Raw genomic sequence first — 72089 nt, 5'->3', positions numbered from 1 at the left:
TTTAAAGTGCTGAAAGAAAAATGAAACCATCAAGCTAGATTTTTTTTTTATCTAATGAAAGTATCTTTCAATAATGAAGGCAAAATAAAGACTTTCAGACATACACAAGCTGAACGCCTTCATCACCAGCAGACCTGCAGTGTAAGAAATTTGAAAGTCTTTATGATAACAGACGTAAACCTAAATCAACAGAAAAGAATAAAGAAACATAGAAATGGTCACCACACAGGTAAATAGAAAAACTTCCTTCCTGTTATTTAAATCTCTTTAACAGACACTTTTGGAATCAAAAACAATGACAATGTATTGTGACTATTATTTTTGCATTATATAATAACAATGTATTGGACTTATAACATGTACAGATATAAAATGCATGACAACCATAGAACAAAGACCTGAAGGAGAGAAATGGAAGTATAATGTTGCAAGTTTCTTATTATATGTTAAGTAGTATCATTATATGTAAAGTAGTATCTATCTTATGAAGATAGACTGTGATATATTAAAAATGTATACTGAAAGCCCTAAAGTAAGGAATAACACAATAAAGAATATATTTAATAAGCCACCAGAGGAAATAAAATGAAATGACGAAAAAATTCAATCCAAAAGAATTTAGAAAAAGAGAAATGAGGGAACAAAGAATAGATGTGACAAAGGTAAAACAAATGGCAAGGTAGAAGATTTGAACTCAACCATATCCATAATCACATTAATTGCAAATTACCCAAATTGAAAGGTAGAGATCTAGACTGGATTAAAAAGTAAGACCCAACTATATGCTGCCTAAGAAAATCCACTTCCAATAAAGATACAAAAAGGTTAAAAGTGAAAGGATAACACTGATCAGTAGAAAGCTGGACTGGCCATATCAAAGTGGCGAAGAATATTAGCTGGAATAAAGAGGATCAGTGATAAAGGCTGTCAGTTTACCAAGAGGGCATAACAATTCTAAACATTAATGCCTCAAATAACTGACCTTCATAATTCATGCAGCTAATCTATTCTACATAAGGAGAATCTGGGCAAGAAATTTAGGAGCTAGATGAGTCCTGAGCAAGTGGATGGCCAGATTTTCATGCTAAATGAACGAGTTCTTGAATCCCATATTAACAGTGAATGATTCTAGTACCACAATAGTATCTTATACACAGCTTTTTGATAACATTTATTTTTGTACTCCAGTCATTTAGAGTTATTTATGGATTTGTTGGTGACCTCCTTAAGGGCAAGGATCATGTCTTAGTTAACTTTGAGTTCTTGAATATAGCAGGATACTAGACATATGAAGCTAAATACTGTTTGTGATATTAGTGCTATATTAACATTTATTTATTCAAGTAAGTCTTTTCAACTATAATACCTCAATTTAGAGCTCATACCAATCCTCTAAAATAGGTATGGTATGTCATTTTAGAAAACTTAAATTTGTAAAAACTAGTACCAACTGTTACGTAGGAAAAGAAAGAGAACTCACACTGATTGGGTAATGTATAAAGGAGTTTTCTGCCATATTTGCTTGCTCCTATATGGTTCTTGGATTGGCTGACCATTGCCTATGGAGCTCAGTGGGAAGAAAAACTTCTCATATTGTCTATTCCCCTGATCTCTCATAGACAATGACCCTGGAAAGACAGTCATTGGTAGGTGTCTGCTCTGTGCACAAATAAGCCAGGTGACCCAGTTGAAGTTTGTGGAGAAGCCTCCAGGCAATGTCTGTATTTAAGTTAGCATAAAAAAGAAGTCTAATTCAATTTTTTTCCATTAGGCTGAAACTCTGATCATCAAAAATCAGATGACTTAAAACAGTAGAGTAGGAGTGGGATTATTTTACAGCATGATTTAAATTATGAATAAGCCAATTCCTACACAACAGAAGTCTGCAGAGCATCACCACATCCATTTGTTTGTGCTCTGGTCAATTAAAATGCCAACAATGGTCTCAAAAAGAAAAAAAAAAAACACACCAGATGTTGTAAATCAGAAGGAATAACATTTAGTCACCATGATTGACAGTCTGTATAGTGAAATGAAAATAGACCCAAGAGTCAGAGGATTTGGCTTCAAATTCTGGCTCCATTTACTACTTGCTTCCTATCTGTGGACCTTGGCTAAACCACTTAACCTCTCCAAGCCTCAGTTATTCATCTGCAAAAGGAAATAATAATTGTGGCTACCTCACTGGATTTTTGTGAAGAATTCATATACATCATTTACTTCAATTTTTTAAATAAAACTCTTTTGTTATAATGTCAGAATGAATAATAGACACTATTATCTTTATCATGTTTGAGGTTTCCTGTATTTCTTTAAGATGTCTGCTTTTGATCATCTGGCCTGAATAATTATGTTCAATTTAATCTTATTGTAAACAGGAGGAAAGTGAACAACTCATATGATTATTCAGGATGTCTTTAGTTTAATGAGCCCCTAGATGATTTGGGAGATTGCTGGAACTAACTAGTTATTTCTTGTCAGTCATGTTCTGCATTCATTTCCAAAGCATACACTATCCAAACTTGGGAAGAAGTAAGAGTCAATAGGATTTCTTTGTAAAGAGAATTTTAAGATTTTAAGAGGGACAGTGGCTACAAAGCAACAGAAAACCTACATGAACATCACAGCTGATAAAGACGATGGAGATGAGATCATGGTCCTCTCATCTTCTATTCATCCTGTTTTCACAAGTCAACATCTCAGTATGTTCTAAGCCTCAGATTGAGTTGGATAAGTTATAATTTTAACAGGGGTTAAATGTACATATTTATAAATACATAATATATACATTTTTTCCTTTTGCCTTACACATGCCATGCACTCTGCCTGGGGTCTCTGCCACCATTCATAGTTAGCTCCTACTTATCCTCTAGTTCTCAGAAACTCATCAGGGTGACTCTGACTCCTCTCAAGGCTGAATCAGTTGCCTGCTCCCTACTGTATGCTGTGATGAACCTTTTCTTCATAGCACTGAGCTCAGTAGTAATTTTAGCCTTATTTATGTAACTATTTGATTAACTCTAATATTGTGTTCTAGACTGTAAGATTTATGAGGCTAAGAACTATGAACTATGCCATTTTCTTTTGCTTTGTTTTATTTTTTTCTTTTTCTTTTTTCTTTTTTTTGCAGGGGGTCTTCACTATTTGCATCGTGCACCACACTGTCTTATTCACATTTTATCCTCAGTGCCTGACACATAATAGCTGCTTAATAGATTCTTGTTCAATGACTGCATGAGCAAACCAACTCTACCAATAGTAGTGAAAACCACAACACATGCTTTAAAGCTTTCAAAGCCTTACCCCATATCTTATTTCACTTAATAAGCAAGCAACGGAGGGAGCTAGGTGCCTTTCTCAGAGTGCCACATGAACTGCCTCAAATAGAATCCACTAACAGGAGGGCAATACTTAAGCATTTTGGAGCCAGTTTACAGTTTGGATTTGATGAATGGACCTTGTGAGATGCTTCCTGTGAGGCTTGCCTGTGGGAATGGGTTTTATGTATATAATACACATACATTTTCATGAACTCTGCACAAAATAGGAGTTAAGAAGGAAAGTGACTGGAAAAGTGCCAATGCGGACATATGTGGAAAGCCCGTAAAAAGGCAATAGTCAGGAAAGAACAAGTAGCTAAAATAAACTTGTGGGTGGGTAGTGAGGAAATAATATTCAGCCACCAAATAGTTACTATAATGGATAGAGAGAAAACGGGAAGGGTAATACGGAAGAAAAATTGTGAAGAAAAAGTGCAAACTCCAGAAGGTCAGAGAGTCATTTAAAGAAGGAGGTTAAGCGATTGAGGATTACAACACCTTCCACATTGCCATCCTTCTGGGTAGAATTTGATTTGTGGCTCTCCTTAGGTGCCTAGTTGAAAGACAAAAGTGCAGGACTCAGAAACACTCCCTTGCCTTATTTCGTTTTGACATCTATCACTATCATTAAGAAGGCACAGACATGAAAAAGCACTTAGGAAAAGTAAAGACAGATTTTAGGGGAAAGGAATTAGGCCATAGAACCCCTGAACCTTTCTTTCTCCCTTCTCTGGGTAAAACTGTTCTTTGGCAATATTAACCCTTTCCTCACCCCTGCTCAGCCCTGTGCATTTGATTCCACAGCCTGTTATATCTCCGGAGCATGTTGAGAGGGAGGGGGAGTGAAGGAGGCTGGGGAGGGGGAGAAGGAAGCCTGAACAGTAGACCCCATTCCATTCTCTTTCCTTGCCTCTGCCATTCATTTCAATTCTGTCCTCACTCTTCTTAACTCCATATGCCTCATTCCCTCCTCATCCTCTCTTCTCCTTCGCTCTTTAACCCTCTCATTTCACCAAAATTGTTCATCACTCCAAAATACTTGGTTTTAGTATTTTATTGTATATAGCACTTTCTGCATGTATTATCATTGTTCGTGTATATACTTTGCCTCAATCCATAGACAATATGTGTCTGAAGGCAAGGATCTATGGGCATTTATTACATTCATTTCTGAGTCTCTAAGGCACTGCTCAGTGCCTTTTACATGGTAGGATGTTAATAAGTATTTTTTTTATCTGACTTGATAAAATGGCATTACCTTAAACTATTTAGGAACATATGCCTCCTGTTTTTCCTTCCTTCTTAAATTTGTCACAGGAAGGAAAGGATTGCTTTATCTGTTATAACCTTCCAAGGCCTTTATAGAAATTCTAAACACATACTGTATCCAATTCATGAACTCATCAGCTTAGCGTGCATCCAAGTATTTGGAGAAAACTGGAAAAAGTGAAACAAGTTATATAGTTACACTTTTTTTTCTGTTTGATTTTTTTTTCTTGTTTGATTTTCATAGGAATATTTCTAGATGAAAAGGGATTGTTTTAAACTAGGTATACCTTGTAGGAAGACCTTAGGCCAGTGACAACTTTTGAAAGCCATATGTGTTTATTTAAGACTAAGACCTAGTTCCTGCTGTCTATACTGGAGGTGGAGAAGATAGCCTTCTTCTGCTTTGGGATTATGATGCCACAGCTTTGGGTCTGGCTGTCCACCCTTGTCGGATGTCCAACAGTTCCTGTTAGTTGACTAGAGATGTGCATATTGGCAAGGTGCATCTGCACACATGTGCAATATAAAACCCTACCTGGGATCCTTGTATCCTCATTACTGGGGCCCAGAAAGGCACATTTGAGATCTAGCCCCAGATTGGATCAGTTAGAACTTTAGCTCTTGGCTGCCTATCCTCAGGGAAAAAGGGAGACAGAGGAGGCTACACTGGCCACTGCCAAGGGTCAGCCTGCAAGGGGCTTTCACTCATCTGTCAGTCAATCAATAAGCCAACAAATATTTATTGAGCACCTACTATACGTAAGGCACTGTTCTAGGCAGTGGATATATAGGGTGAGCCAAACAGCCCAGGTTTCCTCGGATAGCCCTAGGCTCAACCCTGGCCTAGAACAGGGGACCCCCTGCCCTTCGTTCCCTCCCACCTCACCGGGTAGCAGAGAGCTCCCCCCGATTTCACTCCTGTCTTCCCTCCTGCTCACCCCAGGCTGATGGTAAGTCCTTGGGCCTGGAGTCCAGCTTCATTTTAAAGCTAAAGTAACAATGACTCTAGGGTTATCAAATTCACAACAAAACTCCCTCCTGTGACCTAAGAGCTTGCCAGAATGTGGGTGTTTCTTAGATTTTGGAGTGAAGAAAGGAGAAAGGAAAGAGGGTGAGGTAACTCCAGTTGTTTTGACAAACAGAGAATTAAAAGAAGGCTCGTTGTGTTTTTCCATTTCCTTTATTGGCAGTGTGTAAAGGTTTGGTGGGATGAAAAGAACACCCAGATTGGGCTGTGCTCCCTCACTCATTTCTTCAGTGTATGTTTGTGTGTGAGGCATTCAGCCAAACCTTAGAAATGCAGCAGTCAATAAGACACAAAAGTCTGCCAGGACACTCAGGTTTGACCTAGTTCTTGACAAACGCATCCCGTGGTCCTCAGAAGACACTTCCTCTTTCTTGGGCTTGGTGCCGTCCTCTGTATAAAGGGGCAGAGGGTGGAGGGCAGCTAACATTCTCTGACTTTCTTCCTGCTCTATTCCCTGGGACATCTAAGATCAGGGATACCCCATGAGGGGCTGGGAGGCCACCATGGGGACCAGTCGCCTCCAGATACAATACCTGGGGACCAAAGGGAGACGTACTGATCTTCATTGTCCGGGGCCAGAAAATGCAAGTTGGGCGTTCCACACTTGGCTCCTTCCTCTGGGTGGCCTTCCGGTGGAGCCCCTGCTCCCTCGCTGCTCCACAGTGGGCATATTGTGACAACTCTCACATGGGCTGTCAGCACTCTCGCTGCATTCCTCTGCCTTCTGCATGCTTCGGGGTTGGCAGCCAATTAAAAGGGCAGTTTTGACACTGGTGAAAAAGGGGAGGTGGTGCTTGATTCAAAGCACAGCATAGGAACTCCCTGGGGCTGAGGAGCCCAGGCTTGCCATGGACTGTTCTTCTCCTTCCCATGGACTGTTGCTCACAGATGAGGATGGTCAAACCAACCAAGCTCAGCATGTCTGTACAGCAGACCGCTGGCCCCAGCCTCTGGAGGATCCTGCCATCTTGGTGTGTGCAGAGCTTATCATGGCTGTGGGAAGTTATTTTGGTTCCCCAGAGCATCAGCAGAGAGAAACTATGTCTTGCAAATCAGGAGTTCATAACCACTTTGTGCCTTTGTGCATTCTGTTGAAGCCAAAGGACCCCTTCTCAGAATAATGTTTTTAAATGCAAAAACTAAAGTACCTGCTTAAGCTCATAAAGAACACCAATTATATTGAAATTCAACTATCAAAATATTTTTAATTGTGACAAAGGCATACATGCCCTTCTTTATTAATATGTGGAAAACAAGATCTAGCATAATTTCACTGTAGTGATGGCATAAAAGATATATTGACTCTATCTGCAACAACTATTATAAGATATAAACATGCCTGGGATCTCTATTGGTGACAAAATCACAGGTACTGCTAATGTGGCTGTGTTTGCTCTCTGCTGTTTTAGTTATCTATTGCTGCATCAAAAAGACTTAGCAGCTTGAAAATAGCAAACATCATCACACTCAGTTGCTGAGGATCAGGAATCTGGGAGGAGCTTAACCTGGTTTTTCTGGCTCAGAGCTTCCCAGGAGATTGCAGTCAAACTGGGGCTGCAGTCTCTTGAAGCTGGAGGATCCACTCCCAAGCTCATTCCCATGGTTGTTGACTGGCCTTGGTGCCTCACTGATGCCTTAGCTCCTTGTCATATGTCATCAAGACATGGCAGCTGGCTTTCCTCAGAGTGAGTGAGTGAAAGAGAGCAAGAGCACCCAGCAGAAACCACCATCACTTCTCCTGCATTCTATTGGTGCAGCCCACACCTGGTACAATGTGGGAGGGACTGCACAAGGCTGTGAACACCAAGAGGTGGCTTCATCAGGGCCATCTTGAGTGCTAGCTGCCACATCCACATTCATTATGGAAGGCCATGTTAAATTTCAGTTAAAACTCAGTAAAAATAAAAATGTAAATTTTTCCCATCCTAGTTTATGGACCCTGAATTTTTATCCACAAACTCCAGGTTAACAACCTTTGATAATTGAAAGCATCTTTGTTCCTAGATGATTTCTCAGACCATAGGCATAATAAAAATTGCAGGTCACACTTAAAAACAAAGCTTTGGGGTCAATGTAGAGGCCTATAAGCTTTCCTTTGACTAGTTGAGCTCAAGGTTGCTGACACTCTTGGCCTTGTACAGAGCCTAATGGATGGGAGACAGTATAGTTCACTGGATGAAGAGATCTTATTGATTAGTGAATTTGGGATCCACATATGTTAAAGTCAAGTAGAACTTTGGGGTCTATCTAAGTCAGTGATTTTTAAAAGGAAGAATATACTTTGCTCCATGTTCTGTTCCCTTGCCTGGAAAGCTCTTCCCTCAGATATGGATCCCTCCCTCCCTTCCTACATGTCTTTACTCAAATGGCGCCTTCTCAGTGAGGCCTCCATTGGCCACCCTGTCTGGCCACCCAGCATCTTCTAAGAAGGCCCCCAGTGATCCTCATGCCCTGGCCTTCAAGTCCTTGTGTAATGCTCTCCCCTTGTGTGTGAGCTGAACTTAGTGACTCATTTCTAATGAATAGAATGCAACAGGATGGATGAGACATCCCTTATGAAATTAGGTGACAAGGAGACTGGCTTCCATCTTGCTGACACTTTCTTGCTCTCCCACTGCTCACTCTGATGGAACCCAGCTGCCATGTTGTGAGTTATCCTGCAGAGAGGCTGATGTATCAAGAAACAGGGGGAGGGCCTGGCCAACAGTGAATGAGAAACAGGCCTTCAGTCCAACAACCAGCAGGAAATGGAATCTTTGCCATCAATCACAAGAGTGATCTTGGAAGTGGATCCTCTCCCCATCAAGCCCTGAGATGTTTGCAGCCCCAGCCAACCTCTTTTTTTAAATGCAATGTTATTGAGATATATTCATACACCATGTAATCCCCTCTAAAGTATATAATCAATGGCTTACAGGATCATCATATAGTTGTGCATTCATCACCACAATCAATTCTAGAACATTGTCATTACTCCAAAATAAAGAAAAAAATAAAAAGAAAAAAGAACGCCCAAAACACCCCATAACCCTTGGCTCCCCACTATGTATATTGCCTTTATTTTATTACTCATCTTCCCATACACTGGATAAAGGGAGTGTCAGTCACAAGGTTTTCACAATCGCACTGTTCTGGTTTGCTAATGCTGCCATTTTGCAAAACATCAGAAATGGATTGGCTTTTATAAAAGGGGGTTATTTGGTTACAAATTTATAGTTCTACAGCCATAAAAGTGTTCAAACCAAGGCATAAACATAAGTATACCTTCACTGGAGAACACTGATGGCATCTGGAAAACCTCTTCTTGCTCCCAGGTTGCGTTTCAAAATGACATTCTCCAAAATGTCAGCATCAGCTCTCAGCAGCCATCTTCAAAATGTTTCTCTAAGCTGCAGCACCGAGCTCCTTCTGTCTGAGCTTTTATAGGGCTCCAGTGATTTAATTAAGACCCATGCTGAATGGGCAGGGCCATACCTCCATGGAAATAATCTAATCAAAGGTATTACCCACAGTTGGGTGGGTCACATCTCCATGGAAACAATCTAGTCCAAAGATTCCAACCTAATCAACACTAATACATCTGCCCCCACAAGATTTCATTAAAGAACATGGCATTTTGGGGGACATAATACATCCAAAACAGCACTCACAGTCACACGATAAAAGCTATACATTTACACAATCATCATCAAGAATCAAGGCTACTGAATTATAGTTCAACAGATTCAGGTGTTTCCTTCTATCTATTCTAATGCATTAGAAACTAAAAAGGAATATCTTTATAGTGCATAAGAGTAACCTCCAGAATGACCTCTCAACTCTATTTGAGATCTCTCAGCCACTGAAACTTTATTTTGTTTCATTTCCTTTCTCCCTTTTGGTTAAGAAGTCTTTCTCAATCCTATGATGCCAGGGCCAGTCTCATCCTTGGGGGTCATGTCCCAAGTGGCCAGGGAGATTTACACCCCTGGAAGTCATGTCCCACGTGGAGAGGGGTGGGTAGTGAGTTTATTTGCAGAATTGGCCCAGTCAACATCTTGAGTGTCATTTTTAAGACCCTGAGCCAAGAGGATGCAGTTAAGCTGTACTTGGATTTCTGAACCACAGAAACTATAAGATAATAAATGATTGTTGTTTTAAGCCACTAAGGTTTGGAACAATTTGTTATTCAGCAACAGGTAAGTAATACATCATCTGAAGTTGTGTCATCCCACTTCCACCCTGACACTGCCTATCCTTTCTCCCCATTCCACTTTATTCTTTCTCCTTGTATTTGTGGTGGTTTGAAGCTATATGTACCCCAGAAAAACATGTTCTTAAATCTAATCCATTCCTGTGGGTATGGGCCCATTATAAGTAGGACCTTTTGATGAGGCTACTTCAGTTAAGGTGTGACCCACCTCAATCAGAATGTGTCTTAATCCTCTTACTAGAGCCCTTTTAAGAGAATGAAATTCAGAGAAAGAAAGCAAGCCATGGAAGCAAGAAGCATAAATCAGTGAAATTTGGAAGAGAAGGGAGTCACTAGGAAACACTACTATGTGCCTTGCCATGTGACAGAAGAGCCAAGGATCACCAGCAGCCCATCTTCGGGAAGAAAGCATCACCTTGATGATGCCTTGATGTGGACATTTTCACAGCCTCAAACCATAAGCTAATAAATTCCCATTGCTTAGGCCAACCCATTTCATCATATTTGCTTGGAGAAGCCTAGGAAACTAAAGCAGTACTTTTCACTACAAAGCATATATTTTACATATATATTAATTTGCAAAATACATATAGTATTTGTCTCCTGCAATAGAATATGAGTTCTATGAGGGCATGTGTTTTTGTCTACAACTGTGCCTAGAATCATGCTCAGTGCATATATGATATTAAATAAATACTTGTTGAATAAATGAATGGGAAGAGAAAGAGGTAATGGGATGGCTCTTGCCTGGAGCTGGGGTGGCATTTGAGAAGGCAACCCATGGATATGCTAACTGTGTTCATACTACTGACCCTTCCTCACCAGTGCACCATTACTCACCATTGCATCTTACTCCTAATGTCCCATCCCCATCCCAATACTGGCCTTGACTTGGGCAAGTAAGGCCCCTGTCCCAGCCCCCACAAACACACACACCTTAGGTGATCCTCACCTCAGAGTGCCTTCCTCAAATTTGCCTAAGTTCCCTTCCAGTATCTGAGACAGGCCTGGGCCATTAGAACCATCTGGATGGGTTGCCCCAAACCCAGACCAGGCCCCATTTCTCTTCTTCAGATGCCTTCCCACTCTTTATCCTGTCTCCCTGCACACTCCAGGGATGGCCCTGACCACCCACACTTAGAATCATTATTAGAATGAGGCACTGTTAGTGACAATGGTGTGTAAGTGTGGATGAGGATGACAGCAGCAGCGATGACACAGGTTATTGCTTTAAGAAGACCCAACAACCAAATGCAATACATGGACTTTGGTTGAACCCTGGTTTGAAAAAAACAGCTATAAGGGTTTTTGAGGAATGATGGGGGAAATCTGAATATAAACTGGATATTAGATAATACCAGGGAATTGTTAATTTCCTTACATGTGATAATAAGACTATGGTTGTGCTAAAGAACATCCTCATTCTCAGGAGATGAATGTTCAAATATATAGGAGTGAAGTGTCATGCTGTTTGTAACTTAATTTTAAATGGTTCAGAAAAAAATTTTTTTAAATTAACTATACAAACAAACACACATATGTGCATATACTTATATAGAAATAAGCAAATATGGGAAACTGTTAACATCTGTTATATATAGTCATAAGTGTATGAGTTTATCATCTTACTCTTTCCATTTTTATGTGTGTTTAAAAATGTTCATAAGAAAACAATTTCATGTGCTTAAATACATATTCATTTACAAATATCAAACTGGGTTCTGGAGAAGTGGAAGGGAACTACTTGCTCAGCTACTTAGTGACAGGTTGAGAAACTAGATGTCTGGACTTCCAGTTCATCTTTCCATCACGTCTGGAATGCTCTTCCTTATGTTTTCCCTTGCTCTGAAACAAAGGCTTCATCAATGTGATGATTCGGGTAAACTACAAAGGATTTATCTCTCTGTCCCCAATTCGTTGTCCCCAATCAGGAGATTTTATCAATTTCAAACACACCCACAGTTGATCAGTTTTCCTGGATCCTATACACTTGTCATCGTGAGTGGACCCTTTCTGATTAAAGCTACTTACCAACAACAAAAGGGGAAGTTTCTTCCATTCTCTTATCTAAACCTTTAACAGAAATGCAGTGCACACACTAAAGGCTTCTGCCAAAAGGTGGTAATTTCTCTGACACTTTTTAACATCTTTTATTTCTAAAAGAAAAATTTTGTCCTCCTCCCAGACTTCCAAGCCCTGCTGTAGCAAAGGTTCTAGCTCTAGATAGCCTGGGTTCAAACCCAGCTGTGACACTTACTAGTTGTGTGACCGTGAACAAAAGGCTTAACCTCTCTGTCTCAGTTTTATCATTTGCAAAACAGACATAAGTGTGGTAGGCAGAATAATGGCTCCATGCCCTAATCCCCAGAATCCATGATATGCTAATTTACCTGGCAAATGGAAGTTTGAGTAATCTTCCCAGATTATCTGAGTGAGCCCAGTCTAATCACATGAATCCTTAAAAGCAGAGAACCATTCCCAGGGGTGGGAAAAGAAAAAGACCCTATAACAGAAAAACAGCCAGAGAAAAGCCACGTGAAATGGACAGAACCTAGGGTTGTTGGCATTGAAGATACAGAAAAAGACCATGAACTGAGGAATGCAGTGAACTCTAGAAGCTGGGAAAGACTTCAGCTATCAGCCAGCAAAGAAAACGGCAAAGAATTGAATTCTGCCAACAACCCAAATGAACAGGAACTGGGTTCTCCCTAGAGCCTCCAGAAAAGAATGCTGCCCTGCTGACACCTTGGTTTAGTCCAATGAGACCTGCACTGGACTTCTGACCTACAGAATTATGAGATAATAAATTTGAATTGTTTTAAGCTACTAAGTTTGTGGTAATTTGTTATAGCAGCAATAAAAAATTAATATAAATAGTATCTACCTCATAGCATTGTTGGGAGGATTAAATGAATTAAAATATACAAATATTTTATATATTAACATATATAAAGTGCCTAAAAGAGTACGTGATACATAGTCCTGGTAAGTATTGTTATTATTGTAATAGGTTTGTGATTTCCCAATAAATTTTAGCTGTTATTATTGAATATTTCTGTCTAGTTTTAATTGCCACTAAGAGATGAATGATGCATCTAGCTAGCAGAATATTTTACACATTAAAAGTAACCTATAATTAAGGGATTAAAGGGTAAGAAAATTTTTAGCCATTGTGAGCAGACATGGCACTAAATTAGGAGGTAACTTGCCAAATCTTATACTAGGAAAATCAAAAAAACCTAAATTTCTGGAGTAAACAGTCTTATTCTTCTGCTCTCTTATACAATCAAAACCCAGAGCCAGATGGCAGGATTCTGTGGAGTGCCCTGATGTGGACCAGCCTCTGTCGGGAGGGAAACTGCTGATTGAAAATGGTTCATAATTAATCATTGAGAATAATCTCAGGTCCCAACCAGACAAACCTTGAGCTGGAATGGCTGGCTTTGAGGACTAACCTCCTTTACTGACTGGCTGGGTATTGTAGAGAAGGACTAAATATCCCTGAAAATTGGCTTCCTCTGACTAAAACAGATATCTGAATAGGTATCACCAAAAAGTGCCTCAAGGGTGCATTATAAACTTCAGAATTCTCTAGCAGCCACATTAAAAAACATAAAAGATAAAATTAATTCTAAAAATATACTTTATTTAGCTCAATGTATCCAAAATATCATTTTAACATATAATCAATACAAAAAATACAATACTGATGTGAGATTGTTCACATTTATTTTTATTTTGTATATCTTTAAAATTGGTGAGTTACACTCACAGCTCACTTCAATTTGGATTAGCCACGTTTCAAGTGCTCAGTATCCACCTGTGGCTAATGACTGCAGTGTTGAATAGCGAAGATCATAGAGCATAAAACAAAGGGCCTATGAACTGCAGGATAGCAAGCATAATTGAGGTCAAGGTTCAAACTATCCTGAAAACAGGGGTTAAGTAAAAGCTTTCATACTGAATGTTGAGACCTGTTTCCCTACCGCCCAACCTTCCCTTGCCCTGCCTTCCCCTCCCCCAACCCTCATGGCTTTCAAAACTTAGGCAGATGAGCTTACATCCTTAAGGCAGTTCTTAAGTATGAGGAGATAGTCAACTAATTATAGATGCAAATTCATCTACAAAATACCCTCACAGTAACAATCAGGGAAGTGCTTGCTAGACCAAACAACTGGAAACCATAACTAGCCAAGTTGACACATGAAATTAACCATCACACCAAGGATTACCAGTCATCTGAAGAAAGTATTGAAAGATAGAGAAGAAATAAATGTGGGAGGTAATTCTCCATGGAGCTCTCACCTTTCTGCATATCTTGCCAGCAGAGGCACTGACTGATTTTTTTCCAGATTATCTTTTCAAGGATGTTTGTTGTGATGTTTTAAGCTGTATGTAACCCAGAAAAGATCATGTTCTTAGAGCTAATCCATTCCTGTAGATGTGGACCCATTGTAAGTAGGATCTTTTGGTGAGTAGGGTATTAACTTAAGTTGAGATTTGACCCACCACATTCAGGATGGGTCTTAATCCTCTTACTGGAGTCTTTTATAAGAGAATAAAAGAGAGAAGACAGAAAAAAGCCAGAGAAGTTGAGAGAGGACACACAGAAAACAGAGAGAAACCATGGAAACAGAGAGGAAGCCACTGAAGCCAGAAACTGGAAGCAACAAAACCCAGGAGAGATAGACCAGCAGATGTGGCCAGTGTCTGGCTATGTGACAAAGGAACTCAGGATCACCAGTAGCTGGTCTTTGGTGAGAAAGCTTTGCCTACTGATGCCTTGATTTGGACATTTTCATGACCTAAGAGCTGTAGGCTTGTAAGTTAATAAATCGCCATTGTAAAAGCCAGCCATTTCTGATATATTGCATTTTGGCAACTTTAGCAAACTAGAACATTTGTATAACAAACATTCTTGAAAGATAGATAGGGTCTACTTCCAGAGCATAGGACAGTTTTGTTGATTGTCCAATATACTGAAGATAATGTCTTTACCAAGAAAGGCTTACTTTCCCTTAAAAAATATTAGGGTTCTCTAAGTTCAGGGATCCTCTTCTATAACACATCTTATTGCGTGTTCAAGTATCATCTGTGCTTCTTTGTGTCACCTGTGGGAAGTGATGCTTGGGAACTGATGTAATTGCTGATAATCTGGCTGCTGCTATTGCTGTGAGTAACAAAATCCATTGTCTCTGATCTAGGTGTCTCATGTCTTTTGCCAGCTTCCATGTAACTGTGGCAAACTAATAGCTAACCTGCTAGCTTGTAAGTGGAGTAAACTGTCAGACTCTTCACAGCTCTTGACAACAAACAAATGAGAAAAACAAAAACAGCTTGGAGGAAGCTGAAACTGAAAGTGTAAAGGGATATGTACATTTTTAAAAATTAACTTTAATATCTTCAGAAGCATAAAAGAAGTTATTACATCCATGAAATAAGAACAGGATGCCATAAAAATAGGATGGTCAAGAATAAGAAACATTTCGTAGGGATTAAAATTGAGATGGCAGAAATGTAAAACTCATTAGAAGTGTTGGAAAATAAGCTTATGAAAACAGGAAAGAAAGGTCAGAAAATTAGAGAATACATCCAGGAGATCCAACATCTAAATAATGGGAGCTACAGAAAGAGAGCAAAGAAAACTGAGGAAATGAAATCAACAATGAAAATAATTTAAGTAAATTTGGAACACAAGTTTCTGAATTGAAAGGACTCACTGAATGCAAAGCCTGGTAGATAAAAGCAGAGCCACACCAAGGTACATAATGATCAAATTTCAAAACACTGGGAACAAAGAAAAAAAAAATTCCAGTGTCAGGAGAGACAAAACAGTTCCCATATAAGGATCAACTACTAGAATGGCTTTAGATTTCTCAAAATACTCCTTGGTAGTTAAAGGACAATAGAGAATTGCCTTCAAAATTACTCAATAAAAATACCTTCAAACATGCAAAGTCTTAAAAAAGAGAAGTGGAATTCCTGGGATTATAATGATAGAAGGATTCCCAAGATGACAGCTGTGACTAGAGGTAGAGAACAGCCAATCCAGAATGGAACACATTATAATGCTCCATCTGGGAATGATGTTCTTGAGAAGTTGAAATTGATAAATACCTGATGTATTTGAAAATATTGAGGACATTTATTTAAACAATTGGGAGAGTACTTGAAACTGAATTGAGGATAAGTATATAGAAAACTAAACAAATGATAAAACAGGCAATCACTAATTTCTAGGAAAACAATAAAAGAGTGAAAGACACAGAAAAGGCAAGAGTGTGCTACATGGTTCAGTGGTGAATAGTGTTAACATAGTTGCAGTAATGTAAACATCGAATATTGACTTATTCACATTATGCTATAACAATACTGAGAGAATAAGGGGATGGGAAGTGGGCTTCCAGGAAGGGGAGACATTGTGGAAAAAAAGCTAAAATTTGATTTTTTTCAATTTGAGCAACTAACGAGAGTATTGATGCAGCAATATAAACATGAGATACCTTAGAGATATGGAGGTAAAGAAAGGAGTTTAAAAAGTTAAAATTGTTACATGTGGTTGCCTCTGGGGAGCTAGAATGGGCTGGTCATGGAGAACTACCCTTGGTTTTAGTAGTAAGTCTCGTGTACTATTTAACCAGTATTTTGTGCATGTACAACATCCATAAAATATATACTAAATTTAACTAAAAAGCAAAAGAAAACAAAAGAAGACACAACGTGATATTGCAGTGCATTTCAACCCTTGTCTGCTTCCGTGGCAGGTGGGCAGAGGGCTTGAAGGGGGTGGTCACCGGCAGGTAGTCTGGTGGGCCCTAGAAAAGCTTCACTGGCCACCTCAGGGCAGCAGCAGCAGCCCAGCATATCCCTTGTTCCCCTGAGAAGCCTCCTTAGTGGGGCACGGAGGCCATGAATAAAGCATTCAGGGCATTCACCTTCCAGGAGGGTCTTACAGGAAGAATGAGGGAAAAACACAAAGAAGGGCTTTGTCTTAGTGAAGGGAACAGTTCATTGGCAAAAATTGACCTGAGATTGACTCCAGATTGCCTTGGGTCCCAAGATTCTAGGAAGGAAAAAGCGTGCCCCCTTTTTTTTCTTAACTGTTAAAAGCCAGGGTGTTTATATTCAGGAGTAGAAGCAAAGTTATATGGGTATAACAATTTGTGCCTTGGAACCATGGCTTTCTTCTCCAGCACTTGAGCTGGTCATCACAATTCCACCAACCATGAGATTAGGAGAAATTCTACCAGATACTCAGCAAACAAAATGCCTTGCTTTTGACCCAGACATGGCTCTTGCCCACTGCTCAGTAAGTAGGAGAGGGAAGATGGATGGAGACAAATCATCAGAAAGCAGGTTAGTTTATGTAAGTGCTCTTACTAACACAAAGACCTCATTCCTGGCTGCATTAGAGAAGACTTCATGGCTAAGGTGGAGTGAATGCAGGGCAGAAATGATGGGAAAGAGAATTCCTGCCAGAGAGAACAGCTTAAACAAAGCTTAAATAAAGATACGGGAATTTGCAAAGAAAATTCCACTGAAGTGTCAAGTCTGTGCCGTTGTCAATATTGGCCTCATAAGGTACCAAGGACCAAGATCCCCCTTTTTGTAAATGTGCCCAGAGTTACATAATAGTTTACATACGCAGGGCTAAGATTCAAACCCAGGTCTGTAGGACACAAAATCCGTGCTTTCCCAATCATACTATGCTGCCTTTTACGCAGAGAGAAGAAAGTGCTAGGCTGTGTGGGGAATACCTTTAGTTCCCCCTGACCCTCAAACTCAACTGCGAAATAAGATTCAAGTGCAAGTAGGTTATTTTGAAGTTGATCCCAGGATATATTGGTAGGGGAGTGGGGAAAAGAGACAAGGCAGAGACGTCAACCAATAAAGAGTTCATCATTAAGCAAGTTGCCATTGTAAGTAACAAGTTAAATACTGTTGGGAAATTCTGGAAGTTGGTCAGAAGTGCACTGCAGTGCTAAGGGCAAGAAGAGATGGGGAGGGAACGAACTGCTACTATAGCAACACCAGTTATGAGAAAGCTCCATGAAAGCAGGGGCAGTGTTTTACTTAGCACAGAATATCCACTGCCAGGTACATAAAAGATGCTCAATAAATATTTGTGGAAGTCTTTAATTATTATTCTTGTTATTTTTGTGTGTGTGGTAACGAAGGGGTTGGGGATTGATTTTGGTGATGAATGCACAGGTATGTAATGGTGCTGTGAACAATCGAATGTACGCTTTGTTTTGTATGACTGCATGGTATGTGAATATATCTCAATAAAATGAATTTAAAAAAAATATTTGTGGAAGGAAGGGAGGGAGAGAGAGACAGAAGAGAAATAGATGCAGGGCCACAACATTGCACATCACCAGGAGACTAGAAAGGGGGCCAGAAAGAAGATCAAAAAACATCTTGAATATGGGCTACTTTATTCAGTATGCAACGGAGGACTTCTGAAAGTTTTAGAGCAGGGAAATGACATGATCAAAGCAGAATTTTAGGATGATGAATCTGGCACTCCAAAGTTCAGAAAATGCTCATCAATCTCTCTGAGGCAAGAAGTTTTTCATGTTTAGGAAGGATGGGGCAAAAGGTCAAAAATTTACTGCCTGCAGGACAGTGTTATCTGATTGCTCACAGAGAAGAATAACTGCTGAATACCACCACCTTTCTCCCTACTTCTTACTCCTGCTCTGAAGGTGCAAAGAATAGCACTTACTTGCCAGGTGGGCAATGTGAAAAGAAAGAGAAGCGGTGGCCCTAGCAGCCAGCCAGAGACCCAGGAGAATGCAATGAGTAGCAGGCCTGGCTGATCTGAGGGTTTTCTCTGACATAAGAGCTTTGCGCTTCACAACCAGGCCATTTCCCTCAAGCAGCAAAACTAGAAAAGGAGAAAACAGGAGATGATAGTTCTGTAAATATTGGGGGTAGACTAATAAGTGGGTGCCAATGGATAGCAGAAGCTACATGGAGGTTTTAGACTTATATCACCCCCCCCATAGACAATAAACTCAGGCCCCCCTGATAAAATACAAGTCCCAAATCTCTTTCTCACAATTCAAAAATGCCCAAACTCTAAAAGCTAATTTATTTCCATGTATTTGTGACAAATTCCTTTGGCATCAAAACCTGACTTGGATGTGAGTTCATTCGTAGCTGAGGTGGTTTGGAGCTATGCACCCCAGGAAAACATATTCTTAAACTTAATCCATTCCTGCTGGCGTGAATCCTTGAAAAGAGGACCTTTGCTTGGGTTACTTCAGATAAGTGTGACCCAGGTTGTTCTTAATCCTATTACTGAAGGTCTTATGGGAAAGGTCACAGAAATAGAAAAAGCCACAGAGGGAGCAGCCAGAAGCTGTAAGTCAACGGAACCCGGAAGAGAAAGGAGAAGCCAGGAGAGGCCCCCATGTGCATTATTGCCATGTACCAGAAAAGCTGAGGACCAAGGATCACCCACAACCAGCCCTAGAGTGCCACAGCCTTCTGGGAGAAAGCATCATTTTATTGCTGTCTTGGTTTTGGACTGCTCCTAGCCTCAAAACCATGAGCCAGTAAATTCCCACCATTCAAGCCAACACAGTGCATGGTACTTGCTTGAGCAGGCAAGGAAACTAAAACAATAAACTTTTCTCTTTTATCCCATTCTAGGGTTAATGTTCATTCCTTTTCCTCTAGAAAATTGGCTAATCTGAATTCCAAAACACATTTGATAAGGGATTACGAACCCATAATTTAAAAAGACTACTTCCTTCTTCTTAATTGAACTATTCACCATATCTCTGTCAGCTTCACCTGCTGGGTGTGCCCTTGATGACTCAGAGATTACCCAGCAGAAAATGTTCACTAGGAGATGGAGAAAGGATCATGATCTGGAATTGGGAATTCATTTGGATGTAGTATCTCATTATGACAAATAGGGAAATCTGGAGCTTTTATTTCTGTTAGGAAAACAAGATCACATCCTTTTCAGGAAAAAAAAAGGTTACATCTTCTCTAATGTTTGAATGTTTGAGAATACTATGTATCTAAAATGTAGAACAATTGCAAAAGTTGATCAACTGAGCAGTAGGGAATTTCTGGGATATGTTTATTACCTTGATTGTGGTGATAGTTTCACAAATGTATACATATGTCAAAATCATTGAATTGTACATTTTAAATATGTTCCATTAATTATATGACAACTACATCCTAATAAAGCTAAAAAACAGGAAAAAGTAAAGAAAAATAAGATGCATTAGAGAATTTAAAACCAAGTTGATCAGTTATGAAGAAAGTCATTACTAAAACAGGATTTGACATGCAGCAGAATAAAAAGGGAGCCTATTTTAATGAAAGTACATTTCTAGCACTTGTTTCCACTCCAGAGGGGCAAGGGCTGTGTCTGAGACTGTTTTACCCCCAATACCTAGCCCAGTGCTGGCATCTAGCAGGCACTCAAGTAAATTGAGTGAATAATGCATTTGCAGCATGCAAAATGGGAAAATGGTACATGAGTTTACATAGTAGTTACTGAAGTGTTCTATTTGCTAAAACAGCAAATTCCAGTGGAGTGGATATCAGTATCATCTAGACTAGAAAGCTTTTACAAAATATACATGGGAGGAAGGGGAGGTGTTGGGCTATGCTAAAAGAAGCCAAAGAAAGGACATGAACAGAGAGAACTGAAAATAGAAGTATAAGGTGTCTAGGGAAAGGATTTGAAGGTATGTGGGGAAGGGGCCATGTTTGCCTGCAATGCTCTGCCACCAACAGTATTTAGATAACTGCAGTTTCCTCAGAAAGGGCTAGCTCGGTTGCTCTTCAGTGTTCAGGTACTGCTCAGAGCTCTCCGGACTTCCGGAAATTCCATCAAGGATTCTAGAAATTCTGCTGATGATTTTAAGTCATCACAGGTGGCTGCTAACGGCAAAGTTGTGACTGGGTCAGCAACCTATGGATAGTGTTTTTTGAGCCATATGACCATATGGCCATATGACCTTCTCTTATGAAAAGTCAGTGGAAAGTTTCCTCCACTCCCACCGCCCAGTCTTAAGAGGCAGGCTGGCAGAGAGGCCCCCCGTGGGTATGGAGTGAGTATCTCACAGACTTCACTAATCCAACTGGCCTATGGTGACTACACACTCCACCACACATACTCCTTTCCTTATTCTACCCATTCCAATGGCCACGCACATGAAAGGATAAGCAGTGTTATGCAATGCTGAGTGCCAGTTGAGTGGCATGGAGAGTAAGTGCAACCAGCGTTCCAGGAGAAGGTAGATCACCCTTGGCCAGGAGAGGTGGGGAAACTGTCAGGGTGGCATAATTGCGGTCACAGCTAATAAAACGCCATTAGAAACCACAGCCTGCAAGGGAGACAGAATAATTTATTTGAGAGAATGAAGTCTTTTTTAGTTTACATTGACCACATGAAAATAAATCTGACTCTTTAAGAGATTCAGATTTCATTTATATCATGAGCGGTGCATTTGTGGATGAGTAGTTCCTGAAATAGGGACCTTGTCTCTCTGGGTTGGGGTAATTTTGAATAGGAGAAATGAAAGTTCGTTATTCTTTTGAAAGGTATTCCACATGAATTGTGTTTGGCACTTCTTACGTAAGGACAATTACCCAAAACTGGATGGTTTAGATTGCATTGTTATCTTTGAGAGGTTTTTCTCATGTAATTACTATGTGCTGGCTCCATAATTATAAGGAGTACCTGCATTTTCTCCCTACCACTGAAAATGATTGCCTCTCCTGTCTTAAAAAAAAAAAAAATACTTAGCTTCTCCTTTTTTATTTTCTCATCCTCAAAGAAGGTACAAAAAGCTAATTCCCTCCCACAAGGTAAATTATGAAACTTAAAAATTAAAATGTCATTGACAATGCAGGTATTTCTGTAGCTTTATTTTTCAAGTTTAGATATCATACACTGTTAGTATTAGAGAAATTATGGTAATTTGATTCAAATCTTGTCTTTATGTGATTATATTCTAGATGGAAAATTAGACCCGCACTTAGTAAGGGTTTTAAATTTTGTTTAAGTTCTTTGAGCCATGCAGAGCTAATACATAACTCTACTTGGTCTCAGTTTTAATCAACAAAATAAGCATGCAAATTTGAGACACTGAATAAATAGGCCTCTGACCACCCTTTAATTCTCATAGAGAGTATCCCAGGGTCTGAGCATAGAAAAGAAGCACTAGAGCTTTCTTCCCTTCCACTGGGGACAACTAAAAAAAGTACGTACTTTCTTTAAAGAATGTTCCCCCCCTCGAAATATCTAAGCACCAACAAGATAGTGAGGATTAATCTGCAAAAATCTAGAAGGCAAAAACTCAGGGAGATAAGAGGAAACCTGAAGCTACTTTGGCCCCAGTGGCATTTGCCAAACATGAAGGAACGTGCAAAACTAAGGAGCCACTTTCGAGGTCACAAAAGCAAGGAGGAAGAGGGCCTAGGGCCCACCCAAAGTGTGGAGGCCTGTTTCCCCCACACTAGATCCCAAAGGCCTGTACCCTCAGGGAAGTAGTACACCAAAAGTAAATCAGCCCTTGCATGGACTTGCATCACCTGGATGGACCAAGGAATCTCAAGCTTGGAACTTGGTCTAGGCAGGTCCCTTACTGGTAATGCTCCTGGAACAAAAAAAAAAAAAAAAAAGGATTCTCCAGAGAAAGTTTCCATCATCTCAGACATCAATCATTCCTAGATTATTTTTCAAATACAATGACCAGCACATGGTCAAATATAATTGGTCACACAAAGAAGACATGAGTGAGAACCAGCAGAAATAACAGACAACAGAACCATACTCCAAGGGCTTCAAATATTAGAATTATAAGCTAAAGACTATAAAATATCTATGTTTATGATGTTTAAAGAAATAACATAAATCTCCAAGGAATGAGAAACTATAAAAAATGCCAATAGTATCATCCAATTTTTGTAAAAACAAACAAATGCCTTCAAACACTTCCAAACATATTCTAGCAGAGCTGTACCACCTTTGGGAATTCTGCATAAATTGTTGCAATTATGAGACTGGATAGTGCAGGTAAGAAGTGGCCTGTGCTACCTTTAAAGGACGAGTTCCTCCTTCCCCTGCTTTAGGCCCTAAGGCTGTCTTCTAGGAGAGGGTCTTCTATCCCTTTATTTCTAGGAGTGTGGATTTGGGTAGGAGTAGCTCTAGCTTTTCCCATCACAGTTCAGGTAAACCAAGAATATTCACTAGCAGTGCTAAATAAGCAGTAATATGTTCATTGTGAAGAAATATCTGTCCAATGTGAAGGGAAAAAAAAATCTTATCTGTCTCTGAGTGCATTCCTCTTCCTCTCTTTACTTTAGAAGTGAGAAACAAAATATCCTATCAGCTTTCACAGCAGCCCTTTTACCATAACTCCTTCACTTCCAAGTCACTTAATGTGGTAGAGGCTATGATACACAGCTCAGATCTCCTTACAGAAATGAAAGATCTATTCCTACAGGGAGTGCTGCAGGCAAAGCACTTCAGCTGTCAGCCCCGAAAGGGATTGCATCAGCTGAAGGAAGCTGCTCGGCCAAGGTCACACCCTCTTCCTGTGGTGACTGATCCGGGCCAGGCCACGGCCACCTCATCCCAAATTACAACACCTCTGAAAGTTAACCCATCTTCAGAATTCCCTGTGAGGTCATCTGACACTTCTACTGAGACAGCATCACCACACGACAGCTCCACTTCTGTTTCCTTCCCATTCTTTCTGTGTCAGTCCAAGAACTCGTCTCCAAAGCCTCCTGCATGTTACCCTCCATCTCAGAGACTGCTTCAAAGTGAACCCAAGCTGCAAGTCAGTACCAGGAGTGATCAGAGAAAGCAAAGGCTGGGACTGGATTTGGGAGCTGGATCACCACCTGGCAACGAGGACTCCATCACTAGCGGTAGAAGGAGAACTGAGAGCCCTTGGCTCAAGGTTGCAGAGCAAGTATTAAAATTTTCACTGGTGATAAACTGGGATGGTGTACAGTGGAAGGGAACACATTAGCTGTGTGTGTAAGGTATTATATATTTGAGAAATACAAGGGAAATAGGAACTATAAGAACAATGGAATCATGTGGCTATTGCTATGCTTGATTGATGCTCTCAAACATTATTCAAATAATAAAAAGCTGATTGCAATTAGTTAACCATTAAAAATGAAGTATGAAAGCAGATGGCCTCCTTGGTAGTATCTAAAGAGGCTCTCACCTCTTGCAGCAAGAGAGCAGAGAAAGTTGAGGACAGACCAGACTTAATCATCTGAGGGGCCAAGCTCCAAAGAAGGTGAAAACTCTTAACAAAGACTGCTATATCACTCTTACGAGATTTCCCAGCCTGCCAGCTTCCTATGAATCTCAGATCTATGGATTTTTGCCAGTCCCCACAATCATATGATCCAATTCCTTAAAATAAATATCTTCATATATCCACATATATCCTGTTGGTTCTCTCTGGAGAACCCTGACTAATTTATACCACTGATGCGGTAAATTTGCTCTTTTCCATCTCTATCGGAAAAAAAGGTCAGAAATAGTTTGTATTCACATGGAACAGATAACAGTATACATTTACAGTTTTGCCCCAGAGTTTTGTTGACTCTCCCACCCTCTGTCGTAATATAATCTGAAGAGACATGGACCATCTGAATATCCCATAAAAACTCACACTGGTCCACTATATAAACAGTATCAGGCGAATCAGGGACTATGAACAAGTAGTAGCTAGCACTTTGGAGGCCTTGGTAAAGCACAGTGCTCCAAAGTGTGGAATAAACACTATAAAGATTCAGGGGCTCACTACATCAGTAGTATTTTTAGGGTCCAATGGTCTGGAGCATCCTGGGATAGCTCCTCCAAAGGAAGAGACAAATTATTGCATCTTGCACCTTCCATCATGAAGAAGGAAGCAGAGGTCTGATAGGCATCTCCAAGTGCCAGAGCAGCGTGTTTGCTTCTAGGGATACTGCCCAGGGGATGTGAAAGGCTGCTAGTTGTGAGTGGGGCCTGAGCAGGAAAGAGCTCTGCAGCAGGTCAGCATTGTGGTGCAAGAATCTCTGCCACTTGGACCACACAATCAGACAGACACTATGGGGTTAGAAATATTGATGGTGGGAAAAGATGTTGTCTTAGTTTCCTATGGCTTCCATAACAAAAGTACCACAATGAGTGGCTTAAAACAACAGGAATTTACTCTCTCACAGTTCTGGGGGCTGGAAGTCCAAAATTAAGGTGTCAGCAGGGCCCTGCTCCTTCTGAAGTCTCTAGAGATTGGTCCTTCCATGCCTCTTCCTAGCTTCCCGTGGTTGCCAGCAACCATTGGCATTCCTTGGATTGTAGCTGCATAATTCCAAACTCTGCCTCTGTCTTCTACCTCTGTGGCTATGTTTCTGTGTGTCTCCAAATCTCCCTCTCCTAATTAGGACACCAGTCTTTTAAGAGCCCACCCTAATCCAGTATGACCTCGTGTTAACTCGATTACATCTGCAAAGACCCTATCTCCAAATAAGTTTGTTGTCTTAGTTTGCTGGGGCTTCTGTGACAAATACCACATACTGGTTGGCTTAACAACAGGAATTTATTTTATTTTCTCCTGGTTTCAGAGGCTAGAAGTTCAAAATCAAGGCACAGGCAAGACTATTCTTTCTCCCCAGTATCTGTATGGTTCTGGTGCTGCACTCTTTGGGGTTCCTTGGCTTGCATCTCTGCCTCACATCACATGGTGACCTCTCTCTCCTTGTGCCAGTTCTTCAAGTGTCTGCTGAATTCCAGGTCCTTGCACTTCTGGCTGCATCTGAATTTTCCCCTTAATAAAGCCTCCAGTCATATGGATTAAGGCCTGCCCTCATTCAGTTTGGTCACACCTAAAGAGGATCTTAGAATTTACAAATGAGTCCACACTTTATCTGATAATACATCTTCAGATTTACAAATGAGACCACACCCGCAGGAACATGAACTAAGATAAAGAACATGTCACTGTTGGGGTCTATAAACCAATCCATCTCAGTCACATTCACAGGTATCAGGGATTAGGACTTGCAACATATCCTTTGCAGGACACAATTCAACCCACAGCAGATGGCATGGGGCATTTATAGTAAGCACCAGTGGGATAATTCCATTACAGATCCCTAGGGTTCTGCAGCAAAGCCATGCCATCTGTAGTTGAGATTTAGGCACCTTTTTAAAAACGGCTCCTGGCATGCTACTGAGCTCTGGTAAAGATGTAGTATCTGACCTTGGGACATCAAGTGACCATACCCCCATGAACCAGATTCCAACAGACTCACCAAGTTATCTGGTTGGCAGGACCTAACAACCATCCATCATTAAGCTGAAAGTGGAAAACTGGAAAGGGGTACAGACGAGACTGGAAGGCATAAACCAGCTGCACAAGCAGGTAGGTCAGATCCCTGTGCTATTCCCACTGTTGCACCAGTGCCTCTCCCTTAATTCACTCCTGTGTTACTCATGTGGGTTCCTATGACAAGCTGATGGAAGTGGAAAATGTCAGAGTTTGATTTGCAGATGGTATGAATGAAGTTGAAAATGGATGCTGGCTGCTCTACAGCTCCTCTCACGAGTGGTCTTGAGAAAGAATGATTAGGAAGAACCCTTTCAATGGGAAGACTTTTGAGTAGCATACCTGATCTTCCACCGTGAAAAGAGAAATGCCCAAGGTGAGAGGATATATAGAGTCATGGGCGGCAGTAAATGATTTGGCTGACTATTCAGGGTCGAGGGTAAGAAATATTCCAAGAGGTATTTGCAAAGCCCAGTGTGGTGCTTTCTGTCTACCCCAAAAAAACACGTTCTTAAATTCAATCCATTCCTGTGGGTGTGAACCCATTGTAAGTAGGACCCTTTGATAAGGTTCTTCAGTTAAGGTGTGGCCCACTTCAATCAGGATGGTTTTAACCTCATTACTATGGTCCTTTATAAGTGGAATGAAATTCAGACAGTCAGAAAGAAAGCCATGAGAAGCAAGAGGCTGGACATCAACAGAACCCAGAAGAGAAGAGAGAGACCAGGAGATCCCGCCACGTACGTTGCCATGTGACAGAGGAGCCCAGGACCAAGGATTGCAAGCAGCCAGCCCCAGAACACCAGTCTTCAGGAAGAAAACATCGCCTCAATGATGCCGTGACGTGGACTTTCTTTAAGCCTCAAAACTGTGAGTGAGTAAATTTCTATTGTCTAACTGGACCCATATCGTGGTATTTGCTTGAGCAGCCCAGGAAACTAAAACAGTCAGTGTTTCATTTTGACAGCAATAGACACATTTTCCAGATATGAGTTTGTATTTACTGCTTTCAGGGCTTCAGTCAGCATCAATATCAAGGGATTATAGAATGTTTGATTCTCTGTCATAAGATCCCACATAACATTGCAGCAGACCAAGGGATCTATTTTACAAGAAAGTATAGGAATGGGTAAACGAACATGGATCTATTCTTATCACCTATCACACCACTGAGAACCTGCCAGTTTAACAGAGTGATAGAGTGGGCTGTTGAAGGCAGAGCTGAAGTGCCAGCTCAGAGGCCGTACTTCATGAGGATGGGGTACTGTTCTCCAGAATGCCATGGAGCTGTCTGCCTCCCCTCTCCCCTGTAGTGTTTGCCTCAGCTGAAGAGAGTTACTAGCCCAAAGTTTCATATCCTTCTCCCCCATGTGGGGCACCTCTGAAGGATTATTTTATCTTCAGAACTACCTGCAGGGTTGACTGAATCGTCCATTGAGATATCCAGCCTCACAGTTCAACTCCTCCGTATGGCCAGTGCTGCTTTCTTCTCTTCTCTTCCACAGGTGTCCATCCCAAGAGCACTCCCTAATAAACCTCCTGCACACTAATCTGGCTCTCAGGTCTGCACTGATTCGAACCTCTGTACCTTCTGTGGTCCAGACATTTCTTTGTTTGAGCTGCTCTAATTGAAAGAACATTAAGTGACAGGAAGTCTTTGTTCTTTCTGCCAATCTGAATAACTTTTCAGGAAATTTTTTGGAAATCACTCTGCAAGGAGCATCAAGACAGTATATATTCTCCTGAACTCATATCCCTTTCTTCTTATATTTGACAATGATTTCAGGGAAACAGCAATGTCCAGGGTCTTAGAAGGGAGAAGCTGGTGTGCATCCTTAATCACAGCTAAAAACATTCAATTGATTTAGAGTCTCTGCATTTTTTTTTTTCTTAAGAATTCAGGGCATTTCTCTTAATGAGAGTGGGCTACTCTAATACCAGTAGTATAACTGGGTAGAAGTTGTAGAAATAGCTCTATGAAGACCTGGAAAACAAAGCTATAGGTTGTTTCATGGATACTTCGTCTCTGGTGACCCCTGGGGAAGGCCACTGTATGATCAGGTTGCTTTAATTAAAATCACTAAGTAACTAAGGGTCTTACTATAGGGGTTGATAGAGACAAATTTCCATTCCTTCCCCACCCCTCTTGCTAATCTCCCAGCCTCTAAACCATGGAAAAACAGTATCTGGTTGCATTATTCTATATTCAAAGACAAATATACATCCATATCATTTTGAGGTTAATATAATCATATGGAAACCTCAGTTGTAGCAGACATTTTAGTACCTAATCCATTTGCACTTGTCTCCTCCAGATCAATCTAAATGCAATTTCTTGGCATTAGGTTCTTTGTCGGTTTTACAAATTAAGTTCTATTTTTGTGACACATGCTGGATCCAGGAATTTCTATTTTTAACAATGAAAAAAGACACACAAAAACAAACGGAGCTGGTTTATTTGGGGAGTTTGGGGTTAGAGGCAGTAGAGCATTTGGGAATTTAACTGACTATGGTCTGTTTTACCAGTTTCAATAAAATGTAGGTGTTTAGGTTATGAGTTATATTGATGGGTTTATTCAACTTTAGTTGCTTTTATTGGTTTGGAGAGGGATGGGGTTAAAGAGATAAGAGGAGACTAGGAAATTAGAGCCTTTTGGTGAAGACAACCACACAGTGAAATTCAGGTAGTGCCCACATTAAAATTAATAGAATTCTGAACATTCCTTTGCAAATTGGTTATTTGGAGCCCTGGGCCTTGGGGAAAGAGCCTTGCTCTAGGCTGCCAATCAAAGAGTGAAGTAACCCCCAGGAACATAAACCACTTTCCTGCAATTAATATGAGGGAAAATGTCAATTAAGCTTTTAAATTATAAAAGTGCTTAATACACTCTTATGACTAACCCAAAGCAACACTATTTCCTCAAATTCAGGCCACAGAGACTGCAAAGCAGTTGTCCGTGAGTCCTGAAGTAAGTGGGATTCTTCCCTTTCCTGAGCTGTTCCCACAGGGCCCCCACAATGGGGTCCTGTCGTGCCCACTGCATGGCCAAGCACGGTCCCTTTTGTCCTGTGGCCTTCTCAGATCATAGGTTTGTATCTCTGCCTGTGGGGGCAGGAAAAGAAGGGCAGCTTGAGGGACAGAGTGCCCCACAGAGCTTGGGGATGGCATCACTTTGCACAGATGCTTATTTCATCTGGTGGTTGGGTTTCTCTTTCATCAGAGGGCAGGAAGAATGAGATGAGGAGCGATAGGAAATGAGAAGGAACATCTGCAGCCCTTGCAGCGTGTGCCTGAAGGGGCATTCGGATTTGGGTGTTTATGACTCAGGCAGCACTTTCACTGATAATCATGTAGTGCATAATAAAAGCAAGCTAATGAGCCAAAAATCAAGCTCTATTTTGACTTTGACTCAGAATATCAAGACATTCACTTTCTCTTGATATCAGATAGGCTTAAGACTTTCTATCAGGCAATGTTTATAAACTGCTTGGGAGCTTTATATAATGAGATGGAAAAAAAATGTATTTTCTTGATAGCTGTTGTTTGGAAATGTTCTTGGAACCCCAAAGTCTCGGTATTTGCTGGCCATCTAGCTTCAAAGAATGACATGTCACTGGCTGGCATTGGACAAGGGGAGAGATTTGCTTTTTGCTTTGGAGATAAAGGGGGAAGATAAGAAAACAGGAAGAAATGCAAGGAGAAGGGAGAGAGGACATAGAGCAAAATGGAGACAGCTGAGGCCATGTGTGGTCACCAGCCAGAGAAATGACCCAGCCACGGAGTAGCAAAGGCCATTTATGAAAAACGTGGAGGGCTCCCTTTCCGTATGAAATTGCCTGCTTTACTGTGTCATAAGACTCCGTATCTGTTCCAAAATCATCAATAACTCTTCTCTGTTCATATTTTCTTCTTTGTGGATCTCCAAAAGGGGCTGTTGTTTCCTGGTCTGGTGCAGCACAGAGATAAGAAACAGAGGAGCAGGGAGGACCTCATGAGATGAGATCTTCCAGGAATTTCCAGGATGCTTAGGGAGGGCTCCAGGCTTCTGCCTGCTATGGATTTGGGTGAGTGGGCTCAAGTTAATTTGACCTGGATCTGCAAGGGTAGGGGAGCCATCTGGGTGGTACTTGGATGAGAGAAAATCAAATACCATTTGGTAAAATCGAAATGATTTCAGTGCCCAGTAGGATCTAGAATACAAAGAATGCTCTCTTGCTCTTTCAGTGCATTGATTTGGCAGTACCGTCGGTGGTGGGCTCCGGGTGGCACAAAAGTGAAAAGATCCCAAACCTGCTCTCAAATGCGAGTGAGGGTGGGGGTGGGAGAGGGGAGGGGGCATGTAAATAAATGAATACCACACAAGAAGATAATGACTACAATACAGCTCTGAAAAAAAGGCAGTTTTAGTGGCGATAGAAGAAGGAACTCTGGGAAATGCAAGTTTTGCCTCTATCACATGTGAAGTAATCACAGCAGGGTCTTCTGCTCAGAGATCCCTGGAGGGGTTTTGCTTTAAGAGGTGAGCTCTTAGCACAGATTTTATCAACAGCCTGTGTTCGGAAGTACCCTTTCTAGGGGCTTCTGAGTGTGTTCCTCCAGGAGCCTATGCTTTTTAAAAATATCTTCCCTAAATCTGTTGAAGGGATTTCTTGAGGAAAAAAAATAGTAGAAAAAAAGATGTTGTGTGACTGTGACTTGCCACAGTAAGGCAAAAATAAAGAAAATGTTGCTTAGAAAGTGATTGCCAAGGTGGTGGTGCCTTTCTTCAAATGACACTGTTGCTACAGGTGAGCGGCTTCTGGGAGATCAGAGGAGGATTTGTTCCTGGTTAGACAGGTCCACAGGGCACCCCAGGCCTTCCAGATGGGACCTGCAGCATCTCACCACGAAAGGAAAGTCTGCGATGGGGAACGTGGACATTTACAGATGTACTTTGTTCTTTCTGCTCTTCTGACATCTACTTGCTTTTTATTCCCTGAATAACTTTTTTTAGAAGACATGCAACAACTTCATTTAGTGGCTTCTTGTGTGGTATGAAGAAAAGACAAGATTTAGAGTTAAAAGTCCCAGATTTGAATCCTGGCTTTTCCATAAACTACTTTTGCAAATTCATGCAAACCACCACTTTGAGAAGTCGCAATATCTTCATCTTTCAAAACTAGGTGCTGATAATATCTGACATTTACAAAGGCCTTTCTTAGGCTCAACCCAAAGTGTCAAGCAATTGGCACTCTTTAAATGGAGCCTCTCACAACCTTGGGAGAGCAGTTTGTTAGCTTGTTATTTACACAATTCTCTCTGATTCCAACCTCTTCAAATCCTTACTAAGTTCCATGCATTTTACCAAATGTTCTTATCAATTGTCTCATTCATTTTCACCACCATGCTATGAATTTGGCACAGTCTTCACCCTATTTTACAATCAAGGACACTCAGGCTTGAGAGGTCAAGCAGCTGCCTGAGATTACCCAGCCAGGACCCCAAACAGCCTGATCCTTGCAGGCGGCTCTGAAAAGTGGTCACATGTTTCCATCCTGAGGTTCCTTCTGAATCTCTTCTCACCCCTCTTCCTCCTGGCAAGAACCTGGCACCCCTCCTGCCTGCAAAAAGTGACAGAAGTTGCTCAGGGCCTTCCTCCCACTTGCATTTGCTGTATCACCAGCAGAAATCTCAGGGTGGTGTCACCACAGCCCGTTGGGTGAACAGCTTTGCTGCAGAGCCTGTGAGCTTCCTCCAGTGTTTTGAAATCTCTGCATGATGAATGGTTCTGTTGGTCGTTCATGTTTGGTGCTGGAGCCCCTTATGTTTGGTGCTGGATCCCCTTGTGACAACAGATGATGAGCTGTTTGGCTGCTTCCCAGCTGGCAGTCACTAGCAGCCAATCCTCACTGCTAATTGGAGCCTATAGCAACACTGCCCAGGCTCTCCAAGACCACACAGAGCCACTCACTGCCAAATGATGAAAAACCCTCTGACCTGCCTCCTGATTGTTTTCAAATTAAAAGGTACTTTGGGGACAACTGAAATTCCCCCAAGTGCTTGCCTGAGTGATTTTGGTGGCTTCTCCCAAAGTGCTCTGGCTCCCAGCACAGCCACCCAGCCTCAGACTTTCCACCCATGGCAGGGCCCAGGCTCTTCCCATTCTCTGATCTCATGCTCCAAGCGCTGTGCCAGCTTCTTGCCTGCTAGGAGCTCCTTTCTGCATAAACACAGCTGGCACTTTTGCCCCAGGTCGATTTGTGGAAAGAGAAGCAAGCTGAAGGGCCCTGGAGTCTTTAGGGAGAGCACACCCCAGAGACCCCAGGCGGGCAGCACACCTATGGGCTCTTGGAACAAGACAGCATGGGGGCTCTGCTGAGGCCTGTCTGCCAGGGGGGTCCCTCACTGGCTGAATGATGCTGCTTTCACTGAGTCCTTGGGGGTTTCCTCCCTCCCTCTAAGGATCAGAGCCACCGATGATCTGAGCCGAAGCGAGCACTAGGGAGCAGGTAGTCTAAGCCCCATGTGAGGTGTGTAGAGGATGGGTGACTTTCCCAGGGTTAGCACTGAATGTGTGGCAGCACAGGGGCTGGAGTCCAGGCTTCCTGTCCCCCAGGCTGTATCTCTTTCTTTACTGCCTTGTCTTCTATGTCTTACTCTGCAGCAGAACTGCTGAATGGCTGTTCTATTTTCCTACCTCTTCCCCCTAGAAAGTTTGATGAGTTATAATCTGAGGATGGAGAAGGTAATGGGACTCCCCAGAATCTCATGGGGCCACCATGAAGATATAATTGGAAAAGAATACTATAAGAATCAATTTCTGTTTTAAATGACAATAATTATTTGGTATAATACAGGCCTCATTTCCTCAAAGCTGTTTCACAGTGGGATGGCCTGAGTCCATCTTTTCTGTTTTTCTTTAGCTGTCGGTTTTGTTATTTCATCATCGCGTTCTTTCTTTTCTTTCTTTCTTTGCTTTCAGTGGGGCTTTTCAGGGTGAATTTGATCACCTCCCAAAGCCATAACTTTGGCTCAGCCTCCTTGCCCCCCCACCTTTCCTCCTTACACTCTTCTATCAGTATTAATGGTTTGGCATTTTACACCATTGACCACAGTTACACTATTTTCTCCTTGAAATTCTCTCCCCATCCCCTACGTGACACCACATTCTCCCCGTTTTCCCCCCATCACTTGGCCACTTGTTCTCAGTCTCTTTTGTGGGCACCTTTTGTTCTGTGAGTGCTTCCTGAAATTTCAGTACTTCAGTTGGGTCCATCCTTGGCTGTCTTTTCTCCTCATTCTGTATCTTCTTCCAGGGTAAGCACTTCTGTGGTTTTGACTATTTTATCTGCATGCCTGGTTGTGGCAGACTGTTTAGTTGGGTTTTGTGGTAGCAAGGGTAGTTCTCCATTTCCCTGCTCACAGGGGTTGGCTTATATTATCACTCCTAGATCAAACATGTCTATCCTGGCTGTTCTCCATTTCTATCCACACGCCCACTGAGGATCAATGCCCCACCTTCTCTTCTTGCTCTGAGCCCTGAGAGGCTGATCTTTACTGCATCAACCAAGCTTGCTTGCCCTCTAGCTCCAGGTGGGTTTGGTGACTGCAAAGCATCAGCAAGAAATCAGAATATGAAGGGAGCAAGAGCAGCCAGAGTTTATGGATTTAGAACAGGCAATCAAACGTGGAATGCCAAAGAGGATGGCGTTGATACGACTATCAAACTAGAAAAGAAAGAAGAATGGTGGCCTGGAGGGATTCCCGAGTCATGCTGGGTGAGTGGGTGGGTGGGTACTTGGGCATATGCATGATCCTGTTCAAGGGGCTGAAACATAATCAACATTCTTTTTAAGGCTAGGCCTACGTTTCTACCAGACAACTACCAGATACTTACCAGGCACTTACCAGGCATCTACCAGATACCTTATGACACATAGACACTTGAAAATCAGCCTCTCCAAACTCAACTTGCCACCTTCCTCTAACCCCAGCATATCTTCCTCCTGTATTCCCAGCAACATCAGCCACCTCATATTTCCAACTGGAAACCTCGTAGGTTGTCTTTGGCTCTACTTTTTCTCCTACATCTAACAAATCTTCAAGTTCTACTAACTCCACCTTTGAAATGTCCCTCCTCTCCTTCCCCATCCCCTTGCCATAATCAGGACCCTCATATCATTCACTCATTCTGCTGCTACGGCTTCTAAACTGGGCTAACTGGTCTCCTTGTCCCAAGACTTACTGTTTTTTTAAAAAATTAATTAATTTTTCTTTATTAGATAAGTTGTGGGTTTACAGAACAATCATGCATAAAATAGAGGACTCCCATACACCACCCCACCATTTGTTAAAATTGAAAATAGCACATTTTTATAATTATATTATTAACTGAAGTCCATGGCTTAACTTAGGGTTCACCGTTTGTGTAGTATAGCCCCATGGATTTTTTTTTTTTAATTTGCATTCTCTCCCCATATATGCAATCTAACATTTCCCTTTTAATCATATTCAGATATATATTTCAGTGCTGTTAATCGCATTCACAATGTTGCGCTACCATCACCACTCTCCTTTAGCAAAAAATTTCAAATAGGAAACTTGTACATTTTTAGCTCCAACTTCCCATTCCCTATCCCTTCCCCATCCCTGGTAAACTGTATTCTAGATTCCGACCCTATGAGTTTGCTCATTCTAATTGTTTCAAATCAGTGAGATCATACAATATTGGTCCTTTTGTGTCTGGCTTATTTCACTCAACATGATGTCTTCAAGGTTCATCCATGTTGTCACATCTATCAGAACTTCATCCCTTTTTATGGTAAATAGTACTCCATTGTATGTATATACCACATTTTATTTACCCATTCATTGGTTGATGGATGCTTGGGTTGCTTCCATCTTTTGGCTATTGTGAATAATGCTGCTATGAATGTCAGTGTGAAAATACCTAGTCCAGCCCCTGCTTTCAATTCTTTTGTGTATATATCTAATAGTGGGATTGCCAGTCATACAGTAGTTCTATACTTGGCTTTCTGAAGAACCACCAAACTGTCTGCACTATTTTACATTCCCATCAGCAACGAATGAATGTTTCTATTTCTCTGCAACCTCTCCAACACTTGTAATTTTCCATTAAAAAAAAAAAAATAGCAACCACTCTAATGGTCATAAAGTGGTATCTTATTGAAAATGGCTTTGATTTGCATTTTCCTGATGGCTAATGATGCTGAGCATCTTTTCATGTGCTTTCTGGCCATTTGTATATCTTCTTTGGAGATATGTCTATTCAAGCCTTTTGCCCATTTTTAAATTGAGTTATTTTTCATTTCACTGTTAAGTTGAAGGGTTTTTTAAAATGTATATACCAGATATTAATCCTTTATCAGGTATGTGGCTTCCAAATATTTTCTCCCATTGTGTGGGTTGTCTTTTTACTTTCATGATAAAGTCTTTTGAGGAACAAAAGTTTTTTGTTTTCATGCAGTCCCATTTATCTATTTTTTCTTTTCTAGTTTGTGCTTTGGGTATAAAGTCCAAGAAACCATTGCCTAACAGAAGGTCCTGAAGTTGCTTGCCTATGGTTTCTTCTACAAGCTTGATAGTTCTAGCTCTTACATTTAGATCAGTGATCCATTTTGAGTTGATACGGTATGAAGTAGGGGTCCTCCTTTTTTTTTGAAAAAGGAGATCCAGTTTTCCCGGCATCTTTCATCAAAAAGACTATTCTTCCCCAATTGAGTGGTCTTTACCCCCTTGTCAAAAATCAGTTGGCCATAAATGTAACGGTTGATTTCTGAGCTCTCAATTTGATTCCATTGGTCAATATATATCTATCTTTGTGCCAGTACCAAGCACTTTCAACTACTGTACCTTTGTAATACGCTTTAAAGCCAGAAAGTGTGGGTCCTCCAACTTTGTTCTTTTTCAAGATGTTTTTGGCTACTTGGGTTCCCTTATCATTCCAAATAAATTTGATAATTGGCTTTTCCATTTCTGCAAAGATAGCTGTTGGAATTTTGATTATGGTTGTGTTGAATCTGTAATCAGTTGAATAGAATTAACATCTCAGTGATATTTAATCTTCTGATCCATGAACATGGAATGTTCTTCCATTTATTTAGGTCTCTTTTTATTTCTTTTAGCAATGTTTTGTAGTTTTCTGTGTGTAAGTCCTTTACATCCTCATTTAGATTCATTCCTAGATATCTGATTCTTTTAGTTGCTATTGTGAATGGAATTTTTTTTCTTGATTTCTTGTTCCAATTGCTCATTACTTGTGTACATAAACACAACTGATTTTGGAGTATTGCTGTACCCCATCACTTTGCTGAATTCATTTGCTAGCTCTAGGAGCTTTGTTGTGAATTTTTCAGGATTATCTTTATATAGGACCATATCATCTGCCAAAAGGGAAAGTTTTAATTCTTCCTTTCCAATTTGGATGCCCTTTATTTCTTTTTCTTGCTTAATTGCTGTGGCAAGAACTTACAGTACAGTGTTGACTAATGGTGGTGACAGTGGGCATCCTTGTTTTGTTCCTGTTCTTAAAGGGAAAAATTTCAGTCTTTCGCCATCAAGTAGGATATTAGCTGTGGGCTTTTCGTATATACCCTTTACCATGTTCAGGAAGTTTCCTTCTATTCCTTATATTCTACGTGTTTTGTCAAGAATGTGTGCTGGATTTTGTTAAATACTTTTTCTGCATCAATTGAGATGATTGTATTGCTTTTTCCCTTCATTCTGTTAATTGGTGTATTACATTAATTGATTTTCTTGTGTTGAACAAACATTGCTTGCTAGGGATAAATCTCACTAGACAATGGTGTGTAATTCTTTTAATATGCTGTTGGAATCAATTTGCTTGTATTTTGTTGAGGATTTTTGCATTTATATTCATAAGAGATATTGGTCTGTAGTATTCTTTTCTTGTGGTATCTTTATCTGGCTTTGGTGGGAGGGTGATGTTGGCCTTGTAGAATGAATTAAGGAGTGTTCCTTCCTTTTCAATCATTTGGAAGACAGAGTGGAATTAGAGTTAAGTATTCTTGGAATGTTTGGTGGAATTCCCCCATGAAGCTGTCTGGTTCTGGGCATTTCTTTGTTGAGAGATTTTTGATTACTGATTCAGTCTCTTTACTAGTAATTGGTCTGTTGAGGTCTTCTATTTCTTCTTGAGTCAATGTGGGTAGTCTGTGTATTTCTAAGAATTTATTCATTTCATCTAGGTTATCCAATTTAAAGAAGTACAGTTGCTCATAATGTTCTCTTATAGTCCTTTTTATTTCAATAGGATTGGTAGCAATGTTCCCCTTTTCATTTCTGATCTTCATTATTTGTATCCTCTCTCATTTTTCCTTTGTCAGTCTACCTAAAGATTTGTCTATTTTATCGATGTTTTCAAAGAACCAAATTTTGGTTTTGTTGATTCTCTCTATTGTTTTTGTTGTTGCTGTTGTTTGTTTTCTATTTCATTTGTCTCTGCTCTAATCTTTGCTATTTCCTTCTTTCTGCTTACTTTGGGTTTAGGTTTTGTGTGTGTGTGTGTGTGTGTTTTGTTTTGTTTTTGTTTTTGTTTTTTTTTTAAGAAGAATGCCTGTTCATTAAATGTATTTATGTAAGTAAAGAAGTCTTGGAAAGGCTGAACAGTTTCAACCAAAGCTGAATAACTGTTCTTGATCTTTCATTATTCCTTTTTAAATAGTGTCAATATAGTATTGTTCTGGTTTGCTAAAGCTGCCAGAATGCAAAATACCAGAAATGGATTGACTTTTACAGTGGGAGTTTATTAGTTCCCAAATTTATAGTTCTAAGGCCATGAAAATGCCCCAATTAAGGCATCACAAGACCTTTTCTGAAGAAAGGCTGATGGCATCTGGGGTTCCTCTGTCATATGGGAGGGCACATGGCAATGTGTGCTGGTCTTTCTCCTGGGTTCTGGTTCCAAAATGGCTTTCTGCAAAATGTCTCTGGGCTTCTGTCTCTCTTAGCTTCTCTCAGCTTTCTGCTTGTTTCTTCCAGGGCATTTCTGTCTAAGCATCTTAGTTTTCTTGGCTCCTGTGGGTCCTGCTTGCTTCTCCTGAGGGCAAACTCTGGATTACATAGTTTAGCTTCTCCTGGGGGCAAACTCTGGATCATATAGCTTAGTCTAGCATCTCCAAATGTCTTTCTGTCTGCATCACCAAGCGTCTGGGTCTGTGTTGGCTCTGAGCACTCTCTCTCTCTCTCTGAGCTCTGTTAAGGACTTTAGTAAACTAATTAAGATCCACCTTGAATGGGTGGGGACACATCTCCATAGAAATAATCTAATCAAAGGGTCCCACCCACAATAGGTCTGCCCCCACAAGAGTGGATTAAAAGAGCATGGCCTTTTATGGAGTACATAAAAAGATTTATACCAGCACAAGTATACACACAGGTTGACATTCTGAGTCATTCAAAATAGTCATATCCTTTTGCTTAGTTTTGGAAGTTCCAGAGACTAAAATTTAATACCATTCATAACACAGTATTTTCAATAAAAGGAACTATACAGCAATGAAAAATCAGAAGCAAGGTGGCTTAGAGGGCCTTGTACCCTCTAAATATACACACATTTGTAACCTGTATTTATTTTCTAAAGAAACAAATTTCAAGTAATGCTAATTAAACCAATGGAGAAAAAATGTCTATCAAAATATACAATTTCCATTACAGACTAGAAGGCTAATATTGAAAAAAAATAGTTTTAAGTCAAAAAGTTTGCTTATATACATGACAGGCCTCATCCTTTTGAAGCACAAAGCATTGAATAAGGTCTTATAAAAAATCATCTGTAACCGTCTTCATTTGTGAGTTCTTGATAAATTCATAATGATTGAGTCTCAGTCTTTAGATAAAGGTATATCCATGCTTCTTAATCCAAATGTCCAGAAAAGGGGGAAACCAGATAATTCAGAATCTCAAAGGATTTATGCTCTACCGTGTGTCTGTCTAATGTTTCTCAGAACCATAAAAAAACTCATCTATCCAAATGACATTTGTGATAGCTGAGTTCTAATACTGTTATATCCCATTTCTGAACATTTGCATCTAGGTGAACTTCACTGTACTTTAGATGGAAGCCTTTAGTTTTAGCAAATATGTCAACTGGTGATCCATCAGGCAAAAGCCAAAACTGCTACAACTTGGTCCCAATCTTGAGACATAAGTTTAAGGGGCTGGTCTACTACTCTATAAGGAACTGTGGCACTAATTGCCATGCCCCTTGGATGCAAGAGTCTAAACCTTCATTTCAGTCTCGCCACAGATTGTCTCTGCCACTGACCCACAAGTCCTTGGTATTGGCGTATGGTCCCTGGGATTTCCGAGTGGGTCCCTCTTCCAAGCCGTGACCTCCTAGGGCTTCTGCTGAGGGAAGGCTGTGCTATGTCACAAGTGCACGCCATCCCTCAAGGGAATGTAGTTGCATTACCAGCCTGGTGTAAGGATGGCTGCATGGGGTGTGTTAATTTCCCCCTTCTTGCACACCTCCACCTTTGCAGCTCCAGGACAATTAGCTGTGGGTGCACGAAAGGCTATTGTCCAAGCCTGATATTGTGGCATGTGTGTGTGTTGCTGAAAAAACACTTCCCGTCGCACTGGGTTTTTTGGCGCAGCTCTAGGCCATGGCTCCGGCACTGGGCAGGAGCGTTCCCAGCCTGCCAGGAAGATGGCTGCAAGGGGCGTGGTTATTTTCCCCTTTTGGCTCACCACTGCCTTCCTCTCTCCAAGACAATTAGTAGTGGGTGCACAAAAGGCCGTCTTCCACACTAGATATTGAGGCATTTGCATGGCCCGTCCCTGCCACGCTTCATTGTGCGCTTCTCACTGCCATATCTGCAGCCACTTTTGGGTTTTTTAAAAAAGAACTAGTCTGCCTCCAAACGCCAACCCACTGTCTCCCCACACCACAGCACGGCTGCTGGACATTCAGCAGGCTTACTCACTCGTTTCAGAATGAAGACTCCTGATTTCACCAAGTGTATGGTCCTTGTGGATTTAGCAGACCTTGTCCAGCTGGTGCATCGCTGGAACTGGTGTTCTGGGTCACTTTCTGTCTTTTGTCCAGTATTTTTCATGGAGGTGTTTTTTTGCCCTGTCTCTCCTAGCCACCATCTTAGGCTCTCCTCCCTGGGCTGCATCTGGTCTTTTCTTCTCTGTATTTGAGTTTCATTTTCTCTTTGACATCCTTGTTTCTTCTTTTCATCTGATGGGACAAATTTCTGATCCTGTAGAAGGTCTTTTGCATTAAGCATGGTAAAGAGGTGGCAGCTGCTGGAATTATGATAATGGGTGTTTGAGATACTTTCTTTTGATTTGGGGGAGGTCTTGCCTAGGAAACTGGTTTTGGAACTGGCTGTGCTGCAGGAGTTTGCATCTTACGGGCAGATGTGCCCTCTGTTAGAGATTTCAGTGTCATACCATGGTAGGTGCCCATAGTGTCAATTTTGAAGCCTTCCATTTCTTCTTTTCCTTTGGATCTTCCTGGCCATATCTGTTGTAGGCAGCTGGGATAGGATTATTTGTGTGCAATGTGGGATCAACAGGTGCTGCATTTGGGGCCAGTCACTGTTCAGGTGCATGCCCTTCTTTTCTGGCTTTTACAGACTGAAGAATTGCAGAAGTAGTTTTGGAAAAATTCTTTCCTGTACTTTGTAATAGATGCTCGAGTTCTTCACACTCTCTCTCTGCTAACAATATCTTGGGTCACATCCACCTCAGCATCCACAAAACTCCTTTGTTTAAGGGCAGTTATATCATCATCTAGATCAGTCTTGATAGTAGATCTTTTCTTAGCTATAATTTTGGCTTTGATTGTAGCACTTTTTCCCACTGACTTAGCCTCAGACAAAGACCTAATCTGTTCAGTTTGTACAATCCCTTCTTTGTGACCCTGCAAAGGAACAGCCAATCTCTCTTTATCAAGGCACACACACTCTTCATCCTCAATTTGTGGGTTTCTTTGCTTGTGTTAAAATTTCATCTACAGCTCTTTCAACTTCTTTGGATCACTGAAGACCTATCTCTAGGCAGGCACTTCTGTCTATACTTGCTGGTGTTGATGCATCAACACTGAGATATCCAAGCAGATCTTTTCCGTCAGATCTTCTAACTACAGGAATGTTTTCACTGGCTGCATGTGAGACATAAACAGGATGAGAAAGGTGCACATTATTAAGTAGAAATAAGATAGAATCCAATGTGTAGTACTCTCTGGGTTGGCCTTTCCAGTCCCCCAAACTACAGCTGGTCTTCACATTCTTAGGCCATGAGAACTCCCCAAAGAGCACTTCATCTCCCTTCACCACAGTCTCCTTCTTCTGAACTTATTGGGACTTCTTTTGTAACCTGACATACGGTACATCCTGGAGAGTGATCCATGTGCACTTGAGAAGAATGTGTTTGGTTTTTGTAGAGTGAATTGTTCTATATAGGTCTGTTAGGTTTAGTTGGTTTAGACTATCATTAAATCTTGTACTTTATTATTGGTCTCCTGACTATATATTTTATCCATTGAGAGTGGTGTATTAAAGTCTCCTATTATTAATGTAGAACCATGAATTTCTCTCTTCAATTAATTTTGTCAGTATTTGTTTTATATATTTTGGGGTTTTGCTGTTAGGTGCATATATACTTATAATTGTTACATTTTCCTGTGCATTATTCCTTTTATCAGTATATAATGACCATTGTTGCCCTTCGTGACTGTTTTTGACAGTTTATTTTATCCAATATTAGTATAGCCACTCCAGCTCTCTTTTTTTTTTTTTTTCCAGCTCTCTTTTGATTACTACTTTCATGGTATATATTTTTTCCATCCTTTCACCCTCAGCCTACTTGTATCTTTGACTCTAAGGTGAGTCTCTTGCAGGCAGCACATAGTTGGGTCATACTTTTTATCCATTCTTCCAATCTGTTTTTTGACTGGAGAGTTTAATCCATTTACATTTAAAGTCACTACTGGTAATACAGGACTTTCTTCTGACATTTTGTTATTTAACCTTTTTAAGTCTTATGCCTGTTTTGTCCCTTACTTCTCTTAATGCCCACCTTTATATTTATTTGATTTTTTTGTGTTTTACCATATTGAGTGTCTGCTCATTTCTATCTGGATATGTTTTTCATCTGTTTTTCTTGTGGTTACCATGGGGTTAAAATTTAACATCCTAAATATATAACAATCACATTTGTTTTTATACCAAATTAACTTTGATAGCATACACATATAATTTTCCTATACCCCTTTTATCCCCCCCACCACCTTTTTTTGTATTTGTTACCACTTATATCTTGGTAACTTATATGGCCAAAAACATAGATTTATCATTACTCTTTTTCCATTTGTATTTTAGTACCTGTAGGAAGTAAGAAGTGAAGTTACATATCAAACAATACACTACAATAATACTGGTATTTATAATTACACAAATACTTACCTTTACCACAGGTCTTTATTTCTTTATGCCACTTTGAACCACTGTCTAGTGTCCTTTCCTTTCAGTCTGAAGAATTCCCTTTAGCATTGCTTGTAGAGCACGTCTAGTGGTGATGAACTCCTTCAGCTTTTGTTTATCTGAGAATATCTTAATATTTCTCTCATTTTTGCAAAAGAGTCTCACTGTATATAAAATCCTTGGCTGGCAGTTGTTTTCTTTCAGCACTTTAAGTATTTCAACCCACTGCCTTCTTACCTCCATGGTTTCTGATGAGAAATTGGCACTCAATCTAATTGGGACTCCCTTGTATGTAACACATTGCTCTCCTCTTGCTGCTTTCAGAGCTCTCCTTGCGTTTGATAGTGTGATCAATAGGGTGGTATTTTTATTCATGTGTATCCTATTTGGTGTTCTCTGGGCTTCTTGGATGTGCATATTCATATATTTTGCTATATTTGGAAAGCTATCACTATTTCTTTGAATATTCCTTCTGACCCTTCTGTCCTTCTTCTCCTTCTGGGATTACCATAATGTGTGTATTGGTGTGCTTGATGGTGTCCCAGAGGTGGCTTAGACTACTTTTGTTTTTAATAATTCTTTTTTTGTTCTGCTTCTCAGTCCAAGTCATTTCAAGTGTCTCAACTCCCAGACTTACTCTTCACTGAAATAATCTGCACATTGTTATTAGAGATATTTCTCTTTCTTTTATTTTTATGAAATACTTCAAACTACAGGGAAGCATAGAGAATAAGATTACACTTATGTATCCATCATGCATTTTATTTCAAATCTTTTTTAAAAGACTTGATAGAATGTGGCAAAATGTTAAGAAAAAATCATGTCAGATACAGTTGAAGTCTTGTGTGTTCTTTCCCAATCCCATTCCCTCCCTTTCTCCCCACAGTTGCCACCACTATGCTGAATTTGGTGTTTTTGTTTCCCAAGATATTTGTTTACCATGTATTTTTGCATCCATTGCACTGGTTAGTACTCCTTTGTATGTTTAAATATTTGTATAAATGATGTCAACTCTATGTATCCACTTGCAACTTGCTTTTCTCACTCAACATTGTGATTTTGAGATTAATACCTGCAGACATGTAGCTCTGTTTCATTAATTTTAACTGCTGTAGAGGTTTCCCTTGTATAAATATACCACGATTTATTTATACATCCTTCTGTAGGTGGACATTTAAGCAAGTCCTCTGTATATTTATTGAAATAACTAATAAAAATGTCTGCAAGATATTGTAAGGATCCAATCCCTACTACCACCAGAAAACTTCCTTCAGGTTGATCCCAGAACCCTTTGAGTAAGTTTAGCAAACCTGTAAATAATTCAGTAAATTTCATTTTTGTTTTTTGAATGGTTTTTCCTCATGAACAAAAGATTATTATAAAAATGTTGTGAAATGACTTGGGCTGCTATGTTTCTTTCTCTACCACTCTAGTAAACTATCAAAACAGATAAGACAGCTATCCTAATGAAAGGTATTCTTTTTGAACTCTTGCAGGCTTCTAGTGCTCACACTCTCTCACCCATGCATTTATAATCCATTCTATTGGCCCATTTGTGAACCTCTTGGAGGAACAGGGCTTTTTTTCCTAAAAGAATTTTTATTAATTAAGGTAAAGGTATCAGTTGAAGCAGATAAATTCTGACATCTCAGTGGTGTAACCCAGCTGAAGTTTATTATTTCCCACTCATATAAAGTCCATTAACAGGAGTCCTGATCAGCAGAGCATCCTCTCTTCAAGCAGTAATTCAAGGCCCTAAAGCTCCATCCATCTCATGCCTCTGCAAGATTTCTGATTAATACAACTGATAAGAAGGATAATTTAGGGTGAAATGAAAAATATTTTGGTAGAATCAAGGGAAGAGAATTTCAGACTGAAATTTTGTTTGAACAACAAAAGCAGGGATGCAAAGAAGTATACAGTATATGGCACGCTTAAACTAGGTTGCATGGGGAAGGCGTCTAGACAGGAACCATGCTTTCAGTTAAAGGATGGAGCCAACTTATGGCAGTAACATGGGAGGGAGCTGAGAAGTGTATACCCCAGCCTCATTCTCCTCCTCTGGAGCTCCACATCATCTAACCTGAGCTAGTCGCCTGAGGGCAAGGGAACCCACTTTGCCATTTATACAGAGCTGAGGGAGAAAGGAAGAGAGTGGGTCTGGAAAGAAATAAATGATAGGGGTGCAAGAATCATTAAAAGTTTTTGAGGTGAGAGTAGCTTTACAAAGGTTAATTTGGTAGCACTGAAAACAAGAATTGGAGAAGGGACATGTTGGATGAAGGAAGAGACAAGGGAACTGACTTGTCATCTAGCTTTGCCATTTTTTTTTTTACATTTTCCATAGTCAGGCTAAGTTGAAAGCAAAATCTGAGATGTCTGTCTTAATCAGCTCTCTCTTGAAAAATAAATCTCTGGGAATCAAAATACATTTTTTAAGAATTTCTTACCTTTAAAGATTATTTATTTCAAGAATTGGTTTCCCGAAGATTCACTCTATAGATAAGTACAAGGCAATATTTTCTACCTGACATTTAAATTGAACTTAAAATTGCATGTTGGATTATCTTCCAAAAGAATGGAACTGAAACCATTTGAAAACTTTAGCACTTATCTCAAATGCATGTTTTAAAACATAAATCATCTTTCTGAATTTGTTGTTTAAAAACATAAAAATCAATACAACAGCTTACCAGGCTCAGACTCTTTCTTGCCAAACATTCATCCAAAATTAAGGTTGATATCATATTGATATCATAACAAATCCAGTATCCAAACATATTTTTGACTGTGTATTGAAAGCGACTTTTAGGGAACACAAAATATAATTCTAAATTGAACCTAAGTTAACAAACCTGGAATTTAATGAAGGTGGCATTAATCTATGTGCCATCCCATAATTCCATTCATCTTTTTAATATCATTACACTCAACCTTTTCAATAATTAACTTTCTAAAGTCATTTGGCTAATTTCAGGTTGAGCCATTTTAGATGAAATTACAGAACCATTTTTAAAAATATTTTTAGATTGTACATCACAGTGGAAGTAGTTAGTTATTAGACAGCTACAATATCAATGACAACAGATCAGAAAAGCATTTCAAAAATAAAACAATTTAAAGTTAAAGATGAATTTAGGATAGATTAGGCAAGCATTATTTAACTATGCATTTAATGATATCTTGCAAGCCAAGCTACTGCCACAAATACTTCAACAACATTTATATTAGGAGGATGGTTGACTTTTCAGGGTCCTCAGTATATGGAAAAATGTCCATTTTTCTGGAAATAAACAAATATGAAATATTTCTGGGCCTCAGTTATCGCTTCCTTAATTATCAGCCATTCTGACTAGCATAGGCTGGATCCTGCTGCTGTAACAAGCAGCTCTAAATTCTCAGTAGTTTGAAACAAGGTTCATTTCTCACTCAAGTTATATGTCCTTCGTGCTTTGGCAGGGGTTTCTGCTAAACATCTACTCTCAGAGAAAATAGGTTGGTGGGGCCTCCACTATCTGGAACATTGTTGAACACAGTGACAGGGAGAAAGGAAGATGGTGAATCACTGGCAAACTCCCAAAGACTTTCATCCAGAAGAAATACATTTCGTTGGTCAAAGCAAACTATATGGCTATGTCTAACTCTAGAAAGTTCAGGAGGAATAAAACACATCAACCTTTGTTCCAAATGTGTTTTTGGTTTTGAAAGTGAGATGCCAGAGCAAGTGCAATTTGAGAGAACTGAAGTTGGCATTTGGGGGTTCTTAGGATTCAAGGCCATGAACAGTACTGGAATCAACATGGATTTGGTCATCCTGGCATAGATTGGCCTGTCCTGAAATCTGCCTGATACTTGCAGATACTTTAGGGACATGACCCTGGTGAGCAATGGGTATGTGGCCATTGGACAAAGTCAGAGAGAGGAAACATTCCCCTCTGGAAGGGTGAGCTGCCTTCAGATCACCTTGCTCCCCCAAATGCTGCTCATTCTTGAGCAACCCTAGAATTTTTGCTTTGGGAACACCCCATGTATTTGTGGCTTAGGGATATACTTCCTGCCAAATGGTTTTAATTTTTTTTAACTACTCTTTTCTTGGTATCATCTGTATTCAGTTGAGAGGAATAGTTTGGAAGGACATTAATCCTAACAACTTCAAGTTTTCTTAGTTTCCAATTCCTGACTTTTTATCTTGGATGGGCTGTCTTTTACCCTACCATTTTTACATTTTTTCCCCCTTAAGTGGCGTATAATGCTGATTTTTTGGAATTTTGTAGAATGTAATAATTTGGTATTAAACATATTGTTCCAAGTTGGGCCCAAATGCACAAAGATTTCTCTATCACTCTAATTTGTTATTTGTTTAAATGTTTCTGAAACCAGGTGGAATACAATTAAAGTGGTTTCTCTTTGTATAAAATATGACAATCTCCATTCTGGAACAGCTTCTTCCAAGTTTTGAACAATTAAGAAATTCCTTTAAACCATTCTGTAAGAGAGAAGTGACAGAGCTTAGAATGACTTTAAGCACTTCTTAGCTGTAAGGACAGTCAGCATGAAAGCTCAATTTGGCAAAGAGAATGAGCTGGCTTTAGGACAGAGTCTAGGCCAAATATTTAAGGAGGGCTTTTCACCATTGGTCTGTGAAATTGCCAATATTTCTAACTCTATAGAGATTTGCTGGGGAAAGGAAGAGAGGAGAAAGAACTGGCTAAGTCTTATTCTCCACAGAGCTCCTCATTCCCATTCATAAGGACAAATTATTTCAAATATTGAAATTCCTTTCACCCAGTCAGAGTGCAGATACATGAAGTCCCATGTGTCAATCACCCATGTATTTTATAAAACAAAGTAAAGTCTCATTGGTTTTTAAACTTTAAAATAAAAGTTTTTAATGAATAGGCATCCCTTATTATAAAACGAGTCAGAATTCAGTGCTAATGATGTTAAAAGGAAACACACACACACACAATTGTTTTCTGATCTCTAAATCAAGCTTTCCTCATACTGAGGTGGGCATTTTATCTCTTCGGCTTGTCGTAGTCTCTGTTATGGGTCTTTGTGTGGGAATGGCAGGAATTGGATCCTGGGATGGATTTCAGACCTTGTGAGATCCATCCTTTCCTCACCCTTCCTTTCTTCCCAAGAGCCTGGAATTACTCAGTCAGGAGTGGGTTTCAACTCCTCCTTGAGGATTCATGACCAGGTTTCCAAACTGCAAGACTCAGGGCAGGAGGAGGTCACCATTCCACCGTCAGCAGGCTCAGTGAAGCTCCCTGCAGACAGGGGTTTAAGAAGCAGGTCTGGGTTGCTCAGAACTGGCAGTGCTGGTGACATGGAGGTGGGTAGATACACAAGAGGCATGAGGGTGGACTCCATATCTCCAAATGCTTTCCTCACAGGTTTTTAAAAATTCTACCATTAGCTGCTGCCTTCTCCCTACCTGCTATTATTGTGGGTGGTGGTGGTGATTTTTAAAGAATGCATTTTGCAGAGGATAAAGCTCTTCATTTCCCATTAAAAAAAAAAAACATTATCTTTCAAGGCTGTTCCTTACAAAGTTCACATTCTAGAATTCTAATACTTGACTGACCACATTTTCCCCTTCTCCCTCCTCCCGTGCACACACACGTACACGCCGAGGGGGCTCCACAGTAGGGACAACAAGGTTCCTGCCTGGTAGGGCCTAGGCATCTCATCTGCATGTCTGGTTTTCCCCTTGGGCACTCCCACTCCTCTGTTTCTCCTCAGTGTGGAACATGGCCAGTGAAACCAGAGTTGTTTAGCCTGTGACCTCCACCTTGGTGTGAATCGTGGCTCCTCTAGTTAATACTTCAATGAACTTGGGCTGATAACTTAACCTCTTTTGCTTCAATTTCCTCAGCTGTAACGTGGGGATGATGATAATAGTAATACATGTAAAGTATAAAACAAAAGCAAACCATTCCTTCACTCCCACTTACAATGGTCACATTTATTGAGGCCGACTAGGTGCCTGGCACTGTCCTGAGTGCAGATGTTGGTAGATATAATAGGGAGAGGTCAGAGGGGGGTGGGAGGTTGGGCTGCTGGGACGTGAAGTGAAGGAAAAAGAAAGAGCACCAAAAGAAGAGTTGAGTTGCAGAATGGCAAAAGAGGAAGTTCAGTTCAAAATAAACTTCTTTCTATTTTCAATTTTCATATTCTGAGTCCTGACTTATTACTCCAGAAAACCTTTAAGCACCAGGAATGTGGCTGAGGGAATGCAGACTGAAATCCTATTCCTCCCTCCAAGGAATCCAGTGCTTCATTGTGGACCCCCAGCCTACCTCCCCAACCCAGAACACAGTATCTACCTGGCAGAGGCTCTGTAAACCCCACTTACTGAATGAATGAAGCCTGCTCAATTCACGTTTCTGAATAGTGTTTACTATGCTCCAGTTGAGTCAGTAAGGTCAACAAATGTCATCATAGTCCTGGTAGTGGAAGATGGCACTTCTATCTGCAGTTGGAGATAACTACATCCATAAATTGCCACAGAATGGGGCTACCATAGCAGCTGGGGATAATGTGAATAGTAACTCTGCCTTACATTTGTTCAGGGCTTCACAACCAACCAGTCAGAAGCCTATGGTGGTATGTCATCTTTGCTTGGAGAGGTTTAGTGACCTTCCCAAGGTCACACTGCTAGACAGAAAATGGTGGGACTTCCTGACTTACATTTTAGTGTTTTTGTTGACTATGTCCTGTTATTTAAACTGTTATACTTAGTTTGCCAGTCCTGATCTGATTACAATTGTGTTAGGAAAAAACATATAACAATATCTTTATGATATGATCTCATGATAGACTTCTTTAATAAGAGAAAAAAGCATAAACTGCAGAAAAAAAATGTTTATGGTGTTTTTATTGTATATAAGGTTTAAAATTTTAATGTACTTAAATTTATCAAAGTGAAAATACCAGCCACAGACTAGGAGAAGATAACTGACCTCTTATAGAACTATCAAAGGATAAGTGTCTAACATATTTAAAAATTCCTACAAATGAATTTAAAAAAAGATAAATTATCCAATAGAAAAATGGGCTAAAGATATAAACTAGCAAAACAGAGATGAGGAAACAAGAATGACAAATAGTTATGAGCAGATGCTGCATCTCACTGATAATCAGGAAAATGCAAATTAAAACAATTATGAGATCCCGTTTCTCCACAATGTCTTCAATATTTGGGGGTATTTGATTTTTCTGTTTTTGCCAATGTGATTAATGTAAAACTTTTATATAGTAATTTGACAACATGTAATAAAGAGAAATGGGCCTACTCTTAGACCTTAGATAGAACCAGAAAAAGAGAGATCAACATCCTCAGTAAAGGTTTGGATGATGAGTACTGCCAGCAAACTTCTGAGAGAGCAATGGTCTGGACACACACACACACACACACACACACACAAATCCAAATTTAATAATTACCAAGAACACTGAGCTTTGGACAGACCATGTCCATTGGTAAAAAGAAGACCAGTGGTTTTCAAGCCTCCATTTGTACAAAACAGATTAAAGCAGGGCCATTTTGGGTGAATGGCATCTCTAAAGCATCTCTAAAATACTCTAGGAATCTCTGGACACATGTAAAAACTGCCACAATAAATAAGTCCAAGTGAATAGAATGAAAACTCCACCCAGTGGATGGCAATTCATGGGCTAGTTAATTACATAGCAGAGCTCTCTTCAAGGCTCTCCTACCACAGGGTAGGCTAATGTAAAAGACAGAGTCTGTGGCTACCAGTTCTTTATTCTCCATTTTCATGAACAGCACTCTGGTGCTTGACCTCATTATTGCCACTGCCCTCTTACTCATCTCCCCACCTCTGTTCTCTGTCATCTCCAATGTATGACGAATGTTGGAAACAGACTTTTCCCCTAGAACATTTCTCTAATGTCATCTCTTGCTCAAGAATCTACAGTATTACCCTATTACCGTCACCTTATTCAAACTTCCCCCATCCGCCCCACTGTCCTTATGCAACCTCTGTGGCCCTCTCTCCTCTCCTGGAGCACACTCCATAGACCCGTCCTGACCCTTCTTCTACCAGCTAATCCCTGCTGCTCATCCTTATAAAATCATTTCCTTTAGGAAGTCTAGAGACACAGGTGCCCTTCATGTGCACAAAATAGCAGTTTATGGCTTCTCTACGAAGGCCAATTTAATTATAGTGTTTTTAAGTGTCCTTGATTATTTGCACCCACCACTAAACTAAACAACAGGAAAGGAAAGTCCGTGTCTTATTTACTCTTATACCCTCGAATTCTGACAGTATAGTATTTGCTGCATGAGTGAATGAATTCAACATAAATATTCATTGAATGAATGAATAAATGAAAGGTTGTTGATAGAATGAGTGATGGATAGTGGTCTTTTGCAGGTGTATGGTCCTCTGTGGCACCTCCTCATGCGAACCTTCAATTGTGACCCAAGTTGTGTAGGCAGAATAATACACACCCTTTATCCCAATGAAATCCATGTTGTAATCCTCTGAACCCGGGAGTATGTTCTCTTACATGGCAAAGGGGACTTTGCGGATTTGATTTTTAAGTCAGGAATCTCGAGATGGGAGGGGATTGTCCTGAATTTTCCATGTAGGCCCCTTGTAATCACAGGGGTCCTTACAATGAAAAGAGGGAGGCAGCATTGTCAGAGAAGGAAATGTAACAAAGGAAGCAGAGGTTAGCAAAACAGATTTGAGGGTGCTATCCTGCTGAATTTGAAGACAGAGGAAGGGGCCATGAGCCAAGGAATGCAGGTAGCTTCTTGAAGCTGGAAGAGGCAAGGAAATTTTTTCTCTCCAGCATCTCTAGAAGAAACACAGCCAACACCTTGATTTTAAGATTCCTGACCTCCAGAAATGTAAGAAAATAAATATGTGTTGTTCTACGCTGTTAAATTTGTGAAAACTTGTTACAGCAGCAATAGGAAACTAATGTACAAGAGAATGTTCACTTTTTTCTTTTCCTAGACAGGAAAGCATGAGAAAAGTTGTGCGTCTTTTGCAAACAAGATACTCTAAGCATGGAGGGAGAGGGTGTTGGACATCTGTATGGAAGAGAGAATGGATTAGGGAGACAGTCTTCATGGCAGGTGTTGGTGAGACAAACCCTGGAGGAGTTGGAAAGATGGCTCTTCTTGTTGGCAGAGGGATGAACACAGGTGGCAGCAGCCATTTGGCCTTCTCTTATGACCCCAAACCTTCTTGTTTTGCTATTAAAGAAATCAAGGCCTGAGAATTATAAAGACTTGCTAAGAGTTTCAAAAATAGTGGCAGAGCCAGGCCTAGAAATGAATTCTTGGAGAAACACTTTTTGCCACCCATTTTTTCTTCCATGCTGCTCTCTGAATGCCCCTCATTCCCATTTGCTAACTCAAAGTTACATATGCAAGGCTTCATGCACAATGCTGATTGCCCCTGATTTTTTTTTTTGCCCCTGACTTTTGTTGCTGAGAAAACAAGAGGCCAAGGTCTGTGTGCTTCCTCCTAACTAACATTTCCTACAGAACAATGCTGTGTGTAAGTGTGTGTGTGTTTGGGGTGGGGGTGGGGGGGTGATGTGGAAAGGAGCAAAAGCAAGGATAAGCACAGCCAGAGGAAATAGCTAAAAGTCTAACTCCACACTTGTTCTTTTTCTCATGTGGCTTCAGGGACAACTTCACTTTATTCTTTTGTGACTCTCACTGGAACATTTTGCCCCTAGATGTGTGCACATGTGTGGGTGCTCACACATGCATTAAAAAGCAGCAACAGAGACTCAGGAGAATAATACTATAAAGGAGGAAAGCCCCACACCTACATAAATCACCCTCACTACCTCAACCCTGTGATATCCTTTGTGGAGCCAGAAGCTACTGAGACCTCCAAATACCAGCCTCTCTGGGTTCAGAGTCAGGCAACAACATCCCTGCAGAGGGCTCCTTATGTCTCCATTCCCAAGTGCTCTGATACCAAGACTCTGATTTGTAGACAGATGAGTCACAGTTTCTTCTGCTTATCATGCAACAAAAAATGCAAATTCATCCTTATGATCTTCTATGAGTCCTCCTTTGCTTTGCAGAGGTTTAGTAAGTTCTGGTGGAGCTGGGCTCCTTACCACCAAGACAAGTCCTGTTCCTAGCCATGGAAACCTCTATGGAAGATTTCTCAAGGGTCTCCTGCTCTTTTTTCAGTAACTGTCCATGAATCAGGAGAAAAGAATGGCTGGTTACATATACAGTAGTGGCCTTTAGAAAGCCCCCAACACTCATGAGCACTCAACTCTCACGAGCAACTGCTCTCTCCTTTCTCACTTCTTTTGCCAGCTCATTCACTTATTCCATGAATTTTCTCTCAAAGATGAAGCTGACATTCTAGTGGAAGGGACAATCAGAGACATGAGCCATGGTTGCACAATGTCTATTTCAGTACCTATATCACAAGTAACAGAAAATCTGACTCAATCAGGCTCAGATAAGGAAGGAAACTATTGGCTCACATGCTTGAAAACTCCCAAAGAGTATTTGCTTATGACAAGGCCACTCCCAGCAGCTCGGCCATGGGGTTTTTTTCCTCCCATATCTCCACCTGTCTTCTGGGATATTGGCTGACTCTCAGGTTGGCTTACCTCATTGGAACAAAATAGTCCAAGCAACTCCCAGAGCTATGTACTTTCTTGTTCAGATCCAGCAAAACTGAGATGTTGTCTTCACTCCGGTGTTCCTGAATAATGTCCTGGGATCACCCTTCATGGCTTAGGCTGAGCCAATCCATCACCTGACTGGAAGATGGAAGGGACTGATTGGCCCAGTCAGGTCACATGCTCCATCCTGGAAGCCACACAGGAAGGACACGAATCCCTAAAGATTATGTGGCGCCTCGGGAAAAGGGAGAAGAGATACCAGTATCTGTTCGTTCCAGGGAAAGGCTTTGACCAACGTCTGCTCACAGGACCCCATGGGAAGGCCAGGCTTTTCTACATGAGAAATCCAAGGAAATAGAAGGAATTTGGGTAGATCAATCTGCGGAATACACTTCCAGGGTACTAGAGCTGGAAGCTGCCCTTGTTTAGATGATAAGGAAGGCATAAAATTAGTTTCCCAAAGATAAATAAGGCTGGGAGCAGACTTTATGCCAGGACACAAGAGGCTGTATGTGGGGGAGTGCATATGTGTCTTTCAAATTCTCAGAGAAGAGGATGAAAATATTTGAATGTGTCATAGGAGAGCTGTTCATAAGAAGGTTCTGATTACAAGGCCTGTACAACAAGACAAGCCTGGACTAGTCCCCAACCAACCTGGGTTTGAATTTAGTTCTATCACTCACTCGCTGTGGCCTTGGATGAGTCCCTTAACCTCACCACTTAACCTCTTCATCTTTAAAATTTGGATAACAGCACTTTCCTTGCAGAGCTCTTGTGAAAACCAGAAATAATACCTTGAAATGACCAGCATGAAGCAGGCATTAAGCAATCATGAGTATTGTTATTTAAATGGGCTGCCTCTCTGGGGATGATGCAAGTCAGAAGAGGAATGTGCACTTTCTGGAACAGCTTGGCTTTAGACAAGATCTCGGCAGCAGACGTAAACATCTGGGAAGAATGGTGTTAGAGGCCTGCTGGTATGGCTGGACTTTCTTCTCAGGTTCAAGTTGTGTTTCCCCTGGTTTCACATACGCCTGGTCATGCTTGGCTGATGACCCACTGTCCCTCCCAGGGAGGGTCTTATTCCAGGGCAAGAAAGGCTAGCATGCAAACTTGGTTCAAGGTAATCGACCCAAGTCAGTGAGGAAAGCTGGTAAACCCCATGTTTCACTGGAAATCAGAACATTCTGGTCTAGTTTCAGTGGCTGGGTTCTAAAGGAAGGGAGGCAGTAGGGAAGTAAAAACATAACCATGTTGGGAGTCCCAGGAGGCAGCTCTTGGATGCAGGAGGAGAGCACAAAGAGAGTTATGCAAAGTAAAGTTTCAATGGCTGAGAGATTTCAAATGGAGTCGAGAGGATGTTCTGGAGGTTATTCTTAGGCTTTATATAGATATCCCTTTTTAGTTTTTAGTGTATTGGAATAGCTAGAAGGAAATACCTGAAATTGTTGAACTGCAACCCAGTATCCTTGATTCTTGAAGATGATTATATAACTATGCAGCTCATACTATGTGACTATGTGATTGTGAAAACCATGTGGCTCACACACCCTTTATCCAGTGTAAGGGCAGATGAGTAGAAAAATGGGGACAAAAAGTAAAGAAAAAATAGGGAGGGATGGGGGATGGGATGTTTTGGGTCTTTTTACTTTTATTTTCATTCTTGTTCAAAAATTGTGGTGATGCATGCACAACTATATGATGACACTGTGAACAACTGACTGTACACTTTGGATGACTGTATGGTATGTGAATATGTCTTAATAAAATTGAATTTTTAAAAAAAGAGACATCTATGGCAGTCTCTGGTTGGGGTTGGGATTGGAATGGGCAGAGGAAAATTGGGAAGGATGCATCACATTCGGCAGGCATGAGAGAGAGATGGGTGCCAACACCTTCAAGGTTTCGTGGCATTGAGGCCCAGCCACAGCAGCTCAGTGGCATCAGTGTTCTCAGTGGAAGTGGCTGTATCGTGACCCAATGCAAATATCACCACAGGGAACCATGGCTGGAGGGAAGCTGGGTGCAGGGCCACATGGTAGCTGAGAGTGCCACACTGATGAGCACACATGAGTCATCCCTTGCCGGGGTGGGGCAGGGCCAGAAAAACCCTGCTAGAGTTAGTTTTGCCCCAAAGTGGCCTGGCCAAGAGACTCAGATTCCACAAATCCCTACGTTCCCCTCGGACACTATACAATCAGTTCAATGCCAAGTTAAATCGCCGGGAACCCATAAATTACGTTGTACATTCAAGAAACCATGATTTAATGCTGTTATGCCTTTGCCTTTTGTCAGAGATATTTAAGAATGTTTCCATATGTATTACAAAACCTATCATAATGACAATTTTTATTATAATGTTAAAAGCTTGTGTAAAAGGTCCTTCTCGGTATATTCTCTTAACATGCTAGGAATGTTTGCCTCTCATGTTAGACTGGTACACCTCTTTCCTTATTGTCATTCTTTCTTTGTGTCAGTGAAAGCTAAATAATATATTAAATTAATTTTTTTCTTGGTCTTCACTGGAAAATATGATAGTAAGTGTTAAATGTGGTGCTCAATTGGAGTAACTCTCTTTGGTGTAGATAGATTTTATGGATAAACTACCTCCCACTCCTCTACTCCAGAACATGGCCCTTGCTTGTGGGTTTTGATTATCATTGTTACTTTTATTGTTGTTCTAATTTGAGGTTTCTTTCTGGCAGGCCACCTAAAACACTTGTTGGAAGTTGTTGGAATTCACCTAATTGCACAAATTGCTGAGAGAGTATGTGAAGATTTAAGGAATCACTCTCAGTACAAGACAACTCTTTTTTTTAAACCTCATATCATTTTTCTCTTAATCCTTGGAGATGAGAATAATGCTGCCCTTTTTTTTTTTCAAAGCATTTTCATCTGAGGCAATTCTTTGTTTTAGTTCTATGTTCCTTATCAGACAGAAATGTGGGCAGAAAAAGATGATCTCATCGCATATGATTCCTGACACAATGCCCAGGGCTCCAGACTGTGGTGAAATTTGGTTTTAAAGTGACTTAAGACAACTTTTTGTTTTTAAACACCTGTTCAAAGAAACCGTGGTTCAAAGTTTTCCCTGTTGTTGATTCCCTGGTTGAACGCTTCCATTGTTAATTCCTCGGTGGCTCTTGTGCTGATCATTACGTCAGTGATGAATAGGTAAGGGTTGGTGTTCAGGTTCCTGCCTCCTGCTTTTATTAAAAAAAGAAAGAAAAGAAAAAGAAAAGTTGTATTAAAAAATAACTCTTTCTTATCGAAGTTGGTAGGTTTCTAACTTTCTTTATACAGAAAGAGGCACAAGACAGCGTACAGTTCAGAGAACTACTCACAGAATGCCACAGTCCCTCACCACCATCATCAAGAAACAAAGTTACCAGCACCCCAGAAGCACCCCTCTTGCCTTTTCCATACACTGCGCTCCCCCAAAGGTGACCCTGCTTTCCAATGCTGAAGAGCATTGCTTTGCCTGTTTTTGAAGCCTGTGAAATGTCATCATTCCTTTATACTTTTCTATATACCTTTCATGAAGTTTAGCCTCATTGTTGCATGTAGCAATTATTCATTCAGTTTTCCACTGTCACTGCATAAATGTATCACCAGTCATGTATTCATTCTACTGTTGACTTATACTTGGGTTGTTTCCAGTTTTGGACTTATCTATAACGCTGCTATGAATATTCTGGTACATGTCTCTTAAGGAAGGTCCCAAAAGCTGCCACATGACACTTCTGCTCACATATCATTGGTCAGAACTTAGTTCCTTGGCCATAACTTGCTACAAAGCTGAGAATTGTTCCAGATGGCTAAGTACCCAGCTAAAAATGTTACTAGCATGGGAGAAAGGGAGGCTGTCTGCTAGGGAATAGGATAGTCTCTACCACCCATGCCATTTAATTCAAGTCTAGCCATTAAATCTGTAGTGAGGGCCACTCTGGTTACTTACTATCCTGAAATCCAGAGATGAATACTCCATGATCTTGGCCCAGACTAAATCATGGCAGAAATTCCTTCCCTCCACAGACGACCCCGTTAGTCCCTGTGCTAAGCACTAGGGATTCAGAAGTGCATAAAACATACAGTGTTCCTGCTATCATACAGATGACCCAAGATGCACCTCAAGTGTAGCTCTTAGTGAATACCAGTCACCCAGGGCAGAAGAGGTGGGGGGTGCAAAAGAGAAGAACTGGTCTGTGAAGGAAGAGTAAGAACTTACCTTGTGGACAAAGAAGAGAGAGGTCTTCCAGGCCCAGAAGTTTCATGAGAAAGACCAAGAGCACGAAAGTAGTGTAGTGTGTTTCAGGGGAGTAGCAAGGACCCCAGGGTCCCTATGCTTAACCTGCATGCAGGAAGTGGGTGAAGATAAGACCAAATGAATTCACAATTGCCAAGGAAGGAAGCACCCTGGGTGCAAAGCACAGGCAGTTGATAAATGCCTCCACCCACCCCATCTGCCAATCACTTCTGCAGTGCATGTCCATGGAGGGCTTCCAAGAAGTCACAGATGAATGATAATATCATATTAGGAAATACATCAAGCTCAGGCCCAAGTTATATCCCTCAGGAAACTTACCAGAGATCCAAATCTTGGAATTTCAGCCTCCTTCTTGGCTTGAACAATCCAGTGGAATTCTGGAATAATTTGCTTGGGCTGACTCGTTCCCTCCCTTGGGAAGAAAGGCCAGCAGGGGTAGGATCGAGAGGGATCATCCCCAACCAACATTTAGAAATGACTCCAAATGGTTTATATTGCAATAAAAATGAGCATCTAAAATGAAAATATCCCTTTATTCCCACAGGTACATTCTGGAAATGAGGAAGAGAAGGAAGGAGCATTACTTATTTTCTTGACCACCTACTGTGTGCTAGTCATTATTCTCGGTCCTGGGCAATGTTGGTGAACAAGACCGAGTCCCCACCATCCCTAAGAAATTCCCATTTTAATAGAAGGAAATTTTCCTTTTTTTAAATGTGCTTCTTACCTAAGTTTTTTCAGGTACTAATAAATGCTATGAAGAGGATAAAAATAGGAAAATATGGTAGCGAGTGACTGAAGACTGTTTTGTTAGGGTATGAGGAAAGTCTAAGAGGTAACAACTGAGTTAAGATCTTGTATTAGTTCCTACTGCTGTTACTGCAATTTAGTGGCTTAAAACAGCACAAATTTATTATCTTATGGTTCTGGAAGTCTGAAGTCTGACATGGACAGTTCGCACTGGGTAAAAATCAAGTTGTCAGCTAAGCTGCATTCCTTTCTGGAGGCTCTAAAGGAAGAGTCTGATTCCTTGCCTTTCCCGGCTTCTAGAGGTTGCCTGCATTCCTTGGCTCACGGTCCCCTCCCTCCAAAGATGCCAGCAGAGTAGCATCTTCAAATCTCTACCCAGATAACTCAGGATAATCATCCGATCTCGAGATCCTTAACCATATCTGCCAAGTTTCTTTTGCCATGTAAGGTAACATACTCGTGGATTCCAAGGGTTAGGATGTAGGCATCTTTGGGAAGTGATTTTTCTGCCTACCACAGATTTAAATAATGAAACAAAGGCAGCCACATGTGCATCTCGGGAAAGAGCTTTTGAAGCAGAAGGAAGAGCTAGTGCATAGGCCCTGGGGGCAGAATGAACATGGCATATTTAAGGAACAGAAATACAGAAACAAGGCCACCTCTACAGAGCCTTGTTTTCTCTCAGTTATATTTTGGAAAGGAGTCTTTTCCCATGGACCTGGAATATCTCAGAAGTCAGAAAGAAGCAGAGCAAGGTACCCTGAGTCACAAAACACAGCTGTTTGTAGACAGATTTGCTTTGCAACCAATCTCGGGCAATCTGCCAAAATTTTCAAAGTCTTACATACTAAAGAAACATTGTAAGTCAAGTGTTATTTTTAATATTTTTGAAACCTCTCCATGAAATACCCATCTTTTGATTTGATGTTGGTACCCATTAGGGTTGATTTTTCAAAGATATACCACCATCTATTCTCTACCATCAAACTGAACCTACAGCTGGAGGAAAGTGGAATATCAAGAATGAAGTAGCATCTAAGAGAAGATTTAGAGTGTCTAGAAAACAGATGTTTCTTTTTCCACATGAATATGCAGTTCTTTAAAAGTAGACGCATACAGTTTAGATAGTGAAGTAAAATAAATCAAACTTCATTCTACAAATCTCACAGAAGACATGTTTTCAATATTGCAGATCAGCAGATGGTGGGTTCAGGAGAAGGTCAAAACTTAAATTCTCCAAAATTTACTTTTTGTTGTTGGTTATTGCATACTGCTGATTGCAAATCAAATCAAAAGTCTTTTTCATCTGTGAATTTTCCCAGTTTTAGAGAACCTAAATATCTCCTGAATGCTATGGTGTACTTTCTAATGATCATCACCATCATCATCATCATCATCATAGTGTTTTATATGTGCTGTTATTATTACACCAGAAAGGTAGAAAAGATGCCAGAGGACCCCCGAAGTCTCAGCCACACCCTGCAATGTGCTCTGATCCCCTGGAAGCTCAGAGTGGGGTACAAAGGAGCCACAGACAGAGGTCACTAGAGATCAGTAAGCACGTGAGGACATTCAGATGCAGGGGGGCCAACAATTGCTGGTGCCTGAGCAGTGATAGGGTGTTGGGTCCACTCCCTCTCCACAAACCTAGCACTCCTGCTAGTCTTACTAAAAGAAGACTTTATTAAGTGGCAACTCAATATTTCTTTTGCTTTCTTTTTATTGTCTTTACTTGTTCTTATTATTACTTCTAATAGTGTTAAAACAAAGCTCTTTTTTATTAACATAATCTATAAAGGACACCATCACCCCCAATTTATTCTTCCAACAGGCAACAACTCTCTGAACTGTTTCTTTTGGGTCTTTACAAAATTGTCTGTGTAATAAAATATAGCATAGCATCATATCATCCTATCTTATCGTTTCGTATCTATTCTCCCCTTGTGAATGGTTTCACACACTATATGCATTGTTCTACAACTTGCGTTTTTCACTTTGCTCAATATCCGGGCGCCCTTCCATGGCAACAAGTCAGCATTTTTAAAGTGCCCACACAGAACTGCAGACCTCATTGTTTCTCTGCGGTCCGTGGCTTATGCCTACAGAAGAAAGTTACTGAAATGTGCCCAGACCACGGCTTTCAAGAGAAAGGAATCTATTGTGTATGGAACTGACTTCATCCCAACATATGACTTTGCTTTGGCAGTTAGTATATTATTTTCCTTATCACATCATCTGAGATAATTAAAGGACTTTGAAGTCTTGCCTTCATGTCACCCGTTGCTCATGAGATGTACTCTAGCAATGCTCTCCAATTTGTCATCTCAACAAATATTCATTTTGACACCCTGGGTCAAGTAATTTCTCTACGAGACTATGTTATAAAATGAGGTGAAACTTGGATCCATTACCATAAATTATGAAATAAAGGTGTCATCATGCCTGTAAATTTACAAGAAATTTAAAAAACGGTATGAATAATTTTTCATAAACCTCATAAGGTGATAGATAATTCACTTTGCTTTTAGGGTCATATGAAAAATGAATTGACCAGGTGTATTTGCAGTCCACCCTTCAAAGAGGTACTGGTGCCTTGTAATAAGGGATAAGATTGAGCTTGTACCTTAATGGCACAAAACATGGCTTTGAGAAGTGATGAATCAAAGGTAATATCCAAAAGGACTGAATTTACTCCTTTCCCTCTTGAGCAAAGCAGACTTCAATCTGGCCTCTGTGCTCTAAGGAGACAATATAATTCCCTCCAAGGAAGACTCATCTCCGTGAATCCAGAAAGGCAGAACTTTTATTAGTTTGTTTTATTGAGCCCTAGCCTTAGAACTTTTTAAAAACAAAATTAATAAATCTCTCAGTCCTGGGATATGTCACACCCTCCACATCAGGTACAATGCATACTAAAATAACCCCTTGCTCACTGCCAGTAACAGGACCACCTAAACAAGTTATTTTCTATAACATATGATGTATGGGCTTTATTATCAAGGAGATTTCTTTTAACAGTTTTGAGATATAATTCACATACCATAAAATTCACCCAGACTTGGTTTTTAGCACAAGTGTCTCAACTTGACTAAAGCTTCAGCCTTATCTGTAAAAATTGGAGCAATAACAGTACAAAACACTAACCTGTTATGCAAATTAAATGCAAGTTCTTAGCCTACTCCATGGCATATAGTAAGTGCCGAATTAATGAAAATGTAAGTCACAGTAATGTTTGCATTTTTTATGCACCCAACTTTGTCACTGAATTATATAAACAATCAGACCTCTGACTCTGATTTCCCACTTCAACATACAGCAGAAGGCTTAATCCTGTCAATTTATGGTAAATTCAAGTACTGAATTCTACTCAGTTCAGTACCTTATCAGTCTCTTCTGATTAAAAACTTGGTCAAGGAAAGATTCTATCAGTTCCACCACCACCACCCACTCCAGACTTGGAGAGCTCTGGGTTCACCGGAAGATTTTTTATGACACTGTGGCGAGTATGTGTCCATTGGTGCTGCTGCAGATCTCACCTCTGTTCCTTTGGAAAGAGCAAGGCAAGGAGATTGGTGACTCCAGGGGATCCTGATGGTCCCCTCTGACATCTTGAGCTCCATAGGCCTCTTGCCGCTACCTCTGCTGCCATTGCAGTGTTCAAGGGAGCAGGGAGCATCTGCGAGGCCTCAGCTCTTAAAAGACCCAGGCAGGAGATGGGGTAGTGGTTCACTTTCACTCTTGAATTCCAAACTGCAAGTCCGCACCCCATGGAGGTAAGAGGGGGAAGTGCAAAGTGCTGCACCTGACTCCTCCTCTCTTGAAACTCTCTCCTTCTCCTGTCTTGCTCAGACTCACTGAGCAGCAGCAAAAGCTGGCCTCTTATTCTGCTGCTTTCCATTAACACCCCTGACCCCCTCCACCTTGGGTAAATGGAGGACCCCAGCTGGAGGTCTGAATGTCAGGCCATGCTGAGGAGGAAAATGGAACATAGCCAGTGGTATTCCATATTACTTCATGTCCCTAGGAAGGAAATTTCCATTTCCTTCTCTACAAGTTTTTTACTTATATTTGTCTCTCGAAAGATGAAAACTGAGGGTGTTCAGAATTTAGGTTTTAGGACTCTTTGTCCTTGCTTCTTGCTTCCATGCTTGGGTTTCTGACACTCAGTACATGAAGTGCTGCCCCACAGAGGACATATGTTTTATCTTTCCAGAAGCTTCAGGGAAGCCTCTCTCCCTCCCCAGCTACCACAGGAGCAGCCATGTTGAATGCCACAACGTTGCCCCCCTGGCTGGAGTTCATGAGGCATCTGCATTTGAGATTACGGAGTGAGTCTCCAGAGATGAAGGCTGAAAAATATAAAACTCGTGGGCTGCCAACACCTGTGTTTTCCAACACAAGAAGAAAGCCAGTCTGCTGCCAGACAAAGATGGCACCCAGAGAAGCAGAAGTGAGGCAGGGAGAGAGAGAACTGGCTGTCTTCCAGCCTTGGCTCCATCGGTGTCTGAGGTCCAGCTCTTTCCATGCCTGGCTGTGACTTGAATTCCAGGAGACTGCAGTGATCGTTTGGTAAATTCTTCTTTCTCCTTAAGTTGATTCATATTAGGTTTATGAGACTTTCAATTCAGACTCCTAATACAGTCTCCAAAACTCAAGTACTCTTATTTTTAAAAATAAATGGAAAATTGCTACTGTAAGATTTATTAAGATGCCCAATCATTGAATGACCCTGTTTTCCTGACAGCATACAATCCAGATAAAATACATGCTTACCACACATGGGTGCAGGATCCAGAAAAGAGCCATAATAAAAATTTTAATCTTAGTGAAAAAAAAATATAGTAGGTCTTGTTGGAAATTTCTTTCTCAGGTGATACTTAAATCCATTATAAAATTCAAGATACTGGATTAATTTCTTTCCCTTTTAGATTAAACAAAAATAATTCAATAGCTAGCAACTTCTATTAACCTATGGGAATGTTTGCTAACCGTTAGACACAGCATAGTTCCTTTATTAAAATAAATTATTTTGCAGAGTTGATTGGGATGACTTGTGAAAATCAGAGTCATTTTAACTATGTATTATGTTTTCATTAGCTTTACTTTCAGAGGATATATTAGCATTGTAATAAGTTTCAAATGCCTGGCATTTGACCTGAGAAAATATTTGCTAGTTAGTGTATTAATGATAAGGCTTTTTCCTGTCTGCCCATTACCACATTTTGTAAAATCTCAGAAAATAATTACTTATTTTTAATTCTGATTTACACATTTCATAATGGTTTCTAACATAGATATAATCTCAAAGGCTACTGCCTTTACATCAGAAAAGGAAATGAAATTTGATGTTTGAGATTATAATTTCTAATATGAATGGCTGCTGCTTCTTTACCAATTATAACTTTGGTCTTGCTCTAGCCTTCCCTCCTTCTAGATAAGATTCATTAAGATGCCCAATCAGAATGACCCTGTCTTCCTGACAATATCCAGTCCAGATAAAAGTCCTGTTTCCTATAAGTCTCCCCCAAATCACCTAACACAAGCCCAAATCCTGTAAGTCCTTTCTAACTTCCGCTTACTGAGACACCCCATAGTACTCATGGTGTGTGGTTTCCCATCCTGCAAACAAGAAACAAAACCATTAGGTGTGTTCCTGTTGATCTTTGGCTAAAAGGCATTGGCATACATAATTTGGTTTGAAAACTTCAAGCTTTTTAGAGTTATGTGCTATTTATTCTGGTTATTTTCTATGAAAAAAATGAACAATTCAAGGTTGAATTACTCTTTCTTTTCTGCCTTTTTTTCTCTAGTGTGCTTCTTTATAAAAGTCAAAAATGCCAACAGTTTTGTGTCACCCAAAGCATAGCAATCATATGTATCAAGTGATAAAAAATAAACTCATAAAATAAAGGATAGGTAATGAGTATATGTTTCTAAAAGGCAATTGAAAACTAAAGGTAAGCAATTATATAATGAATTGGATAATAATGTAATTTCCCCAGTGCTCACAATATACCAAGCACTTGTAAGGGTTATTTATATACATCATTAACTTAATCATCATGACTATACTGGCAAGTAGGTATTTAATTTTAATTCCCATTTTACAGATGAGGAAAACCAAGGCTCAGAAGCCTAATAAACTACTTGGCAAAGGCTTCCCAGCTACCAAGCAGCAGTGCTAGTAGTATCCAAACTCAAATTGCCATGCTCAAAAGCCATGTCGTTTCCACAACAGAAATAGCGATAATACAGGTATTTCTGAATGGAAACAAAATGCTGTTTTTTCTTAAGCACTAGGTGTCTGGCCCTGCTGTTATTTGTCCAAATTGGAAAGCATCTATTTAACAAATATTTAATTGTTACCTACTATTCTAGTTTGCTAATGCTGCCAGAATGCAAAACACCAGAGACGGATTGGCTTTTATAAAAGGGGGTTTATTTGGTTACACAGTTACTGTCTTAAGGCCATAAAGTGTCCAAGGTAACACATCAGCAATTGGGTACCTTCACTGGAGGATTGCCAATGGTGTCCGGAAAACCTCTGTTAGCTGGGAAGGCACGTGGCTGGTGTCTGCTCCAAAGTTCTGGTTTCAAAATGGCTTTCTCCCAGGACGTTCCTGTCTAGGCTTCAGCTTCTCTCCAAACTGCTACTCTCAGTTGCTCTTGGGGTGTTTGTCCTCTCTTAGCTTCTCCAGAGCAAAAATCTGCTTTCAACGGCCATCTTCAAACTGTCTCTCATCTGCAGCTACTCTCTCAACTTCTGTACATTCTTCAGTGTCCCTCTTGGCTGTAGCTCCTCTTCAAAATGTCACTCTCAGCTGCACTGCATTCCTTCTGTTTGTCCGCTCATTTATATGGCTCCACTGATCAAGGCCCACCCTGAATGGGTGGGGCCACACCTCCATGGAAATTATCTCATCAGAGTTATCACCTACAGTTGGGTGGGGCGCATTTCCATACAAACAACCTAATCCAAACATTCCAACTTAATCCCCGCTAATATGTCTGTCCCTCAAGATTGCATCAAAGAATATGGCTTTTTCTGGGGGACATAATACATTCAAACCAGCACACCTACTATACGGAAATACTTTACAAAACCCTTGAAGGAGGGCCCATTTCCTACTTAGGGTTGAAGCCTTCATCATATAATTAATGATTCTTTTCCTCTGACTTGGGAAAAATATGATGTCAACAAAATGTAAATATAACCAAGTTTTCCAAAGTCTATGTGCATCTTTCCCCCAAAATAAATTCTACATGAAATGGGACACACAATGCACCAGCCTGCTATTCAACGGTGAAACTAAAGAAATGAAAGAGACTAACTAGATGGAAGAAATGTCATTAACACATCTAGTGGGAGCTCATGATTGGATGCTGTTGCCACCAATCATTTTCACCTTGTGAGAGGTTATAAGAGGTTAGATACTTCCTACTCTTTGAACCAGTCATCCTGGCTTTGAGAAAAAACCTCTGTGACCACTGGCTCAAATCTGGGGGAAGAGGGAGTGTCCACATCAGCTCAGATATGCAAGACAGACTTTAAAAGCAGAACAAGGAAATCGGCATAGTTAACATTTGAATGTTGCTCATTTTATTTTGAGAAGATGATAGCAGAAGCATAATAACCCCTTGACTGTCAACCAGAAATGTTCCAGGAGCTGCCAGAGATCAGTATGCCTGGAGAGAAAGGAGACTGTGGGGGTACGACATTATTACTTTAGTTGTAAGTGACAGAAATCCAACTTGCTCTGGCTTGGGTAAAGGAGGGGTTTAATTGGTCATGGAATCACTAAAAGCATAGGAACAACTAAATCACCAGGAAAGTAGAGATGAACATGAGCTTTAAGAACAACTAAACCAGTGTCTGAAACACAGTAGGCATTCATTAAAGATTGGTTGAATGAAAGAATGAACCAGAAACTAGAATACTGCTAAGATTCTGTCTGGCTTCTCCCTCTGCAAGAACTGTTTTCTCTACCTGGCAGAAAACATGACCACTGACAGTTGACAAGGTTTACATCTTGTAGTTTCTGCCACTGGAGAAGAGTAATGTCAATCACTCTCAGTTCCAGATGCAAGGATCCCAGCAAAGGTCAGTGAGGGGGGCAGCTGAGGTCAGATGCCCTGCCTCCAGACTGATCAACTGTGGCCAATATGCCAAGGTCACCTAGGAACATCAAAGTTCCACAATAGCCATGTGGATGGGGGTGGGACGTGGGGGTGTGGGAAGTAGGGTAGGAGGAATCTGTGCATCAGATCATCACTTAGGGTCATACTACCAGCCTGCAAAAAGGGATGTCATTGGAGATAGCCCTTGGGAAACACATCAGTGTCTCCAATAAGAATATTGTTGAGGACGTTGTTCATTACACAATGCCTTCTCTACGTTCTTTCTGATCTAGGGATCCAAGAGAGTTGTGTGGGTGTGGCTTGTTTTTAGATTATTACCTCCATGGTTTGCCCAAATGGTCATGTTTTCTCTTTCCTCCTGGCTCTTATGAGGCTTATTGGCTAATGATGACCTGTTTGAAGGAAGTGTGTAGGACTCCACGGTATGAATTTCTGTATAATCCTATTTTCCAGTTACATTTTATATTCCTAACTAATGTTTCCTTTCTTCCTACTCACCTAATTGTAATTTGGCTATCTTATGATGAGTCTCTGTATGTTGTCTTAAATCCTTTATAGAATGCAGTGAAGTATCAGTGGTTCAATAGATAAACTCTTGATTCATCAATTATATTTCTGTAACTAGAACATTATCAAGGAAAGGCAGAGGGACCGTATATGCTAATCATAAATGTGTAATAAACAATCTCAAATCTTTTTTGGAAAGATTCAGAGCCTATAAAGGAATATATAAATTGTGGAAAAGCATGATATGTCACAAAGCTTTTTTTAAAAATCCAACAGTAACTAGGCATATCAAGGCTTGAATTAGCATCAATCTGGTGAAAATAAACATCCCTAAATTGATTTTTCCATATATTTGCCCGGAGGCAGACAAAATGTGGGAGGAGTTGGGTTGCTGCCAGACCTAAACTGAACTTCTGTTAATGGGTAGTGACGCCACCTGGCCCCCAGCCAGCCGCCAAACGCACTCAGATTTGTTCCACCGGCCGGCTGGAGGCAGTCGCTGCGTCTGAAGCGTGGCCCGCCGACGGGACTGATGCAGGCGAAGCACTTCGACAGGGAGCTGACTTCCCATGACGCCGGCGGAGAGCACTCGGCCTGGGCCCGGGTCGCCTCGTGGTGAAGAGAGGCCACCGGACCCGCGCCCCGAGAGGCGCCCCGCGGTGCCCCTCCCCATCGCGCCCTGGGTCGCAGAACCCACCACACTGTGAACAAAGGAAATTAACTCAAACTGCTTGGGGGCTATTAGTTCTAAGTCATTTAGTTAATATGATGGACTCACAAATGGTTTTTTTTGTTTGTTTGTTTGTTTGTTTTGGATATACTGACTTTTTCTGAATTCTTTGCTTCTGGGGTTGTCCCAAATTACATTTGGCAGTTTGATCTAGTGTTAACTCCAAAGTGGCAGTTTTAAAGGAATCAAGCAAGTGCTCAAAGTCCTCCGAAGTGTGGAAAAGATAGTGTTCTAAGCTGCGTGGGTAATGTGTGCCCTGACACCCATTTCCCAGGTTAGAGAGAGAGAGGGAGGGACGGATGGAGGCAAGAAGGGCAGAAAATCAGAAGGTACTGTGATCCAGACTTCTTCCACATGAAAAACTTATAGGTAATGGATGAAAAGGAGCATTGTATCCACAAGGATTTTTAAATGCAGAGGAAAATATACCTCTAATAGGATTGTGGAATAGAAAAAAAGATATTAGGGAAAACAGGAAATCTGAATAAAATATGGACTTGAGTTAAGAATAATGTATCAGTACTGGTTCATTAATTGTGACATATGTACCATACATATGTTAAGATGTTAATAACAATAGAAACTGGGTGTGGGGTATAGAAAAACTCTTGGTACACTCTTCATAATAATTCTGTATACAAACTGTTCTAAAATGAAAATTTTATATATCTATAGCTATATACCTCCAATATATTTGCTTCAAAGTAATCTGGGGGTGGGCATGTGGGAAATATTGGTGGGGGTATAGAGAAAGTAAAACTGGCCATGAGTTAATAATTGTTGGAATGGGTGGTGAATTCATGGGATTTATTGTACAATCCTCTTCACTTTCATACTTGTATGAAATGTTCCACAATAAAAATTTTAAAAATGTATACCCTCTTTCAATTGACAACTAAGAAAAAAATACTTATATATATAGTCTGTCATTAAAATAGTTTTTGCAAGACATAGATTTTTTTTAATCATCATTTTATTGAGATATATTCACATACCACGCAGTCATACAAAACAAATCGTACTTTCAATTGTTTACAGTACCATTACATAGTTGTACATTCATCACCTAAATCAATCCCTGACACCTTCATTAGCACACACACAAAAATAACAAGAATAATAATTAGAGTGAAAAAGAGCAATTGAAGTAAAAAAGAACATTGGGTACCTTTGTCTGTTTGTTTCCTTCCCCTATTTTTCTACTCATCCATCCATAAACTAGACAAAGTGGAGTGTGGTCCTTATGGCTTTCCCAATCCCATTGTCACCCCTCATAAGCTACATTTTTATACAACTGGCAAGACATAGATTTTTATTGGCAATCAGTAAAAAGGACCTAGGCCAGGCCACTTCTTCCCCTTGTATAAGTATGCACACTTCGCAGCTGAAGGGTGGCATAGTTTATTGGTGCTAAAGTGTATGCTTCCCATTTTGTAGGGAAAGTCAATGGTATTGACATGTCAAAGCATGTGCTTTAGTGACTTTCCTTTCAGTGAGGATGTAGTATGTCAGGCCAACTCCCAGCGCCCACGCCTTGCTTATGATTAATGGCAGACACTGGCTTTTCCAAATGTGGTCAGAGCCAATGGAGCCCTCGCATTGGAAAAACATTTTTCTCTCTGTGATGCTGAAGCCTGCTGCTCAAGTTCTGGGTTTCATCTGGGTAAAAGTTCTTTAGTCACCTGTGGCATGAAGCTGGGGCTGATCAGCTCCTTGCGCTTTGTCTGCCGCACTCCTCATTGCTGCTAGAACAGGGCCATGAGCAGAGGGTGGTAAGATGGCATCTAGCATTTTTCTGAAAGTATCCCAGTAGTCTCCTCTTCCTCCTATGCGCATCCCTTTTAAGTGAAAGGCACCAGCATCCATCCAGGCTCCCAAACAAGAAACCTGGGAATTATGTCATCCTTGACATCTCCGTCTCCTTAATCTCCTAGAATCCAATCAGTCTCCAAGTTCTGCAGATTCTATCACCTTAAGTTTTCTTAAATCTGTTCTCACCATTGCCTCCCTGTTGGCCGTTGGAAGTTCAAACCTTCACTCTCTATCACCTGGACTATTGCAGTGGTCTCCCACTTAGCCTACCCCATTTTCAACCCCCACAATTCACCTCGATGTTGCCATGCAGATGAGTAACACGCTCATTCCTTTGCTGAAACCCCCTCAATATGTCCCCACAGCCTTCAGGATGAAGGCTTTGTCTCTTAGTTTGGGTCACAGTGCTGTCTACAATGAGGCCTCTGCCTACCTCTCCTTCCCTTCATGCCAAGTCCAACTGCTTGGCTTTCCCAAAATGTTCCAAGCTGTGTCATATCTCCTTGCCTTTGCTTCACTGACCCCTCCATCTAGAATGCTCCCTCTCTTCTCAGTGAACAACTCCATATTTTCAATACTCTGTTCCAACATCATCTCTTAAAGAAGACTGTCCTGATCAGGGTATGGTTATATCCTGCCATGGAGGTGAGCATGGAAGGAACCCAGCCCACACTCCACTCGCTGAATCCTGTGCTCTGGCATAGGGGCTGCCTGAGCTCAGAGGAAGAGGCTCCTCTCCCTCATTTACAGAAAGGCAATGTGTGTGCTAGCTGCAACCCTCCACCCCAAATGGAACTTACCACTCCCTCTTTGCATCCTCGCTACACCCAGTGCACACTGGCAGCCCTTTACTGAACTCGTAGTCCAATGGAGGGCGATGAGACAGAGATTTGAGTTCCTAGCCCATCAAGGGCAATGCTCTCTCTTTCCTATCTTGTAACTGCTGCATTAAGCACAGTGCCAGCACACATTAGGCACTGAATAAATGATTGTTGAAAAAGCAAAGGAATGAACAATGCACTCATTCAGAGTACATATTGTAATATATTGTGGATGTATTCCTTTAAGTTCCAGTTTTCAAAAAAGCCCCGTGTTAAAACATCAGAATTTCATGTCTGACAAAGCCTGCTCTGGTTGAGTGAGCCATGCTGGCAAATCTCCAGGCGGTGACTAAGGATCCCAAGACCCTTCGTTAGAGCCATCCTCAGGAAGAGGCACAGGCCACTGACACTGCTCCTGACTGCCAGCCCCTGCTCCTTTGCAGAAGGCAGCACAGTTAGTAGGGCTTGCAACAGGAGGCCTGTTGAAAACAAGTTGTGGTTTTTTTACCCTGTGTTTGGATTTCTGTTCAGGGAAGGGCACTTCCTCTTGCTTTGGAAAAGCCAAATAACAGATTCTGGCTGGAGCGGGTTGTGGTAGAAATCCTGCTATTGGACACATAAAAAGGTGGCAGCGTCTTAGAACTGGCTAAACATGTACCTTGGAGCTTGAACTTCTGTGGCAGGCAACCAAGGTTTGGTGCTCTTTTGCTGCATCGTTCACTGCTGGGATTACAATCTCAGCGAGGCATTTAGCGTTGTTGATTTGGTTGTTATGCTTGGCAAGACCCTCTAGTTAGTACTGGTTGAGTGCTTGCTAAGCTGTGAATTCTTCAGAAAGGAGTAGAATGTAAAAAGGCTCTAAGCTTCCCCTTGTCTTCTCCTCACTGTGGTTAACTTAGGGCAGTGGGAAGCAGTGAGATGTGAACCCAGGCGCTGTCTAGAGAAGTAGACAGACCACAGGTACATGGCAAGCTGAGTTCTTGTCTGTTTCACTTCCATGATAGTATTTCTCTAGCAGGGCTATTTTGGTCTATTTTAAGGAAGAAGAAAATCAGACAGTAGAAGACCATTTCAGAGAAGCAGCATGGGGGTGGGGTGGAGATTAAAACTGTATCTCTTGGAGGCAGAAATAGAAGTTGGGGTTTTGTTTGAAACATGGTTCCCATTTCCAACCACCAGATCCATAAAATTAGGGAAAAAATCTTTCTAAAATTTCAAATGCATGGTGCATTTATTCTCTCTCTTATTTCTTAATTTGGCACTTTCTTTCCTCAAGTGCCAAGTCCAGTAAATGTTCTTTAAATGGAAAGAAAAAGCATTAATGAATGCCAGAAAACAGTTTCCCAGCCAGTCAGCCAAACCACAAGTATCCAAAAATGTGATTTCATTTTTAATAATATAATGAACTGAAGAATATCAAGAATCACAGAGAGAGGAAAAAATTTAATTTCTTCTAAATATCTGTCAAAAGGATTTCCAATTTCAGATTGTTTGACAAAGACAGATGAAGAGAAACAGCTAGTCAATGATGAAATTCAGAACCCAGTGCTGACAAAATAAAAAAAAAAAAATGCAATTAAGGAACCTTAAATCCTCTTGTGGGTTTTGTTGGTCATCTACTTCGAGTTCTTTGAAAGTCACCATTCAGTATCTGCATTTTCCTCATCTGTAAAATGGAGCCAAGGAGCATATATTATGAACTGAGAGACTAACAATTGCATAGGGTGAAAACATCAGTGCTGGACCTGTGTTTTCTAAATGTCAACTCTTCTTCTGGAAAGAGCAGTAAGCCTTTGAAACTGCTGGGAAAGGGGGTGGGTGGACAACAAGAAGTAAG

General features: G+C 40.7%; 1 pseudogene; it reads right to left on the bottom strand.

Annotated features, from left to right (window-relative positions):
• Positions 1–40540: 40540 nt before the first annotated feature.
• On the bottom strand, positions 40541–67562 carry LOC119506061 (annotated as a pseudogene).
• Between the last annotated feature and the right edge of the window lie 4527 nt (positions 67563–72089).

The sequence above is a fragment of the Choloepus didactylus genome, chromosome 11 (assembly GCF_015220235.1).
Source record: "Choloepus didactylus isolate mChoDid1 chromosome 11, mChoDid1.pri, whole genome shotgun sequence".
NCBI lineage: Eukaryota > Metazoa > Chordata > Mammalia > Pilosa > Megalonychidae > Choloepus > Choloepus didactylus.
Note: the sequence above shows the minus strand (reverse complement) of the source record. Positions and strands in the feature narration are given on the sequence as shown.